The sequence below is a fragment of the Neolamprologus brichardi genome, chromosome 6 (assembly GCF_056152115.1).
Source record: "Neolamprologus brichardi isolate AB-2024 chromosome 6, ASM5615211v1, whole genome shotgun sequence".
Classification (NCBI taxonomy): Eukaryota; Metazoa; Chordata; class Actinopteri; order Cichliformes; family Cichlidae; genus Neolamprologus; species Neolamprologus brichardi.
Window position 1 is genome coordinate 14954742 of NC_142109.1, and position 62682 is coordinate 15017423.

At 40.6% G+C, this 62682-nt stretch overlaps 1 protein-coding gene across 3 annotated transcripts; it reads right to left on the reverse strand.

The window, feature by feature from the left end:
• Positions 1 to 1358: 1358 nt before the first annotated feature.
• npnta (nephronectin a) lies at positions 1359 to 60725 on the reverse strand. Of its 3 annotated transcripts, XM_035906368.2 has the most exons (13): positions 60228 to 60725; positions 47265 to 47365; positions 40599 to 40649; positions 37452 to 37544; positions 24962 to 25081; positions 23557 to 23676; positions 20480 to 20614; positions 19198 to 19320; positions 17502 to 17924; positions 10827 to 10916; positions 7658 to 7756; positions 3032 to 3291; positions 1359 to 2889 (listed from the first exon to the last, which is right to left on the reverse strand). In XM_035906368.2, the coding sequence occupies exons 1-13, from the start codon at positions 60296 to 60298 to the stop codon at positions 2779 to 2781; spliced, it is 1797 nt and encodes a 598-aa protein (XP_035762261.2). In that variant the 5' UTR covers positions 60299 to 60725; the 3' UTR covers positions 1359 to 2778. The 3 variants fall into 3 exon arrangements, with proteins under 3 accessions (XP_035762261.2, XP_006787169.2, XP_087697857.1); XM_006787106.3 differs by lacking the exon at positions 40599 to 40649; XM_087841731.1 differs by lacking the exons at positions 37452 to 37544; positions 40599 to 40649.
• Between the last annotated feature and the right edge of the window lie 1957 nt (positions 60726 to 62682).

Sequence of the window (62682 nt, forward strand, 5' to 3'; positions counted from 1 at the left end):
CCTGGTCTCCAGTAACACTGTGAGGAATCTTGGCATTGTTTTCACCAGGATATGTCCTTCAGTGTGCATATTAAGCAAGGAGTGCATGTAGGAGTGCTTGCTGGACTCCTGTAATAGTACATATCTGCTTGTTCACTTGTGGTCCCTAGGGTATTTAAAAGTAGAATAGGAGGCAGAGCCTCCAGCTTTCAGGCCTCTCTTTTGTGGAACCAGCTCCCAGTTCGGATTTGGTAGACAGACATCCTCTCTACTTTTAAGATTATTTTAAATCTTAAAAGTAGTTTAGTTTAAAATGTTACATTTTGACAAATTATATAAAGCATATACTTGGACTCTGAATACAGGGTCACCTGTCTGCTCTCGGCTGCTTTTATTCAGTGTCTCTTTCTAATTCACATTTTTTCATTCACCATAATTATTGATTATTATTAATCTAAAGTTTTCTTACACACCATGTCCAAATTCCTTTCCTTCATACCCAACAGCAGATGGCTGACTCTCCCTGGTTCTGCTGGAGGTTTCTTCTTCTAAAAGGCAGTTCGTTCTTCCCGCTGTCAAATGCTTGCTCATGGGGATCCTTTGATTGTTGGGGTTTCTCTGTGTAATTGTAGGGTCTTTCCCTTACAAAATAAAGCGCCTTAAGGCAACTGCTGTTGTGATTTGGTGCTATATAAATAAAACAATTAAAGGAGATGAAACACAGCTGAATGAAGCAATTACAGCTGGTGTTCGGTGTTCAGCACTTACCTCTTAATCAAAGTGACTATGTCACCAATGATTTTCCAGAACTTTTTGTGTGTTAAAAAAATACACCCTCAACACCCTTTGATATGCGATGAAGGTGTAAATTAGCTGCTGACACCAAAGTCTTTTTTTTTAAAGGCTGTAAAGTTGCATTTTAACACTGATGTCTTTGGAGATTGACTCACTTTTGGAAACAGCAGGCATTTCTGGATCTGCAGTTTTTGATATTTCCAACATGTTGTAATTTCTGAGCCTCTACTTATCCTCTAAGCCAGAGGGCTAAATTGTGTTTTTTCCAAATATTAACATTTTACCTTTAAAACTATGTTGTTTTGTAAGGATTGTGGGGCTAGGTGGACTGTATATGTAAATTAACTGGCTTAAACAATATTGTGCTTTTGTGTTCAGACCACACAAAGGATTTTACAATACAAGCCACATTCACAACCCAAATGCTCGCCCACACACACATTCAGAACTTTATTGGTTGCACTGTAAAACCTTTATTTGTCTCACACATCCATACCTACAGCTAATTTAGAATCACCTAACATGTCCGTCTTTGGAAGTAAGCCAATTTTGTTTTTTGTTGTTGTTTTTTTGTAAACACACCATTCAAATGTTGTTGTTTTTTATTTACATACTGGTCTGGATAATTCTGAATTTGGTGAATGCAACCATGCACACAGAAAACCTTTACAATGCCCTTCATTATCACATCATACAATATGCAACTATGTGCTTAGCAAGTTACAAACAGAGCTTTATACCATATGAAGACACATTTTTGGACACTTTAAACAGCCTTGCACTACACAAGGTTTTGATCTGTGTACACGTTCTTTCCTTAAAAGTTGAAATATCAACCAGCTGAAATCCAATCGATATCTACGTATGAATTTACATAACATATAAATCACACAACAAATGGGATTGTTTAGAGTATGTACACACAACTACATTTACAATAATACAATTTGTGAAAACCTAAAAAGGTGTTGGTGTCATCATCTTTGTAACAAACTGCACTTAATATAACAAAGCACAAAGTGTATAATAAAAAGTAACTTTTCGGTTGACTCGAAAATCGTACAATGATTCTGTTTTACACGTTTCAAGTATCTGAAGAACATGATCGCAGAGTTTAACCAACCTCAACAGGCAATAACACGATAGAAAAGATGCTAAATATCTGAACTTTCTGCGACCAAGCAGGTCTTTGAAATGCTGTGGCAACAAAAAGGACCTTTCAGACAAAGCTGTGCTATAGAACAGTAGCCGGTAATTAAAAAACGAAAAACAACTCACATTTGACCAGCAAAATTAGCGGTAAACTGACTTTTGGTGTTATGCTGTGGGCCTATATCAGATTGAAAGAAATCTGCATTAGAACCAATTCAATTTTGACAAATAAAATTTGTATTTTATGTACATTTTTTAAATCTCCAACCAAAAGAAATCTACCGCTTGTTTCTTCTTCTTTTTTTCTGATCAAAACAGTCACAAAATGCACCCCTGGCCACATGTTTTCACCATTAAGCAACTAAAAAAGCAATGGCTTGTGGTTAAAGGATCAAAGGAAAGCAAAAGCGGGCTCCCTAAATAAAGGAACAATCCTCTCTCCGGGAAGAAATGAAGTGAGCGTGGGCCTGTCAGCGGTGCGGCTGGAAGGCTGCCAGTGCTGTTAGGTGGAGGACATTTCCATGGTGAGTAGGTACATGCACACTTTAGAGTAATAAGGTGATGGAGTGAGATGGAAGCTGAGAGGACTGGGGATGTGCTGCTGGGATCCACCCACGAGGACAGGTTCGGTCCTTTTATTAACGGACAGCCGAGTGAGAGAAACCCACTGTTCTGCAGACGCATGATTTGTGGGGATTTTGTTTACACGATGGCTGAGGGGTTTAGGGAGGGATCAGTGAGTGCCCAGGCAGAGAGAGAGAGAGAGCAGGGAGAGGGGGGTCACAACAGAGTCCGTTCTCTTTGAGATGAGTTTCTCTCTTGTTTTCTTTCTGCCTCGCCCTGTTCTGTCAGTCAAAGTCTCCTCAGATTGTGCTCCTCCGTGCAGGAGCCTTTCCTCAAGGTTATGTCGTCCACGGCCATCTCTCCGCTCCTGCCTCGCCCGCGCTCCCCCTTCAGGATCACCTGATGAACAGCAGTAAAATGCACACTGAGGTATTCTTGCATAGGAGCAGGAACATAAAGAATGAACATAAAATAATGTTAGATGTTTAAATATTTTTACTTTATGAGAGACTCATTTTTTAATATTTATTGTTATACTTACACTTTCCAGGCCTGTGCCCCATAATGTGATCTGGGTGTGTCTCCAGCCATTTCCACCTGTTCGACCCCAGACTGCTGGACTGTACTGCTTTCCCTTCTTCACAAACACTTGGAGCATTCCCACATGGTGACCTGCCAGCTTGTGCCGGAATGACAAGCACAGATTGCCGTCATTCCAGGGAGGGATAAGGGGGAGGACCAGCCGCGCTCCTCGTCCAGTCCTCTTGTTTCCTGCTTCGGGTATCGTTAGGTAGCGTCCACCTGCAGATGCAAGTCACAGATTTTAAGTCGGTGATGACATCGTAGTCTAAATTTTCACAAAAAAAAAAAAGTAAAGACTGAGTTGTGTTGATAAGATTAAGCTGCATGAGCTTTCTGTGAGAAGGCTGTACTCTGAAACTACTTAATAAAATAATCAATGTTTGCAGCTTTGCAAACATTGTCATGTTGTTTATCACCTATATCACCATCAGTCTGTACACAGTGCAGAAAAATATATAAGCAAGAATCAGGGATTTGGTTTGAATGCACTTCAATTGAGCCAAACAAAGTTGAAAGACAGATCTGAGAGAAAATTTGTTGAAACAGACCAGAAGAACTAAAATGAACACAAAAATGGGCAAAACTCTCTTTCCTTTAGCTTTGTTTTTGGGATGCATGTGCATTTTTACTGCTACAGAAACTGGTTTCTATTTCACCATGTATACCATCACACATACGTGTCATTTAAAAACATTTTTATTGGCGTTATTTTCTAGAATCGATGCAAACCTCTGATGACAATGTTTCCCTAGTGGTTTCTAGAAAGCCACATTGTGTTTTCCTGTCACTTTAATTGCTGTCACTTGAAGAACAGTAAAAAGAAATATACACACCAGCCAATTCAATAGGTACACTTTCGAAACTGCTTGTTAACACAAATATCTAACCAACCAATCAATGGCAGTGACTCAGTGCTTTAAGGCATGTAGACATAGTCAATATGATCTGCTGAAGTTCAAACTGAGGATCAGAATCTGGGTCCTAGGACTTTTTTGTTAGGACTAAATGATGAGCTACCTGCCGGCTTTCGCAGCAAAACCAGTGGCTACAGTCTGTGATATGTATTGTGCCAACGGAAGCCTTCTCTACAGCACTTAAGGACAAACCTTTCCTTTTCTATCGCACATGGGACCCTTTTTTGACCCATCTGGACACCCCTTCTGCTCAGAGGTTGAAATTGGGCTTACGGGATTTAGCCTGGCAACAAAGGGACAATTGTTAACCTTTTTCATTGTCTATTACAGGGGTCGGCAACCCGCGGCTCCGGAGCCGCATGCGGCTCTTTAGTCTTTATTTTGCGGCTCCGGGTGGTTTGGGAAAATAAATGAGAAGTATTTAGCTGAAGTGTATTTTATTTGTGTTTAGTTCTTTTTTTAACTTGTAGTTCTAAATTGGAAGATTATTGTGATATTGAAATATAAAAATAAAATTATCTTATTATTTTTTAATAAAATAAGCGTCACACTCGCGGAAGCCGATGTACCCGCCGAAACGCCGTGCATTTATCGAGACTTTCATAATCCACATTATGTCGGTAGCTCCACCGTGAACTATGTTAAAAACAAACACCGCTCACGCCTCACAGATGACAGCTTACAGTCCTGCGTGAAGATAAAAGCCCCGATTTGCAGACCCTGTGCGCAGAGGTTCGGGACCATAAGTCTTATTGTAAACATATCACGGCAGACCCAACAATGTTTGCATGAACATGCTTTTCAGCATCTCTTTATTGACTGCTTTTCACACATGGTTGCTGTACGCATACAGCCGGCTGTAGCTTTTCAACAGCATAGATAGCACAGACTTGATTGCGGGTCCTGCTCAGGTGCGTCCGACTCCCCTGCAGTGGCGATGCAGACCAGGCCATTAACCAGGTAAAATACATATTTAGGCAGAATTTTGCAAATATCTTTTTCTTTTTTTAGCAGCACAGTGCTTTTTTTCCAATTACTTTTTAAAAGTCAGGTCAAGGCTCCAAAAGCCCAAAGGCGATATAAGGGTGGCGGCTCACAACAGTTTTTGTTTGCTACATGGATCATTTTAGTTCAGCTTTCCTTTTGTTATATTTCTTTAAGAGTTCAAAATGTGTTAATTACATAAATAAAATGTAATTTTCTCTGTAGCACTTCATGAATTTCATAAGCAACACACCTTAGTTGCTCTGTGGATTCTTTTAAAAAGCAGTTAAAAACTTTTCTGTTCAAACAAGCCTTTTGTTGATCTACGTATTTTATATTCTTTACATTATTTACATTTGATCTTTTACATTGTGTATAATGTCTATTGATTGTATTGTTTATTTTAATATTTGTGTACAGCGCTTTGTGACTGCCTGTCTGTGAAAAGCGCTTAATAAATAAACTTTACTTACTTACTTTAGTTGTTCACACAAAGCATAAAGGTAAAAAAACAATATATGCAGTGTTATCTTCATTTTAGATTTCAAAAAGTATTTGCGGCTCCCAGTGTTTTTTTTTGCGTGGAAACCGGGTCCACAACATGTGGAACATTGAAGCAGATGTACTACAGGAAACCGAGGCTACAATTCCCAATGGCTCATTCAAATTGGACAATAGAAGACTGGAAAAATGTCGCTTAACTCTCCATTTCTGCTGTGACATTTAGACCAGCGATCCAAGCAGTCAGTGAGTCGTTGGGTACTGGGCCGCGAGAGTTGAGGTTCAGGTGTGAAATGTATGGTTTTCAGGGTTTTTATCGGTTTTCAGCGTTATTTTGTTATCGTTTTTATCGTTAACTCAGTTTTTCTGGGTCTTTTCACGTGTGTTATGAATAAATCTTCTTTTTTCGGTACCGGTACTAGTTTTATTTTATTTTATCCGCGACACCTTAAAGGCTGGTCCGTGAAAATATTGTCGGGCATAAACCGCTTCATGGCGCAAAAAAGGTTGGGGACCGCTGATTTAGATGATAGTGTCAGAATTTGGCTGAACATCCACCCATGCTTTCAAACATGAAAGCATGGGTGCTGTGTTGTATCAATGGTTCAGGCTCGGTGTGATGGTCTGAAGGACAGTTTCTGGTAACACCATGAGCCTCAGCTTTCCTGCATATTGTTGCTGACCATGTCCATCCCTCTGTGACTACAATGTGCTCATCTTCTAATGTCTGCTTCCAACAGGATAACACACCATGTCACAAAGCTCAAATGATTTCTAACTGTTTTTTGAACAGTTTACTGTACTCAAATGGCCTCTACAGTCACCTGATCTCGATCCAGTAGAGCACCTTTGGGATGTGTTGGAACAGGAGATTCTCTTCATCGATGTGTAGCCAAAAAACTGCATCAACTGTGCAATGCTGTCATGTTTTTGTAGTGTACTTGTTTTTATTTTCCTGTAATTGTGGTTAATTTATCATTTAAAACAAACATGGTATATAAACATAACTGATACTTATGTTTCTGTGCATCAAAATCTCCAAAATACATACACAGTATATAAATAGATACTAGACAAACCCTTGACCCATTTATGTTTCTTTCCCTCAAAATACATCTAGTGGCCCTGGCAACTAGATGTATTTTGGAGATTTTAATTTATGCGTTAGTTAGTGATAGTTGAGCTACAGTTTTAAAAATTTAAAGGCGATAGAGCCTCTGAGTATTAGCTGATTAATGCTGATGTATTTTGCTTATACAGCATGTATGGCTGGTGTTAACTGCAGGGGGTGTATTAAGTATCTGCAGGCCCACAGAAGCTTTCTGCATAAATTATGAGCGCTCTCCAAATCTATGCCAATCCTCTAATGGGCATGAGTGTTTGCCCGTGGCTGTCGATCAAAGTACTTAAAGGGATGAACAGTAAATAATTACATGCTTCATAACGCACTGGGGATTTTGCAAAAACTAGGCAGACACACACACACACATATATGTACAGTATAGCTAAGCGATTATTTAAGTGTTCTGATTAACATTAGCAGTGCAGAGAGGTTACTGCAAATTGAAATGTTGTCCATTAAAAGGAATTTCTCTAAGTCAGCACTTAGCTTATGATTCATTCTAAATGATTTTTCAGGCATCTTAAAGGTCTGGGGAAAGAAAAAACCTTTATTGCCTTTGTGAAGGAGCTCGGACTTTAGCTGGAATGAGGCCTCATTCGGAATGTCTGAAAACACTAATAACGGCAAGACTAAACAATTTGCCAAAGGAAACCAAACCTAGTTAAACAGTTCCAGTACACTGCACCGTTAAGTCTTCTCACTACCCGTAGAGAGTCCTCTTAACATAATTCACTATGTCTTCTCCTCGTCTGAACCCACAAAGTAACGGTGTTGTATTCCTATTTAATGTGAGCCACAGGTATCCCTGATGGGTCACGTAATCTACGTCTCATTTGCATCGCTTTGCAGAGTGAAGCGCTAATCTCCAGAGGAGACAAACGACTTCCCTGGAGTGATTTCACCTTGACCTGTAATTGAGTAGAAGCTACTTAGATTGCCAGAGTGTGAGTTTGCGTGTGTGAAGCAGCACGGCTCATGTTATTTCTAGTTCCTGCCAATAAAACAAACACTTTGCCGTATTACTAACGTGTGACTGAGGAGAATCAAGTTGCCCTTCAATTACCTGACGGATCAGGCGTCGTCTCCCAGTGCAGGTCCCCGTCTTTGTCCCTGATCCAGCCACAAAGACCATCATCAAAGGAGCAGCTCAGATACCCCGACTCTGAATAGAAGAAAAAAAACACACACTTTTCAAAGAAGTGGAGGGCGCACACACTTGCACGGGGCGTCAGTCTGCTCTTTGTAATGCTTCACAGTAACCTTGCTTTTTTTTGCCTCTAACTTCCCCAGGAGCGAGAGGACTGCCGAAGCTTCTTCTGATGAACACGATGATACAATAAAAGCGCAAACATTTGTTGTAATGTTGTAATCTCTCTGAAGAGATCTGATGCACTGGAGAAAAATGAATTGGAAATGGAGCTGCACAAATTACGAGCAGAAGTGCATTCATCTATAAAAATAAGAAAAAAAATCATAAATATTTACTAGGGGTGCAACGATACTCGTATCGATATTGAACCGTTCGATACAGTGCTTTCGGTTCGGTACGCATATGTATCGAACAATACAACATTTTTAATTTATTTTATCAACTTTCCTTCTGACGGTGCTGTCTGTGTTGAGCGCTCAGTGGATCTGCGCTCGACAGTGCAGCCTAGGCGGAGTAGTCGAACACAGATTCACTGAGCGCAGGGCAAGCTAGCTAGACAGAAGTTAAGCTTGTTGCAACATGGCAAATTGAACCTCCCCCACCCTCATTCAGATCTGGCGTCTGGAACTATTTTGGTTTTCATGTGACGTATGACCCTGAAGGTAAGCGTGTCATGGACTAAAGTAAAACAGTATGTCAGATGTGCCACGCAATGCTCAATTACATGAGTGGGAACTAGTGTGTTAGCGCAGTTAGCTCGTTAACGTGTTGACGCTGTCCAGCCCCACACACGGGGCAATCCGCGGTAGCTCGTTAACGGAGATTTGCCGTGTTGTGGCGTTAACCTCATTTCAGATTAAGGCTGACAGCACTAGTGGGAACACAACGAATATGACTGCACATTTACCCGATAGCATCCTAGTGCAAAGACAAGTGGAAGCAGACAAAAACAACAAGCACGAACACAAACTACAAACTTTACCCGAGTCATTTAGACAGCCGTTAGCACATGATTCTCCTTATGGGGACCTGATATGTTTAATATGCTGCTGAGAATATAGCCCAGAAGAAGCGTATAGTATAGCTTTTATTTTGGAAAGAGCCATTTCTCTGTAATAAACTCTCTTTTCCAAAGATGAGTGATTCCTCAATCAGATACAGGGCTCGCAAAATCGCTAACCCGACGTCCCGGAGCTAGCGATTTTTCCAGTCGGGCTGCCCTGCTCTGCTCGTCGGCCTATCGTAGGAAGGAAAAATATATGTCAATGCTTTTGCATTCTTTCGGAAATGTAGCTGGGTAATTATGTCATTGGCATCGGTGAGCCACTGTCAATATGTGACATACTGAAATCGCGTTTGAATTTGCGCTTGTTTTTTGCTTTCACTTTGCAATCGCGAACTGTGTATAGAGAGCGACAGCACTGATTGGTGAGTGATGATAATTTGCGCACCAATTCCTCTGACATCGTCTTATCAATCGTTAGCTTACTATGCAAACATGACAAGTGAAATCTCCCGCAGCAAGCTTAAACATGTGAGAGGTTGATCGCGCAGAGAATCGCTGAGCGTTATGTGAGTGCGTGTGTAAAAGCAGCAGGATATATATTTTAGTTCTGCTGAGCCAAATAAGACAGGTCAGGGTGAAGAAGTGACAGCCAAAGAAAAGCTTACCACAAAACGGAAAAGTTATGACAAATCAGACTATAAGGCAAAAAGAAAGTGCAGCTTTATGGTTTCATGGACAAATGAATTTCTGTGGCTGCAATATGACGAGCTAAATAACCAGGTCTACACATTAGTGGTCCGCAGGTGCGCATTCGCTGTCAAAATAAAAAACGCGCACAAGATAAGAAGTTGCAACGCGTGTTTGCATACATAAGATTTTCAGGAGGAGGACAGACATTTGTTTAGAACTCTTAAAGATGTCGAAGAAGCTCCTTTAAGCAATTACTTTGGTGTTCCTCCACCTCCAAAGAAATGTCAGGAGTCCGAACCACAAAAGAAGCGCGTATTCTCAGAAAAGTGGTTGCAGGAGGTGAGCTGGCTTCAAACAAATGATGAACGCACAGAGAGGTGGTGCAGAATGTGCCGTGAAAATTTAATAAATGACAAATTAATAAAAAGGCATGAACATTTTGTGTATCGAAAAAATATCGAACCGTGACACCAAAGTATCGAACCGAACCGAACCGTGAATTTTGTGTATTGTTGCACCCCTAATATTTACATGAGCTGCAGGAACTGCTGATGTCATTGTGTTTGTAAGTGAACACAAAGACTACTGTTTGCATGCCTTGCATTGTAATTAAAATACATCGTGGTTACAACACAGCTGTAATATTCAGTGACTGATGATCTCTAAGATCCCAGTGATGATGCCCAGACAATAACATTAAGGCAACACAGGCAAAGCAGCTGCTGTAGCATGCAGGCGCTGCAGTACAAATTGGTTCGATGAAAATAACATCCATCATTTTGTCCCTGAAACAGGATTTCCAAGAAAAAAGAAAAAAAAATGCCAGTTCATTTTCTGAGCCAATGAAAACGCTCTGTGCCTGTGACACGGCGTATCAAATGATACACCCAAACCGCAATAAACACACAACAAAATCATTAGGCAATCTTTGCTGCATACCATTGACATCAATAAATCACATTGAGTAAACATGACAGGAGAAGCCATCTCCTCACAAAAGCTTGTTGTTGTGGGAACCTCCTTAATAACTCAAGTATTACGAAGGTTTTGGGCAAAGCTGTGATGTGCTTCAAAATGGTCAATTCATCATTCAAGCAGTCAAGTAATCAAGCTGGCGTAATGCAAAAAGTGGGAAAAGTCTGGCACAGCTTTCCGGGCTGCGAGCCATTATTTAAACCGAAACGACCAGATGTCATGTGTCACCCCCTGGTGAAGGCCCTATCAAAACACATCTGGTCACTGTAATACCTTCACCCTCTGCAGCAGCACTGCGGGAGATGATTGTCAGTTTCATTTTGGTCACGGTAAATGTGGCTCATCCATCATCATTCGAGCTCAATGAGCGGGGCTCTTGCTGATTGTCTCTGTCAAATGTGTTTTGTTTACCTGGGTCATCCTTGGCTTCGTCTGCCGTGTTGCCGAGCTCAATGTCAAAGTCGATGTCGAGGACTGTGTTGCCACTGGGGTTCCGGGGGACTGAGAGGAAAGAGACAGAGAAAGAGAGACAAAGGCTTAGATAAAGGATTAACAAAGGTATTATGTTTGTTCACTAACGTCTGCTTGTGGCTGTTATATCCCTTTGTTTCATTACTCAAAGGTTTTACACGGCGAAATCAATGTCATGGCTTAGCACCTCCATAACCAATGCCAGTCACATTTAATAACAGGCAAGATTCCAGAGACTGGAATACCTGAGAAAAACCTGTAGCAACACTAGAGGTCTAATGTGAGTCATATAGAGGAAAAGGAAGATGGCTCATCTGATGCAACATCTGAGCAAATGTTACGGCTGCACACCTAGCAGCTTCAGTACACGAACGTACACGAGGTACACAGCCTCTCCTTAAATAGCCTCTTTCCTTGTCCGATGGTGTCAACCTGACCAAAATATCACAGACTGAGCTGAGTCACTAAAGGTCAAGTGTGCGCTGGAGAAAAAAAAAAACATGTTTTTTTTTTTAGTGAGCAATGTTTTGACCTTTTTGTTCTGTTAGAATGATCACTGTCTGATTTTAAAATGCCTTTTGGTTGAATGGTTGAAATGTCAAAAAATATATAAAGTACAGAGATATCCTTATTTTGATATATACTGGGTTTACACTTGTCAGTGGAATTTAATGAGACAAATTATCAATTAAAATATTCTTAGCCTTCCAGGCTGCTTCGTGTGCGTTTGCTATGAATGAACTGTAACCTGCACTTGAACTGTCAAGCCCCCCCTAGAGTCCTTAATGTGTGCCCCCTCCCACTCAGCCTCTACACTGAAAGGGCTCCTGCACATGCTGGGTCACAACCACCTGGCAGATTGTGATGTAGTCTGTCAGTCGTAGGAATCTGAGAGTGCGGAGATCACACACACATACACACACCAGTCTCTCGAGCAATCCCTGGCATCCAGGTCTCTCTGTGTGTCTGTGCTTTTAAGGAACAAGCATCCCTATGAATTTGGTTGTAGAGTATATACCTATGAGTCATGTGAAAAAGAAAGGGCATTGTCTTTCAGCTCTAAGGTTTAACATATCACGCTCTTACTGCTTTACTGCTTTACTGCTTACTTGCTTTCTTTCTTCTTACACTTTTCTCGCTCACTATGTATTAACAGACCTCTCTGCATTGAATCATATCTGTTATTAACCTCTGTCTCTCTTCCACAGCATGTCTTTTATCCTGTCTTCCTTCTCTCACCCCAACCGGTCGCAGCAGATGGCCGCCCCTCCCTGAGCCTGGTTCTGCCGGAGGTTTCTTCCTGTTAAAAGGGAGTTTTTCCTTCCCACTGTCGCCAAAGTGCTTGCTCATAGGGGGTCATATGATTGTTGGGTTTTTCTCTGTATCTATGAAGCGCCTTGAGGCGACTTTTGTTGTGATTTGGCGCTATATAAATAAAATTGAATTGAATTGAATTGAATTGAACTGCTTCCAGAGGAATTGGGAGGGTAAAGTAGCAGCTCGGTCCTGCTAATCAAATGCACTTAATTAATTCATCATGAGCAAGTGTGAGCAAGGAGAAAAGACCACAGTAATGACCTTAGAGAAGCAACTGTTGCTCTCCATTAATCTGAGAAGGGTCATTTTCAAACAATTTGAAGTATGTTATTCTGCAGTGAGAAAGATTACTCACAAAGGAAAACATTTGTGAATAAAACTCAAGACTCTCCCAGTCTTCCTGGGAGTGGACATCCAAGCAAATTCACTCCAAGGTCAGATTGTGCAGTTCTAAGAGAAACTGCAAAAAACCCAGAAGCTGCATATTAGACTCAACTACCCAGAGTCCTGGTTTTTCTATCTAATCTATCTATCTATCTATCTATCTATCTATCTATCTATCTAACCACTAAGGATGTCTTTAAAATGTGGGGTAGAGGGGGGAGAAAAACATGGTTCTTAAGGTTTAGAGACAAGTGCAGTGTACTTATTCCTTTCTAGACACCATGTAGCTGCATCTTTTAACCGGCAGGTTAAACATCGCACTTCATCATCCATCCATCACTGTCGCTCAGTGAAAGCCTCACATCTCTGCAGCTTGCATTCAGAGATTAAGAGCCTTATTTAAGCCTAATGTACAACAATTCCTGACACAATTCACGGTATGTTTATATTCTGGGAAATATGTTTATTGGAGTTCTTGCTGACTTCGATGGAGGTAGAAGTGGCAGGCAACAACATTAACATGAAGAGGGGAAGCAGCGAGACACAGCTAGCCTGCCTCTCTCTGTAGTTAAACAAATGTGACTATTAGCATTTCAAAAGCTTACTAATTGGCAGTTCTGGCACTATGTCTTTAAACCTTATCCAGACAGAGTCATAACAATTTGTTGTTTTATAGGCATTTGTGTAGCATTATCATCATTATTTGGCTGGAAGCCGACTTCATGGTGTTTTGCCAAGCAAACAGCAGAGATGCTACGCAGGACAAACTGTTGTTGTAGTAAAAACCAAAGACACTGTCATTTTTTTTCTTTTATATTTCGCTTCTAACACACGTCGATAACAAAAATGCACAATTCAGATAAGCGTATCTCTTCATCTCAGCCTCTGCTCGTTATCTTACTGTGAGTTGATCACAGCTTTCACATTTTTTCTTAATGATTAAAAGGTTATAGAGACGAGGTTTTCTCGGGACAAACGGGTGACGCTCACTTCACGGGTCAAGACCCAAAGGAATCTGTGAAAACCTTTGAATTAGTTCCAACTGAAACGCACACCTGCACTCGAGAAGCAGCTGAAGTATTCTTCACGCCACGGGGCTCTTCTTCATTTTCATCCCTATTTCCGTCTAATTATTTGAATAATCACTCGGTGATGTCTCTCCTCCCCTCCTTCCCACTCTCTCTCATCTGATTCAAGCCATCCTCAGCAAGCTCTGATTTCTAGAACTGCTCTGCCGTAGTGCGGACTATTAGATTGATGTCTCCCTCAAGCAGGGCAGACAGGTGTTAAGGTAATCTTCTCTCCTCTTCCCTTTTTCTAATTATGTGATGCCATCTGGCAAGGTGAATAGGAACCACAGTATCTCACCTCTTATTCTGTACTTAGTTTCTCGGCATACATATTTTTGAGGGAGAACAGCTTAATGCAGAGTTTTCAGTAAACACTGTAATTTGCTGTGGCTACAAGCAAGCAAAACGCCAAAAGAGAGACACTTCTTGGAAATAAGCTTTATCGGGTCTTTGATACACAGACAGTATTTGTTAGTGGGATCAACTCGTTGCTGCTTTTTTTGTCTTATCGTTGGATTTACTGAGCACTGTCAACAAAATACAAAATTCCAACCAGGCCTATCATGTAAATGGTGACTGTTAAGCTCAAGAGAGAAAACCGCCCATTTCATCTGTTACATAAAAACGAGGATCGTGATTTCAGCCCTGAACTGCATATTTCAGACTTAACAGTGGGCGAGTTTTCTCATTAAGAAACAATTCACAGTTCTGAAAAGGTGCAGCACACGATTGGTCTGATTAACTCCTTTGTTAAAGCCAAAAAAAAGCAGTCTTACCACCTAACATTATTTATAATTCATTCTGTTATTTGGTTTGATTGAGAGTGTGATTCATTTTGAAGGTAATTGGTGTCAGAGTTTGATGCTTGGCCGAGAGCACTGCGTGACATGTGAATAACAAACGGTCTGGCTTAGTTTGTGTTTGTCACTTGAAGCCAAAAAGATAATTACCTTGAGAAGAGAGAGACATTCCTTCTCTCACCGTACAGTTTTGTGACACTGAGCTCATAATACTTCATTTTCTTGCAAAAAAATGGACATTATTGCCATACAATAGCTGCATTTTGAATATGGGTGTAGCTCTATTCAAATGGAAATCATTGTGAATTCCCCTATATAGGAGACTTAAAGGGAGCGTTCATGCCAGAATCAAATTTACATATTTTACCTGTGTGTAGTGCTTTTTATCGATCTTCTTTTCCCAGAAATTATAAACTGTTTACTCAAGAAAAAAAGCAAGTGGCATGTAGTTTGACTATTGAGGATAAGGCAGGGGATTTCTTCAAAACTGAAAACTGGCTGCCACTACAGGCTAGCTGTAAAACACATTAAGGTGACCAGATCCCAATAAAGTGAATGTGGAGCAAACACTGTGTTTGTGTGGGACAAAGTGGGACACGTCAACAACACTGAGAGGTTTTCTGAAATGTTCATATCCAATTTTAAACTAAAAATACACTAAACTGCGCAGGTCACCGGGTTGTCATTTAGCAAATACAAGACAAATATACAGTGATCATAAAAGGAAGCTTCAGTTTGTTCTTTTAGACTCGTGCAATAGTCTTTATATACTCCTGTGTTCTCTTTTATTTCACTGTTATTTCAGCAGCTCTTCTGTTTGGATGTATCTATAGATAGGATGACACTTTAAGCAATTTTTATCCAATTATGACCCACACATACTGCGTCACCTCACAACATATCTTCCGCCTGTGGGAAATGGCAAAATACCTTTAACAAAAACAGACAAAACCGCTTTTTTTGCAACAGCTTCTGTCATATTCAAGAAAATCTACAACGTTTGTGACTTTTTTGGGGACTTTTAACTTTACCTTCTTCTTCTGACTATAATAAGAAGTGTTTTCTTCATACAGACTGCGTAAAAGTGCATGCCCTGCAGAACTAGTCAAAATATGGCACATTGTCCAAAATGTGGGAAGGGGGGAAACAGTGGGTAACAAACTCCCGCTCCAGTGTATCTTAACTGGTCTTGAAAGTGACCTCTGAGTTTTGAGTTGAACCATTTTGAAGACTTTGCAAATGGAAACTTTGAGATTCAAATTTGCTGACATATCTAAACTGTCATGTTGTTAGCTGGAAGATGAACTTTATACACCAGCTGCCAGCTGCTGTTTATGGTAATATATGAAATCTTGATGTGCGAATGCAACAACTTAACCCCTTAATGCCAAGTGGATCGCATTTGATACGTGAGTTTTTGTTTTTTACATCATCAGTGTAATTTTTCCCCCTGAAAAAAATTAATAAATTGCACAGTACATTTTTAAACAATACACTGCAAAAACAAAAACTAATTAAATTAAAAGAAAACACACCAGATGTAGCAAATGTGATACAAATTAAAAGATAATTCATGCAGATTTCATTAATTTATTTTTTTCATTTGCCAGAAGCTTCTATATGCATTAAATAATCATGAAATAATTGCAAGAATTGTTGTTTTATACATATATCTATCTATCTATCTATCTATCTATCTATATATATATATATATATATGGTTTGTTTTGATTTGCATGGTGGGTTACAGAGCTGATGAAGACCCATGGTGTAAATGAGCAGTTCAGCTATAAGGAAACCAAAAGAAAACAGGGTTCATTTCATAATCACAAAGCTGAAGCTGTTAATGTAAATGCACAGGTGCTTATAGAGTGCTCTTCTGAACTGAGCACTCACAGCACTTTTCATTACAAGAGTACCCAATTATACACAATATATTCACGCAGAGCTTTATTCTGTGTCTGAGCCCCATGTCTCACATTCATGCACTCACATACTGATGAATGCTCAGTATCTTGACCAAGGGTGCTATACAGACAGGAGGAACCCGGGCATCAAACCACTGACCTTACAACTGCTGGAGAACATGTTGAATCGTCCTGAGCCACAACCCCAAGGTAACAAACAAGGCTTTCCTACATGTTCAGAGCAGTTAAAGCTGTTCCATCCCCCCAAAAAATACATTTATAAGAACAACGTGTAGTTCTATATGTGCTATGTGAAAGACTGCATCACCTGTATGGAGTGTTTAAGCTCACTGTTTTTGTTCTGCAGCCCACAGCTTTACTGTTCTGGTTCAGTTTTACTGCCTCTAGTCAGCCTTGTTTTCCAGACACAGCAGCTGTTCTCAGTGAAAAAGCTGTAAACACTCATTGTACACTACCTGCCCTGCAACAAGCAGCAATCACTCAAAATAGCAGCTCACTGCTGAACATTGCAGAGCATTTAGCAGCTCAAGAGCCAGATTTTTTTTCTTATATACATCAAAACAGATTAGTGGACGCATGTGGAACAGACAAAGAAACACCTTATAAGACTCTACAGTTGGATCTAAATATGTCTTATGTCACTTGATTTCCTGATGAAAGTGTCCCTCACACAACACAACATCAATCGTTTTATGACTATGTTTGGATAGTGAAGTGTAAAGGGGGTCATTTTAATAAGCAGATGTCTTCTTCATTTTGGGAGGACTGAACTTGTTTGCCAGATAAAAAGAAAAACACACTTAAAGTTAATACTGATGTTGCTCTTTGTGTGCCAGATGTGTAAACAAACAGCTGCCTGCTAACAACTGTACGAGGTAAAAATGTAAATTTTGTGCTTACGGCTTCCTCCAGTAAACATCTGGAGGAAGCACATCAAACAGTTGTGCTTTTTTAATATTTCATGTGTATTCACTTAAGAAAAAACAATATCTATACTTATAACTCAAAAACTTTGAGTTGTAAGTATGTATCTGAAAAGGGGAGGAAGCTGTCACAATGGCTTTAAATCACCTGTTGAAACAAAACAACACCGTAGTAAAGCAAGAAGCCTCTTACTGTGAACATCCCCTCTCTGCTTGGTGACCTCCTTCTGGATGGTATTGTCCACTGGTGTGACCGGTGGCAGTGGGAAAGGTGGTCTGGTGGGAACTGCTGGCCTTGGGATGTAGGGTTTGCGAGTGGGTACCGGTGGCTTTCGGGTGGGTATGAAGGGCTTTCGGGTGGGTATAAAGGGCTTTTGGGTGGGTATGAAGGGCTTTCGGGTGGGGACCAACGGCTTGTGTTGCGATGGGGTCACCCTCAGGCGGGGTGCCTTGGTTGTAGTTGTGGTGGTTGGCGGCAATTTAGGGAAGATGATCTTTGGAGTGACTGGTGGGCGAGTGGTGGTGGTCCTCTGCTGATCCAAGTCTGGGATGTGGTTGTGATGATTTGGAGGCACTTTGCCTGGTCTCGGGGGGTCAATAACCACTTTAGGGATGGCTGAAATAATAAGAAAATGCAGATGGAGCACTGAAATATGAGCACTTAAGAGTTAATGAGGCATACATTTGCAGACTAACTGCAATTATTAGCCTCACTTTTTTGAAGAAGAGGGCTTTACTTCATCTACTGAGACTTCTGATAACCATTACCTAAATGTTAGCACTCTAAAACAAATTGGGTGTCTCCAATCACACTGAAAGCAAAAGCTCACAGCTGCTAACGAAGCTCATTTGCTCACAGTTACAGGACTTCACAAGCTGAACCATTAAGACAGCCCACGTTCAGTGAACTCCTGCTCTTTGAAAATTTATCTTGCTTTCTTATGTCTTTTTTATCTGTCCGTGCGGTCATCTTGATTAGTAATTCTTTGTATACTCATAGCCAGAGGCTTCGCAGCATAAGTCTAGAGCTGCTTGGAGTGTATGGAATGATTTCTGCACTAAGTCAGGCTGCTGTGCCCCGAAGATCACCCTCGCTCATGTCATCAAAGCTACACCGCCTTTTCCTTTGTGGCTGCACACATTGTCCAGGAGCAGAGACACAGATTGGGGGGTTGGCTTTCTTTTTTTTTCTTTTTGGAGGGGGTGATAGTGGCAGTTTCCTAAGGATTTCATGAGTGAAGAATGAGAGTGGACAAAGGCAAAAGGTTTGAACTCTGTTATTGCCTTTTCAGGTTGCAGGCGACTTTGATATGTGATACATGAATAGGATATTGCAACGTGACTCCCTGAGCACTTGCGGCTCACACCCTTTGGGCAGGACGGTGGGGTGAAGTATATGCAGCAGGTTCCAACTTTGCTCTGTGGAATGCCACATGAGTTGCGCCTGTCCATTGGTTAAATAACTGTGGAGAATAAACGACTCTTTGTCCACTGAGCTGCTGTAAAAAGTGCAGACACACACTGTGATGAACTCTGTGTCAGTAAGCAGAATGAGACCAACTAACAGATCACAACAAATCACAGATGATGACGACTCCTCTTTGTGTCCTTATTACCCGAGCCGCATGTCAAAAAACCAAGTCAATCTGGGCACATGCAATAAAGGGGCAGGGTGAGTCAAGTAATGACTGACAGCTATTACAAAGAAAGGAATTTCAGTCCAAGCTTTGTGCTTGCAAGCCTATTTCTTCCTCTCTCCCTGCTTCCCCCCCCCCCCCCCCCCAGCACATTTTTAAAGACACAGGCAAAGAAAAAAGCAAAAGAACCTGAAGCCCTGTTCCTTGTTGCTAAACTGAATATTAGTCCCGGGGTTTTCTCTCAGGACTTACGTTTACAGTCGTGGCCCATCCCTCTGTAGCCGTCTTTGCATTTGCACTTGTATGAGCCCGGCGTGTTGTAGCAGGTGGCAAAGCTGCTGCAGTGGCTTTGACCTAAAGAGCACTCATCCACATCTGAAAGATAATGGAAGCATAACAACATTCAGCTCCTGGGTGCAAGTGCAGAAAGCTTAAAACGTAAAAGCAGAATATCAAACGCTAATTGCTTCACATCCACTTAAAGGAAGCTTCAAAATTTATGTTGTACCGTTAGTGAAAGAGTTCAAGTGGATAATAGTCGACCTTTTATGAATACCGGAGAAAAAATCATCATGAAGGTTGTTGTAAAAGTCCTCCCCAAGATACAGAGATGTGTCTTTTAGACATTTAAAGAGCACCTGCCAAGTTGCTCTTGGCCGTTCTTTAATCTGATTAACTTGATCATTTTATTCAAAAGCAGATAAAATAGGACAGGAATTGCGATAGAAGCTAATCTGTATTTGTTTTTCACATTTTTGGTGGTTAGAATTCATAAGCATGATACTAACAATTAAAAATCCACCTTTTGAAAGTTAAAAGTTTATTAAATTGCGATATTACTAAGTTTTTTTAATCTCTGTTTTTCTTTTAGTTGAAAAATACAGTCATGTGAAAAAGAAAGTATGGACTTACTGCATCCATGCACCTTGCAGTCATTGAGTCGGCCATGAACTTCTCTGTGTATCAAAATATTCTAAAGTTAAATGTGAGGCCATCTGTCTGACAGCTAAAACTGAAAGATGCAACGGGAATATGATCCAGAGTTGCAAAGGCAAGACTCCTCCATAACCATGTGAGATATGGTTAATTGCTTGTACAAGTTACATTTTAAAATGCAATTTTTCCTGTTTTTTGTTACTGCATTGTTTTCCCTTTGCAAAGTATCTACTGATGTAGTTGTTACACGGAATCATGTTTTTTAAACTAATTGTTTTACAACCAATTAACCTACAAATAGAAAATCACAACGGGCCTGCTAAATGAGAGATTGGTTGAAAACCGCATCAAAGCATTAAATTAAAATACTAAAGCAAAGCAGAAGTTTGTCCCATTGTAGTATCAAACATGGATTTCTGCTACTCATCTCTGCATGCGTGTTTCTTTTCTTTTCATCGGGCTCCTTCATAAGCAGTTCAAAACAAAACGTGCATCACTAAAAGTACCTCGGCTTAAATTCAAGCCACCTCAGCGCACCTTTGACCTTTGTGTGAGTATTGCCAGTCGAAGCCTCACAACAGAGGCGCTGCCACAGTACCTATGCACTGGTATTTTCCGTTGATGTATTGCAGGTCGAAGCCTTCGTGGCATTTGCAGATGTAGCTACCAAAGGTGTTGATACATTTCCTGAACCTGGGACACACTGCTATCCCTGCTGCACACTCATCCACATCTGCAAAAGAAAGAAGATTGAGAAATTGAGGAAAATGCTCAGATAAATGTCTATAATGCATTATATAAGAAGTGCACTCAAAATAAAACAACGTGATTAAAAAAAAATTTGAGATTATAAAGCATAATTGAATCTAAACTAAACATTACTATTCATGCCGGAACACATGTTCTTCATCCCTGCTTAGTATTCATTTATGAACAAAGCTCCTTTTACATTCTGCTCAGCGAGCGGAAAACAACACACACTAGCTTGTTTCATTATTTAAAGACTTTTTCCAAGTGTCTCTGTTGATCACCTTTACAGGCATGTGATCATTAATATTTAGACGCTGGGAGCCTGAAAGCTTCGCCTTAAAATCTTTAATTTATTTTCAGCATAATGCAGCTGAGGTGCTCAGAAACTGTTGTTTAAAATAACCTTAAAAACACTAAAGTCACCTGGACCAGCTGGGAAAACAAGCGAGAGCGGTGAGTGGGCCGAGCTCTTCCCATCCCATTAACAACTACTGCTGAGGGTCTCATCAGCGAGGATCTTAATCCCAAATTGCTTGAGTGGAGCTGCTTAATGGCCAACAGTTGTGGATACATCACTGCCGTCACAGCAAGGGCAGACGTGGATTATTATATTTGAAATCACAAAGTAAAGTAACTGCACCTTTATACAGAGTAAAAAGCAAATCATGTTTACCCCATTTTCACATTCACAGATTCTATATCAGCAATGTTTATGTTTTAAAATGTGCTGAAAGTGACAGCTTCTGTGAGAAGCCGACTTTAATCAGATGGTGTTTCAGTCAAATTCTGTCACTGAGCAAAAACAAGTCGATACCTTCATCCAGTGAATCGTGAGACATCCTTCTTCAAGGATTCCCGGCCCTTTTAGTAAACAAACACTGAAGCGTGTGGAGTTTCCTAAAACAGCTACAGTGGTCCTGCTGGAGCTATTATGTTTACATTTTGTACCAATTCATGCATTTCAGTCGCTTCCAATGATTAAAAAAACCCAGAATGGCTGATGGGATGAATATATATGGTTTATAATGACTGATTCATACAAACTTGTACTCATTCCTGTTTAGTTTACAGAGAATTAGTTCAACTAAAACATCCGACACACTACGACGCGCCGATCGCAGCGTTCGTGCACTTTGAAACATGTATGAGAGCAAAGCTACAGATATGAGCAGCAGTGCGCTACGATCCCATTTCCACAAAAGTTGCAACACTGTGTGAAGTAGTACAAAGGGAATGCAAGATTTTCTAGTCATCCCAGTGCTATATTTTATTGAATATAGTACAAGTACAACATATCAAATGGACTTTTTAAGAATATGCGCTCATTTTGAATGTTAAGTGCTTAAAAAACACAGATTTGACCGACAGCGTTTCATCATCTCTTCCTCATTAAAAACCAATAACTGTAGTTTTTAGTGTGAGATGTTTCTCATGATGTTGATATTTAGGCCTCCTTTGTTTGTTTAGGGTTTTTTGGTTTTTGTTTCATGCAGTAATGTGCCAAATGGTTTCAGTGGGTTTCTGCTGGCAAAATGTATCTTAGGATTTTCTTGGTGAAATAAGAAATTTATTTATTTTTATTTATCACTTTCCTCATGCTGAAAAATGTCTTCAAATGTCGACATAATATTGTTTCAAAACTTGTACACAGTGTCCTGTATTAATGGTGCCTTTTCAGTTATTTATGACATATGCGTTAATGCCAACACCCCATAATACCATCATAACTGCTTTCCTTCCTAGCCTGGAGGACACATCATTTCCAAACTCAAATTTTGAATCGACAGACCACAGGGTACTTTTTACTCTTTACCTCAGTCCACACTGAAGGAGCTCAGGCCCAGAGGGTTGTTTATTTCATGCTACAGTTTTCACTTGCATTTTGGGGCGGCAGCAATAAACTGTGTCTACTGACAATGCTTTTCAGAATTGTTCCTGAGTCCATGCATAAAAGTGTCTGTTTTTAATGCAGTGGTGCCTGAGGGCCTGAAGCTCACGCACCTTTTGTTCATTTTTGACCTCTTACATCTCTTACATCAGTAGATTTTGTAATTTTACATTAAGAAAGTGGTTCTTAACTTATTGAACCACTTACAAATTCAGACTTTCACACCCTTCTCCATTTTTACATCTGACAGACTCATCTTCTCTTTTTATATCCAGTCATGCTACTAATTAACCTCATTAGCTGCCAGATGCTTCACTTCAGTCTCTGGTTCCTAGATGGAATCACGTCCATGAGGATGATTATAGAGCTTCCATAAAACTCTCCACGTCCAGAGTTTACTGTCGTAACACCTGTGGTAGGCAAAGGGTTCCGTCCCCTTCATAATTCTTCATGATTCATGTCTGTGCTATTTTAGAAAACCACCCCTTTAGCCGCCCAGCAGTTAAGTGGCCCTATAAGGCAGCATAAAGGGGAACAGCCTCTAGTGAACACCCTGTGTTTAAACCTGACACAGGTTAACTGCCTCAACTGCCCACCTCATCTGTTAAGGTACCCCTCTGAGGAGCAGTGTCACATAAAATTGGCAGTAAAGGCAGATATGTGGGATTCCCTCGATCGCATTCCTGCTGTAAAAGCAACAGGAAGCAAACAGAACTTGGTCGAGAAGGACTGACGATGAAATCAAAGTTATGCGCTGTGAAGCAATTTGGATGAATTCAACTTTGATGAGTTGTTTGCTTTGAGGATTTGCGTTCGAGTGGCTAAACTGCATTTGTTCTGCCAGTTTCTTTTCTTCCTTTGCCAAAATAGTTGCCTTTGATTAGCAAATTTAAAGGCTGAGAAAAACACACAAACACATACTCACACACAAACAAAAAAAAAGTTATATTTATGAGGATTTACATGCTGCAAGTCGCTCACAGATAAGAGTAGCTCAGCTTTCAGGCATGTGGAGATATTTTAAGACCAGGACGTACCCACACAGGTTCTCCCATCCGGAGCCAGCTGTAGCCCTGGCGACGGACACTGACATCGGACCTCTCCTTTCAGCACCTCGCAGCCATACTGGCAGTTGGCCATACCACAAGTGCGAGCGTCTGATGGGTAAAAGAGAAACACGGCACACATTAACACACACTGGTGCCACTGGGGAGTACAAAGGGAGAAGAGTTTATGCCATTCTCACCTACACTTTTTTTCCCTCACACCAACACACACACGCGCGCACGCTTCTTTTTCCTCCAGCCAATTTATAACAGCCAGGCCACTCGCCTGCCTTTTCTGATATTAGCCAGCTTGACCCTGGGGTGCTGCCAGCGGCACAGCACTCACTCTGCCATTATTAGACTTCTCTGCTGTGCAGTTGCCATGTGCTCACACCTTAGCTCCAGCAATCTTCCCCCTGCCCACTTTTATCCTTTGTTACACCCAAAGATTGATAATCCATCTCCCCCGCTCGATATCAAAGCAACAGCATGAGGCGTGAGTGTTGTTGAGACGTGCCGGGCAGATCAAGAACTTCCAAAAATAATAACGTAATGAAACAGATTTTCTTTGGCCTGTCTTGATAACAGTGGACTCTAAAAAGGAAATTAAAAGTGAGGCTTTTGCTGCCACTGCGACTTCAGCTGCTGCCGGCACCCTGGAGTAGAGTCTGATGACTGAGGCAGGCCGGGCTGATTAAATGCTACAGTGATCTATTGATCAAAGGGGAGAAAGGAGGAGCAGCAAGGTGTTTAACGGCATCATGCTATCATTAGACAACAACACCTAGGATAATTTCAGATTGCCTCAAGTATTACGCGATTTAGACTTTAAAAGGTGGGGAGTGAATTTTCCCCTCGTACAAAAGAACTAATTAAAAAGAGGTATCGGGAGTCATAGTCCTCAAGTGGAAACGTGCAGGGAAAATAGTTATCAGGTGGGAAACAGAATTTACAGGGAGACATGTTCAGGCATCAGCTCACATTCTGTGGACTACCTCGGGGCAAACAATAAAAAAAAACCCTAAAAGAAAATGTGCACATTCACTCAAGGGTCTGTAGATTGTGTTTCTTTCATATTTTTCATTTCAGCCCTCAAAGGGTTCTTCACAGGGGTTCTTTAGTCTGCAGAGCTACCATAATGAAGCAGATCAACACGGTGTTTTAATCAAAACAGTCTATCAAAGGATTGTGAGGCTGCTGTCAGGGGTACGAGTGGGAAATACATTTCTTAATGATATCAACACTGTGTCCTGTAGAAACAAATGGATACATACAGTGAAAAGAGGAATCCTCCATGAGGAGAACTCAGACAGGGAAAGGAAACTTCCACCTCTCAAGCTGTAACACAAAGAGTGTTAACAATCAAAGTGTGTGTGTGCAAGAGAAACAGGCTTACTTCCACAGGTCCCGTCAGGCATCAGCATGTAGCCATTCAGGCAGTAACACTTGTAGCTCCCATACGTGTTCATGCACCTGTGTTTGCAGGGCCTTGGCTTTAGCCCGCACTCATTCAGGTCTGCAGACAGAGAGAAAGACAACTTAAATCACCCGGGGTACAGAGAGACCGAGGTCCTATAAAGAGGTGAAATTAGTCACGGGGCAAAGGTGGAAGAGGTGAGTCATGTCAGACCTCGCTTGTCCATTTACGTGCAGGTATGCAGGCTCCGTCTGAGGTGACTGCGTGTTAACGTGGTTGTTTTTTAAATGGGGTGGGGGTATCTTCAAGGAAGTGAAGCGTTTCTGTGTTCTGACAGGCCCAGAAATCGCCCTTTTGATGGTTAAGCCAGTAACAGCATTAAACCTTTGCATCACCTGCATGCGATGAAGGATATGATTAAACCCTATGACTTTCCACCACTTTGTGAGGTTTGCCAGTTCTCCATCTGGTTTTCTTTGATGGATACGTTCAATTCTGGTGTTTTTATGTGGACGTGAAAGTAGAGAAATCTCACCCACAGTAGCCCATGAAAATCTTATTAGAAAACGATGCTGTCTGGGCTCGGAGTAAGGAGCACCCCTGGGAGAAAAGAATATGCTCTCAGCTCAACACCTGTCAAATGCTTATGCAAATTCAAGTCATTATGCTTTTCTTGGAGTAGACATTTTGACAAGTCAAACAGAGCTGTAACTAATGACATTAATGATGTCTTCCTTTCTTCCATGTATTTTAAATCCCAGGGCTCTGGTGCATGCCGCCTCACTGGGGTGACTTACTGACACTCCAAAATGTAACAGAGCATTGCCAAAACCATTAAAACACTGGTTACACCTGTGTACCTCCTGTTATGATAAGACAAAGTGTGCAAAGTACGTGCAAAGTTTACAGTGGCTCAGGTAAGTGAATATATTTAGGTCTTTATATTCATTAAAATGGATGGAAAACAAAGAGACAGCCACGACATTACCTTTAAAAGGCATATTTTGACATCTCATCGCATAAAAAATTAAAGGTGACAATTTTTTTTCATTAGTCTATTTCAGGTCATTGCACACACTGCAACTTCAGAACAACTTAGTTGGATATGATTAATATAGTAACACCTACAGTGAGCTGGAAAAGAAAGTTTTCTCCAAACTCTCTGCAGTCCAGTGAAAACTAAGTACACCTCATGGTTCAGTAGCTTGTAGGATCACCTTTAGCTGCAATAACTTAAAGTAATTGTTTTCTTTATGGCTTTATCAGACCCTCTTGTCACAGTGGAGGAATGACCCACTCTTGGTGCTTCACTTCATTGAGGTTTGACAGGCCCATTCGTCTGGGCTTTGACTGGGTCATTGCAACACCTTGATGCTTTTCTTCTTCGGTCATTCTGTTGCAGATTTGCTGCTATGCTTGGGAAAACTGTCCTGTTGCATAACCCAATTTGAGAAAAGCTTTAGCTGTCAGAAAGATGACCTCATATTTGAGTCAAGAGTACTTTGTTATACAGATGAGTTCATGGTGGACTGCAAGGTGCTCGGGTCCTTTGGCTGTAAAAACAAGTCCAAATCATGACCATTGTGGTCGACAGTTAGTATGAGGTTTTTCTGCCAATATGTTTGGTGTGCATTACAGTCAAACATCTCCATTCCACAAGGACGTTGTTCAAGATGTCTTGAAAAAGCCATACTTGTTCAGCCTTTTAGATCATACTATTATGAACTGTTAGCATTTAACAGGTCTCAGTAGAGTCTGAGTCGTGGCTCTTGGAGCGTTTTATGAGCTTTGCGCGGTCTGAAGTTGATCTGGAGCATACCTGAATGCTCCAGATCAACAAATTGCCAAAACTTCTGCTTTTATCAAAGTGATCCTGCTTTCCAATCATCAGATAATTAGTACATTTGCGGCAAAGACCAGGCTGCTTCTTGTTCTCTTAACTCCTGTGGAAGCAGTAAGGGGGGCACTTACTTCTTTAACAGGACTACATAGGGCTGCATGAAAACTTTTTTTTCTTTCACAACTGTATATATTTAACATCAAATCAAGGGTTGTGTCTCAACTTGTACATTTCTGCACTAACACTTGTCACTTTGAAAGCATAGGAAGAGTGACTTTTAAAAGTTTGGGCACATGCATTCCACCAGACATTCTCGAATGGTGTGCTCATTACAGTCAGAAGCTGACTGAACAGTACTGTATGTTTGCCACCTTTTGTGGTGGAATACACAGCAGAAAAGATGGATTTTCAGCCAGTAGTAGGAGGATGGTGATGCCAATAACTGGCTAGCTAGCTAGCACTTTATGCTTCTTGGGGCAGCACTATTTAGTGGTTACCACCTTCATTATTTGAAAAACTTGATGCTACGTTTTGGTCAGAAATTTTGCAAAGTGCATTGCCAGCACAACGATGATGGTCAAATAATCATCCTTTTGAGGCACTACATTGGTAAAATGTATAGACTATGCAAGTAAATCCACAGTCTATTAGTAAAAGTTTTCTAATGAAACACAAGCAAAGGCTTTTAACATTTGTCTTAAATAAGGAAGGTCTGTTTTTATTTAGTCCACTGAACAAAGAATAACTATTATCTGATACAAAGTGACAATCACAACAATTATGTAATGCACTCAAGCTTTCATTCCATTAAAGAGGATAAAAATGATGGCAGATGAAATTACTGAACTGTCTTTAGGTGAAACACAAACAGAAATGTCATAATTACATCATGTTTTCATCTTTTTTTAAAAAAATTTAGCGGTTTGATGTTTGGCTCCTTAGTTTACAGCTAGTGGGAGCAGACTGTAGAATAACTCCCACCAACAGTTTATCAGTGAACTCAAACATAATATTTGCAGTAACTTATTGGATGAAAAGGCCACATTATTTCTGTGTTAACCTGACTGTTAATGTTATTAGCAACACAAGTGCTTTTTATGCTGCGTTAAACGTTCACTGCAAGAAAAACCTCTTGTTGCTTTCTTGGTGGTTTCAGACTTTGATGCTGTAATTGTTATTTGCTGTGTGCGCTCAATAATTTATGCAAGAAATTCTTTCTACACTCCCACTTTTAGAAAGCGGGATTACACTAGCCTGCAGTCATGCAGCTCAGATGTGCAAAGAGTTTGCTTTAAATCGTGTTTTTTACCTAAAGTAAGTTTTAGGAAAGAGTTGTCTCATAAAGGAAACTGTGTCACTCTTTCAGAGCATCAGTGAACAGCTTGTCTGGTTAGAGTAACCAGATAAGCCTTTTCACAGTCCCAGCTCTTGCTTACATCCTTTTAATAACTTGGAGAACTTCAGTGCTTACAAGGAAGACTACATTCTGTTTGAAGTCTAAGTTTTATTGACCAAACAGGCTTTGGTTGTATACAGGTAAACAGTTTGTGTGACGTGAAAAAGGGATTGCATTTAGTGAAATGTAATATTAAAACCACTGGTTATTGCCTGAAGACAGACTATCTTTAGATAAGCTTTTCAAACTGGTTGCTTCTGCTTAATTTTGCATGTGCAGAGCGCTGAAATACTTATGGATTTTGATGGAAACAGGGCTAAACGTTTCTTCATATATTACCTGCACCTCGTTTAAATGTGATAAGTTTGGAGTGTCAGAACCATAAAAGGAAAAATCCAACTTGAAACGGTACCAAAAATCCATCACACCTGAACGATGACACACACTCCAAGCAATATAAATAACTATGAATACCACTCTCTGTGTCTGTGACACAGTAGAAGCATCATAAAATAGATTTCATCTCACCGTGTGGCACATGAGCGTTCATCTTGGCTTACTGCACTTTAAATGGCGCCGTGTTTAGCTCTATGGACATATGTAGGGCACATTCTTTGAGAGCCACATACCTCCTGCATTTAAAAGATGCCACAGTTTAATTTGGATGAATGATTGAGCAGATGCCCAGTTTGTATATCTACAGACTCCTGTCTTCTATTAATGAAAGCTTCTGGTCTACTAAAGCCAAACTGGCTAAGTGATCAGTAAATGTGTCAGAAATTTGGACAGCCTGCTTAACCTTATGAAGTGCTGCCAGACTTCAAGTCGTGTTCCATGAGCATAAATTCTTTTAGATATATAGGGGTCAGTTTGTGAATGCAGCTGTCATGCTGGGGTGATATATAAATCATTTAAAACATTACTTTCACTGTCTGAATGAGTAGAGATAACAAGGAGCAGACTACTTACTGTTATAAAAACATTCTTCTACATGTAAGAAGAGCTAAATGTTATTAGACTTAAGCAGGGCTGCACAATTAATCCAGTTTTAATCTCGATCACGAGTCTAGTTTCCCACAATTAAATCAGCATCACTGATTGATAATGTAAATATGTGCTCTGGCAATAAAATCCTGTTCCCTGCAATGTACAGGATCACATTAAAAGCAGGTCATTAGCTGTTGTTTGGAAATACATTTTAGTGATTTAGTCCTGTATTATTGGGTCTGTGCTCCAACTCAACACAACTAACTTATTCAAAAAGCATCTATATCTGCTCTACAATGAATGTAAAGACAAACAGTGCGGTCGTACCTAATGGAAATCATCCAGCACAGACTCAGAAGTCTATAAAAAAGCAGGCCTGTGCAGCGCATCTGGTCATCCATCAGGCTCAAAAAGACAAACTGAAGTCACCAACAAACGCAGTCAAATTCCATTTAGCCAAAAATATGTGTCCACTACCCATTAAGGCTTAAGGAAACTGGTAAACTATATGAAAGTGGCAAAACCTGCACTATAGAAATAGAGTTTTACTATATGTGTTTTATTCACATCTGTCATGTAGGTAACCATAATGGAATAAAAAAAAAGTGTCCCAAGGCTCCAAAGGTTTAACTGACAAGTGCTTTTCAGTGGGGCAGATGCAAGCTCAGGACCAACAAAAAGGGCTTCCTGGGGCACTTGGTTTTATTGCAAAATAATACAACAAGTTTATTCTAGGAGCAGCATAAGACGAACAAGTGCGTAATTGCTCTAAGAGTCGACCCTGATGAAGAATAGATGTGTTGGTTTATATTCTTTCCTTCTAGGAAACGCACTCGGGTCAGATGAATAAGGCGTTTGGATACAAACACCTCATTTGTATGCAGAGATGTTTTAATTAACATGAATGCAGCACAAGGCAAAGGTGAAAGCATCGCCCTGTGGACTACATTTTGTGTTAGCTTTGTTAAAAAAGAAAAAAAATTATATGAATATTTTTTTCTCTAAGATATGCACTGAATTTAGGTAAATAAAGAAGGACTGATTTTATTTTAAACATTAGCAGGAATGCAGCAGAGCATGGATGTAAGCTTACATGATCATTTCGGGGGTCAAATCAGTGAATAACCACAAATTTGCCAAGCCCAAATTTGATCTAAATATTTCAGGATTTCTGATATGAATGAAATGTCTTTGCAAATATAAACTGATTGTCTCCTTGAGATAACATTGCAGACTCCCAGTTTTCATTTGCGTGCATAACAAAGGTTCTACAAAGAAGCAGTGACACAGGTGCAGTGTGATGACTCTTAATATTACACACAGCGCACACAGCAGGTCTTGCTGCCCACTGCAAACCGAATTTGTTCTGCTATTTTTGTTCACCACATGAGCATAAAGCTCACTGTTTTTTTTCTCCTCGCTTTTCAAACACTCGTACAAACTGACAGTCTTTCCGCCGCAATATAAATTATTCTTAGTTTTTTCTATGGAGGGAACCACGTCAAAATGATTTGTCCTGTCCTTTGTCAGACAGGAGGCTTAGCTCCGCTTACTTCACCCACAAGATATTGTCCAAAACACTCACACCTGCACACACACGTGCATGCACGCACATCACTGTTGTCCAATTTTTATAATTAACACTGTCAATCCTGTTTCTTTTTTTCATAGCACACAGCTTTTGCACACTCATTACTGCGATAACAGAAAACCATAGCAACACTGTCCATTGTCAGCGTGAAAGAGGAAAAAGGTCTCCACTTGTCCGTTGCACTGAAAAACAGCTTAAAAATGTAAATGAGGGATTATTGAAATTCTCACATTCTCAGACAGTAGAAACTCTGTGAGCATCAGCACAAGCAACGCGCAAGATACAGCCAGGCTCTCATCTACAGGCAAGACCAAGAGGACAGACAGAGAGAGAGAAACAGAGAGATAACGCACAGATATGACCACCAATTCATACTTCGACATGGCCCCAGGACTGCAAAAACCTGTGAGATAGCAGAGGTGGAGAGCCCCTCTGGGGTGTTCACTGTATGGTAAATGAACTGCTAAGACACATTTGAAGTGATGCAAAATGGAGTGATTTATTGGGTCAGCTCCACTGAGGTGTGCTACATTCCCGACACACCTCTATCACTGACAGGGAGATTAGCAGGGGCCTTTTTCTTGGGCATATGCTCGTCTTTAAAGGAGATAACACTGGTTGGAATTCAAGGCCTTGTTCTAGCAGCGATGGACAAGCCACGAGTGCTGTGTCCATGTCGATGATGGTTTGAAAAGCAAGGAAGAGCTATTTGTTCCAGGCAGTCATGGTGCAAATGAGAAAGAAGAAGAAGAAGAAGCAGGGAAGAGAAACTCATGATGGCTCTTCTGCACAGAGAAACTGTATTCAGGGTAGAAGGGATAAAGAAAGGGAGGGGAGAGTGGTAAAAACTGCAACATGCTTGGCACTCGTGCTTTTTTTCTTCTGCTGAAAAGCTGCTCTTGGGTGGTGCCTCCTCTGCCAGGGACAGAACGAAAGCAGGAAGAAAATAACTGGGAGTGACATTCAGTCCTCCTTAGGTCGCATTGTGCAGCACCATGCATGTTGCCAAGGGGGAAGAAGAGAAGCTGCCGAGGGGAGGTCGATCGAATCTCACCCTCCATCACAACTCTCGCCGGCTGATGGTCCACAGGAAGAAAGATAGGAAGGTGACTGGCCCACACTGGTGGGGATAAATAGTCCAGCGCCTCTTCTTTAGACAAAAGAAAATGGGTTAGAGAGGAGGAGGGGAGTGGGAGGAAAGGGAGTGGAGGGTTTGATTGACATGAAGTAGTAAAGTGAGTGAGGAGAACAGAGGGAGAGGGAGAGAGAGAGAGAATTTTTTAAAAAAGAACCAACCAATGGATTAGGACACCTCTGACCACGCTACATTCCTGGAAAGTAAAGAGGAACATTATGCAGCAAAGAGGATTACACTTGTGGGAATTGGACATGAGCTGAGTATCAGGGGGAAAAAAAGGGCACATGGGAGAAACAGCAAAAAGCGGTTTTGCATCTCCTGTCCTCCTGCCCGCTCGTCTCTTCTGCATTCCCTTTTTGTCACAAGGGTGAAATAGGATCTGAGAGAATTACAGTATCGCACAGATTCAGAGGATCCCTTCTCAATTTCTGCCCGGAGTTTCAAAAGTAGGCAGGAGTTACATTTAAAGAGACAAATCACTGCTTGACTGCAAATGCTTCAGCCTCAGGAATTTCAGCCCCTCCCCTTCCTGCCTAACCATCTATCATTCAAGCAACCTTTCCTCCGGCACTGGGCTAACAACACCTATTGTTAAGTGACAGGAAGATGATACAACTAGCTCCAACTGTTTCTGCATGCTCCATATCATCCGAGCATTTCTCGACCGAGGAATACAAAAATCTAAACTGAGAGGTTACGCAAGCAGCCGCACTGCCAACTCTGCTTAAGACGGAAGCATTTGTAGCTGAACTTTTCTGTAAATAGACACGATGAACGGGCACTGGAAGAAGAAACAAACCTTCACTACAAAAACAATCAGTTTTCAGTTTGTCTTCATTTATAGACAAATGGCATGCAGCTGTTTTTATTGGAACTAAAGATGTAGAGATATATTATTACTGATAGTAATCATTACATAAGTTTATGGAGAATACATCTCTAATAAGGCTGTAACTATGTGCTGGACAGGAACATAGTGGGCAGCTCCAGTCATAAAATGGGGAAAAACAAGAAGAATAAACCCACGAACAATTTAGCTACTGAGCTGCCACCTCAGGGTGTAGATGCCTGTACTGCACCCACTGGCCACATTTTTAGGTACAACTTCCTAGTACTGAGTTGGATGACCTGTTGCTTTCTGAGATTCAAAAAAGTGCTGGAAACATCAGGTTAACATGATAGCATCACACAGTTGCTGCATATTTGTCGTCTGCGCATTCACGATGTGAATCTCCTGTTCACATAACAAAAGCACTGTATAGAATTGAGAGTTGGTGACAGTGGAGGTCATTCGAGTACAGGGAACTCATTGTCATGTTCAAGAAACCAATTTGAGATGCTTTGAGGTTTGTGACAAATCATTATGGTGTACCCATCTAGTGATGCTGGGAAATAGGTATCAGCAGATGGGTACACTGCGGTCATAAAGGGATGGACGTAGTCAGGAACAATACTAGGCTGAGGATCACGGTGTAACAAGAAAATATCCCTCAGACCATTACACCCACAGCCTGAACCATTGATACAGCGCGGGACCCATGCTTTCATGTTCTTTACGGCACATTCTGACCCAATTATCTAAATGTCTCAGCAGAAATCAAGACTTATGAGACCAAGCAATATTTTTTCAGTCTTCTCATGTCCAAATTTGGTGAGCCTGCATGAACTGTACCCTCCGTTCCAAACCTTTAGCTGAGTGGCACATGGTGTAGCCTTCTGCTGCTGAAACTCATTCAGTGTGTTTATGTTCAAAGATGCTCTTCTCTTCTGTCTTTCTTTCCCATTCTGATCCTCGCTTTGAACTTCAGCAGTTATCGCAGGGGCGTAACTTCCAGGGGGATTATGACCCCTCCCCAATAATCCGACCCAACCAATATAATCCCCCAATAAAATTATGAATTAAATAAATAGGCTGTTGATGTTCTTTGCTTGTTTCAAGTATTACCAGCAAAATAGTTCCATGTTTAATCATCTGGGAATTTACCCAGATTTATTTATTTATTTAGACAGAGATCTTGACTCCCCCCCCAATGTTCAGCACAAAGTTACGCCAATGAGTTATCGTGACCATGTCTGCATACCTACCTAAATGAACTGAGCCACTACCATGTGATTAGCTGATGAGATATTTGCATTAGCTAGCAGTTCAACAGGTGTACCTAAAGTTGATGGTGAGTGGAAAAAGTTAAACTTAGTGGGAGAATCAGTGGATTTACCGGAAAAGTACCAGAAAAAAAGTATTTCTGCAAATGGTATTAAGTAAATGAAAATATCCATAAAGACTCTGGAGGTCAATCAGTGAGCGATCCTTTAGCAGCCACTGTGATTTCAAGGCTCATTCTCTGCTGTCTCTGTGTGATAACTTTCTTCCATTCTCCATGCGCTGTTAATTGTAATAGGACAGTTCTGCAAGCCACCATCTGGCTGCTTTAGTGTGTGATGTGATATCATTTCTTCAATCATATGTGTTCAACCTGTGTTGCATCATTCTTAATGGAAAAATATCTTCATCACTACAATGAATATCAGAAGGAAATCTTAGCAGGGGATGGTTTCTAATCACATATACTTCAAACTCACAGGAGTTAACTCAGGTCAAACATTACTTCTTGCCTCTTTGGTGACCTTAAAGAGAACACAGATAAAAGGAATCTGGAGTAATAGCCAGACAACTGAGTGTAAATACACAGTATGATGACATGCATGTAATACTTTAAATACTTGCAGCTGTTTGGCTGCTAATAGCAGACAGCCAGAAAGACAAACAGTGACAGAGAGGGATCGGTTTCTAAACCTACAGCCCTGAAGTATCTGTCTACACCTACACTGAATTAAATTCGCATGGGGATTAGTCAAAGTGTTCGTGCTCTTTTCTGCGGCTTTGCCAAGATAAAGCAGTGAGAGATCCAGATAATAACTAATATTCTGAAAACAGATCTAGAAGTAAACTGTATATATGCTGCAGCAGCAGTATTAGGCTATCACACTTAAAGTGGTATTAATTATGTATCTGGCTGACAGACGAGGAGCATCTGGAAGCATCTCCGCAGCTGTATTCCTTCTGATGTCTGAGACGTGGATCCTCCAGCAAAATCTTTTAATAGTGTCTTAACAGCAGGTCAACTACACCTAATTAAATCCACCTGCATGGAATAATCATCTTATTAAAATGATTGGATCAGCAGGGGGAGTTTGCTGCCAAACTGTTAAACAGATTATCCTTATAATGAGTTTATTTGTGCAGCGACAGCATGCTCATCTATCACTACGCTGAATGACAGCAACAATTCTCATCAGCACCGAGCGTGAGGCGCGTTCTCAAAACGATTCTGTTTGGATTCTCAGAGTAGCCGCTGTTTTTCTTGACAGCCGAGTGCCCGTCAGGTTAATGGTGAAAAATAATCACATTCATTTAAATTATATCCCGTTCAGATCGTGGGATATTTTCTGTATAGGAGCTGCGACGAGAGTTAAGGCCAAAGAATTTGGCAGTAAAAAAAACAAACCCAAAAACAAACAAGGTATATAAAAATATAAAAATATTGGACATGGACAGCTTCTGTGATCGTGTTTACTGTAAACACTGACTGTCTGTGGTTTGCTTTTGCTCCACACAAACAGTGTTTCTAAGGTGTTCAACACTCTTGTTCATCAATCCGAGCCTCCAGGGTGGCAAACTCGTACGCACATCCCACTTAAAATAAATTTGTGTAGTCACCACTGATGTCCACACTTGTGCACATTTTCCTGTCGTAATCTCTTTTTTAAAAATAAAATGGTAGCTATTATCATTTGCAGTCAGTGAATTTTTGTTGGTGTGATAAGGTCACATGGGCACCGAAGGCGAGGTAATGACCTTTTTAAGGGACACAAACTAGGAAACTGCTGGACAAAAGTTGAAAAAGTCGCTCAATTTTCTAAGTGTTAAATTTGTCTCTTTAAAATGTTATCAGCGATTTGTAGACAGATAAATATAGATAAATGTTCACCTCCTTTTAGAAGCACAAGCAGGGCATAAAATTGAGTTATTCAAATATAGGTACTTAAGTCGAGTATTTAGCCTCTTAACGAGTTTGACCACCGGCTGCACTTATCGTGCAACTCCCCAGGAGACGCCGTTTTCCTCAAAACAAATTTACAGATTATAATCTGATTTAAAAGCTCTCGGGGAGACTGCTTGACCTTTAGCAACATCGAGGTCCGAGAAGCAGCTCGGGGCCTCTTATTTCTTTCCTCCTCGAGATAAATACTGCACTCCAGAGGGACAGGATATTAGAATGCTTCAAAACACTGGCCACCTGGCACATCAATAGTACACCTCAAATCAATGTTTGACCGACGCTGCATTTAAATGAGAAAATCTAATCTCCGGCCCCTGAATAATTAAATTGGTTTCCATAGCATGGGGCAGCGCGGCAGAGAATGCGGGGTTATCAGCACCTACGCAGGCTGAAAGGTCAAGTCTGCCACTCAGAGCTAAGTAAAACGTCACGAGCTTATTGGAAAAATGGGAGTTCGGCAGACGCTTGAAAGTACAGTTTCATCTTGAAAGGTCTCGGAATCGCTTTTGTCAGATAAGTCTGTCTGAACGGTTGGCAGCGAAGTCTGCCGCGCTTGGATACCGTATCCTTTTACTTTCCTCCTCTTTGTTGCAGATTGAGACAAAGTAGACCCGTCTGGCCCAGGCAGACAGGAGCCACCTATAGCCCTGAAATGCAGGATGAGTCATTTGGAACATTCCGGAAAGGATTTCAACACCCCCACCCCCCTCCCTCCCCCTTGTTTTTAATTACACACTATCCTATTCCCGTCTCAGGGCGTGAATTCCACAAGTATTTTCAAGCTGCTTGGATGCAGGTCAACTCGGAGCTAACTGGGGAAGCTTTAATGCTTTTCAACGTGCCCAAAGTGTAAAGGCACAAAAACTCCAGACCTCCCCCACCCCCGCCCACTCTCATCCACCGACCAGCACACACACACACACACGCAAACAAACAAACGCCTTCAAATAGCATTGGTTGCACTCAGTCGGTCCAAGTTATCTCAGGTCAGTAATTGAGATGTTATCTTCACAGGAGAGGATGCACTCCAGGGATCATTCAACACAGCTTCACCACTCATTTCCATTTGAGCTGAATCAGCCCCCGCGGTCCACCTCCTGCCCTGTGATTAAAGCACCTCACTATTGTCAGCTGATGCAAACCAGCTTCCGCTCCTGTGGCAGCTTTACAGCGCTGATGTTCTACTGTGGAGATTTGGCTGCAATAAACAGTGATTACGCTGACATCACTCAAGGCAGAGGTTCTCCTTCACTTAGTTTTCTTTAGGAAAGATGCGCACGTCAGCAGGCTCGTTGCTTAGTGGGTGGGGACAATATTTCCAGACTCTCCCTGCTTTCTTTGTGGTTTATGTTTCTATTTCAGTGCACTGCGAGGAACAGATAAGTCACGTCAAATGGCAAAACAACATCACGGTCAGAGTTATGAAAGCGGCTGCAAGCTTCGGTCGATTGCTCACCTTGATTGCAGGTTTTCCCAGTGAAACCAGGATGGCACTTGCACTTATTGGGTCCCACGCAGTCTCCATGCTTACAGCCAGGCTGGCACACAGCTGGTTAAAGGGGGATTCAGAAGGGAAGAGACAGATCAGCGCAGCGCCCTGGAAGACTACGTGTACCAGATCAGGATGACAAAGCACTTAATCCTACTGCTTTTTGACTTCCACAACCCCTTGGCTGTAAATTTACTCCCAAGTTACAGCAAAAAGACAGCGCGATGCCTCATTCATATAGGAAATGTGTGTGTTTCTCCTTGTGTGACAGTCATATTATCATTGACTAATGATAGTGGAAAAGCCATTTTCAGCTAACCACATAGTAGTTGTTTTTTTACTTTGCACAGCGCAGGATTCGGAAGAGGTTTTGTTGTCCTTGCTGATATTAAATTATTTCCCACTGTAGAAAATAAATGAGACGTTTGACCTTTTTTACACCCGGCAAAATTTAGATTCTTGTGGCTTTAAAATGCAGCGCTGATATTTACTCTGGCATGCCGCCAACAAGGATTACCTAGGTGAATAATATTTCCCTCTTAGAGTGAAACTGAAACAATTAAGCCCCAAAATAGCAGATTATAATTAGTTTCTCATTAAAGAGATCTTACATAGTGCGTGGATAGTTGATACTTTGATTGTGTACAGAGACGTGGAATTAGAGCTTCCCTGGCTCTGTACTGTCTCAGTGAGCTGGAGGCTTGCCCTGCTTATCTTACTGCGCTTGCTGCAGCTTGCTGCTAAGCACTTCTGATACACCGAGTGTTACTAATTTTCATTAAAAGCTTCATTAATTATGTCATAATACAATACCATCAGAGGACTTAATTACCAGTGTGGCAGAAGAAGCAGTACACCCGAGTCTGTGAGTGTGCGTGTTTAGGGAGCGAGAGAGATGTTCTCTTGGATAGTATTCATCCCACCAGCCAGTCTGTTGTTTATCTGGAAGGATGTGATGGTATACTGAGCTTATTTGTGCTGATAAAGATGCAGGGCATGCTTGTTTTGGTGATGTCCTGCATACAGCATTGCAACCCCTCACTAAATCCAGCAAATAACCTGCATTATGGAGGATTTATCTCTCGCCTTAACCAGTCCGATCTCTGACAGTTTTAGCTCAAACACAGCTTAACTGATTTCAGTTTGGTTGAATGGTCAGACAAAAGACCAAAGACGTCACATATATTTGTTTATATATGTGTTTCTTCGGGTATCAGTGAGTATGTTTTTAAAAACAATCACAGAAGAAAGTGATCCTGAAATTCAGGTTTTGATAAAAATAAATTCCATGATAAATCTGGAATTTCCAAAGCTCAGTAGGAAACTGAAATACTTGTAGCTGTCTGTGATATTACAAGTTAAAAAAACTGACAGATCAGCTGAATTTAGGTTAGCTCATGCCACCATGCTGTGTTTCCTCTTAAAAATATAATGGAATAAAGTCCTGTGACACTGGGTATTTGTATGTATATTTAACATAAAATATATTTTGATTGAAAATATCTAACTGCTCTCTGTTTCAAATGATAGATATGAGATAAATATAACTTCAGCGCACCGACTGACGCCTGATACAAACGTAGAAATGGTTGAAGACTCTCTCTAAGTGAAATCCATACGCTAAGAATTGAGTTACATCTTTCAGAATTTGCAGCTAACCTGACCTATTCATAAAAAACAGTAACTTTAGTTACTCAGGTGCAGGAATTCAAAGAGAACAAGGTATGATATGATTCCTTTAACTGATCTAGATAACTACTCACGACTCATTCCACTTTATTAGGCTCCGTGACTGAACAGAATGAAAAGCAATGTAAGCCAACTTTGAGCTTGTGATATGAGTCGGGTTGTTAACACACCGAGCAGTCAAAGTTCACATTTACAAATTAAAAGTGGCCCATTCTTGTTGGAGGACATGAAACGTGCTGCGCTCTTCCGGAAGCAGAAGTTTGTTAGACCCCGGTCTGGTCGGCAGATTAAATGAAAGCAGCTACTGATGTCTTCGTTAGAGAGCAGCCAAGTGAATGCTCTGTGTTGTTACTCCCCTCCAAGGAGGAGGACTTGATTGGAAAGATCAGAGGCAACCATCAACAGGCTTTGCCTTTGAGGGTATTTTTAAGCCTCTGGCCTGGCAGAGAGATCAGGATAATGACCGGTGTTCATTAGCCACAGCAAAGGACAGGGAGCACTAAAAATGGCCCCGCCAGCTGGAAGGCCAAACATAGTGAGTGTAATCCTCGTTCCTTGAACGCCATCAAAACACGTCAAGTGATGACACACTTTCACTTTGGTTTACATCAGCCATTCCTCCGGACTCAAGAGACTTGCTACTGATCCTTATGTGGACTGTTTATGGCGAATAAGCCTCGTGTTAGTGTAACACATCGGTCCATCAGCCTAACGTGGAAGTAATTACTAGCAAGTAAGGGATAACTTGCGGCTTGTTTCTTTTTGATTAATGACATATAAAGCCAACTGAGATCAGGAAAGGCAATTCTGAAAATTGAGACACTATAATAAGGAATATTTGTAATTTTAATTCTGAATATGATCAAACTCCATCCGTTTGCCTAATAAGTTCACCGTTCCTATAAGGAGCATCTGACGATGCTCGACCTTGGGATAATTGACTAGGCGATGCTGTGGTGAGTATCCTATTTATTAGGGAAATATAAACCCATCCAAAGTTCTTACACTGACAAGTTGCGGCACATGTTCTGTTAATAATGCTGCATCATAAATGCTTGAAGAGCCCTATTACTGATATCAAATTTAAGAAACATTATGGATTTAAGCTTTAAGGGGCTCATTAGTATTCCAATGGATTGACCAGAGGGGTGTTTGAATATTAAAAAGTTACCAAAGAACTTGGGAAAAGTTCCTGTTAGACACTGGGTTCAGCTGACACAGGGTCTGCAGAGTGCAAGCTGTTTGCGCAGAACTGAGGCCAGAGGGAAGAAGATGGTTACTGCCAAGGGGTGGAGAGGTGTTACTGGTTTTGGAAGCGGGTGTGGGCTTGGCTCTATAAATAAGTGAGTGAGCACAGGATTCAGAGGATGTGCCCCCAGCAGTACATGTCAAGCAAGATTATTTCAAGAAACATGTGGAGCTAACCTTGGGGCAGGCACCTTATCCCGACTACCCTGTGAGTTAAGGCGAAGAGAGCTGCAAAACAAATAGCCAAATAAACAAGATTGCAGGCATTGTTTAGTCTCTGGGGGAGCAAAAAAGAGGAAAACAAACAAACAAACAAACAAGCAAACAAACAGACATGATGTTAGAGGGCACAGTCTGGTCATTGGACAAGCAAACATTCCTGGAACGCGCACACGGTCTGGAATCACACATATGCCTTGTTGCCTCTGGGGACGTTTGGAATACATGATTAATAAAAGAATAATTAGAAAAACGAGTAAATGTCCTGTTATTAAAGGAGGACATTGCTCTTATTTAAAGCGTTGAAGGTGGAAGCATTGTTCCTTCACATGATGTGAAACAGCGAAATTATGGCTCCAAATTAAAAATACAAGACTGCACTGCAAAGATTATTTATTTTGAGTTCCTTTAAATCACTCAAGTGAACATGGTTCGCCTTCACCTCTAACAAGCAAACCCTTCTGCCTCGCTTTCACCTCAAACGGGCGAAAAGATGTATTTTTTTTAGTGGAGCCTTTACAGCCCGGTGATAATGAAAACAGCGAAGCAGACAAGGAAGCCACACAGACAACCCCGATAAACGATCTTACTTAAACTGAGGTATCACTTTTCTCCTTTCACCGCTCGCTTGTTAGCTCACATTACCAATTCTAGGCTCCTGCCTTAATCCTGCGCGCACCATTTGAAGAAACAAAGACTGCACTCAATCAAACAAAATCCCGGCCTCAGTGGATCTGAAAACCCCGCAAGGACCTCGGAGGAAATTATAATGTGTGATCTATTTAATATGGAGATGATATTCAACCCACTCCTTTAAAATGCAGAGAAAATCAGAACACGTCCTCGGGCCTGGGAATTTCGTAGCGCTCGCAGGAATATCTGAGTTAATATAAAAAAGGTTAGCACTTAATAATAAGCCCTGTGTAATTACGGTGCAATTTTCACAACAATTACCGTGTAATTTTACAGAATTCAAGGTGTAATTTTTTTCCTCCTAAAAAATACATGAGGGCCTGGCAACTGGAAGCTTTAAAGGAACGAAGAAACAAATTCTTTTTTAAGTTATGGGCACTTTCCGGGGATTGTAAAAGAAAGGAAACAGAAATTATATCTGAATAAGTTTTTATTTAATGAAGACTTTAATGGCATTTAGTGGTAAGTGAGAAATTAAGTAGTATTATTTGGAGTGTGTGGTGTATTACAGTATCTCAGCCTCCATTTATTATGATATTTACCTTTTAAAACTTTAACAGTGTTTTTTGAGTTGTTTTTTCTTATCCACATATTAAGGGGCCTAATTTCAATATGACTGTAGATTCAAGCCCAAGTCTGCTGCTGATAATATTATCAAGGCGAGCCAAGTGTGCTTATATTAGTACAGCACAGCTCTGCAAATACCCATCTTTATTCTCAATGACACATGTTCTCAGTGCAGGGTTAAGGATTTCTTTTGTATAAGAAACCTCTATTATGAACTATGGATTGAGAGTTTGAAGGGTCAAGCAAGCCATTGTTGGGTTGCAGTTTGAGAAGGTTTTCAGAGTGACCACAGCAGGTACTAAAACTCAGGTTTTAGCCTTTTCACAATTTCTCCTTTACATCTTTTTCTTACAAGTATGAGGCTTTGGAGAAGATCCAAATTACTGAAAAAAAAGAGATTATCCGTGCAAATGTTCCTGTCTGTGCATTACATTTATGTGACTAATGATAACATTTGGCTAGGGTGTGATTATGTTCAGGCAATTAAATCATTTGATCAGTGAAAATGGAGTTTAGGTAGGGCACAGACCTCTGTCTGCTCTGTCCAGCCACTCATATTTTACGCCTTCGTGGCTCATTCCCATTGAATGCTTTAGCTGTCATCCAAAAATCATCGACAAAGAAGGTCTTGAGCCAGTGAGACTGTTCCCATTGAACGCTTACAGACTGGGATGTGAAAATCTAGACACTGGGTGTATCGAAGCTGAACTCTCCATATTGATGAGTTTTTCGCACTGCAAAAGATGAGAGCTGGACTTTTATTTGTCTCATTCTTCCTGACACTGGCAATGACTTCCTGCCCTGACCTTGAATCCTAGCACTTGCATGAGCATGCAGAATTGTCCAGTACAACCTTCCCTCAAACAAATATAATAATGATGTTTTTTAGCCATGAATATTTAAGCTTTAATGGAATTAGATTCGTATTTGATACAGATGCGAATCGCCTGATATAATCTTTGATAAATAACCGAAGACCGTGACTGACTAGAGGACCGTGTGGTTACTGACGCAGCCGGGATCAACTTGTTAAAAAAATGGCTTTTAAGCGTCGTCCTCAGTGAAACAGAAAGGGAGGCACTTTCATGTGACCAAAGTGAAATGCATTTCACTGGAAATGCAAATGTTCAAATGCTCACAGTGGCAGTGAAATGTTCGCGATGGCAGCTGGTTGGAATAAGTAGCTTCAAGTGTGGCTTTGCCTGCTGGATGGCCTGTCAGAACATTATGAGTGCAGCCTCAGTCTGCTATAAATCTAAAGCTCATCTCTCTCACACACGCCCCATCTGCCTGATTTTCTCACTTGTCTTCCCATCCTAACGTCTCACCTCCACTACAAGAGCAATCACCTCCAACTCCTTCCCCTTAAATCATTTCCTCTACACCCCAGGATTTTTACTTTTACTCCTTTTGCTCTTCTTTCCCGCACTTGGATCTAAGAGCTAAGAAAAAAAAAAGTCAGGGTTGATCCATTAAGTTTCTCATTCTTTGAGAGAAGTCGCGCAAACCGGCTGCCGAGCTCTGAGGCTGAAAAGCCACAATCCGATAGCTCCAGCCTAATCTCTTCCATCTCCACTAAAATTTACCAAGACCTGAAATCTGTGACGACTGCAACCCGTCACACACATGCAGAAAAAGATACACTCACATGCACACATCCATGATTACCCACAATTTCTTTCTGAAACCTTCCGCCTCCCTCCTCTTAGGTTTAAATCAGCACCTTACTGACTTGATGGAATGCTGATTGTAGTCTCAAGTGAATGGATTTGAGCTGTGCCCACTCAGGAGCATTGAAAGCATTAAGGCGAGCACTCACCGAGTGATTTAACTCACGGAACAGATACGGTTTTGTTGGGAAGGGAAAGTGGTAAAGCAGCAGCTTCATATGGTGGTTAAGTTCAAAATTAGCTGATATTTTTGGCCGAACATGGAACATGTGGGATTCCAGAGCAACAAAGAAGACATGCTCACACACTGCTGTTTGGCTGGTCAAGTTACTGATGCAAACAGGACTTTAATGTGATGTAACTGGTTTATTTAGGTTTTGAAGCTTCCGTGCTTCTGTAGTTATCTTCATATTCTTTACATCCTCAGCAAAAACACATATCTATTTTTTAAATGGGAAGCTGTAAAGGCAGAGAGCCCAGTACAAATGCACTGGGAAGTACTGGGCACTGAGATGGCTCACTCCTGCCAGGATTACGGCTGAATTTGGCTCTGTGTTCAAACAAATACATTTGAAACAGTGGTGATTTTTCCTGTATCATTCCAGCACAGATTTTCTAGTTCAAGTGTCAAGGCCTTGGGAAAAGGTAGGAGGTGTTTTTGAACAAGGTCAGCTACAGTATAAAAACTATTTCAAATTCCAGCCGTGAAATCAAACCCCCTCAAGCTGCGAGTTTAGTTCCGTCCTCTAAACGATTAGCATGACTTGCTCCAAGTGTTTATGTAAGAGCAACATTATCATATTTTGTTACTAATAGACACAAAGAAAGAGGTGGATAAAAGAAAAGACCTTAGGTTAATCTGCCTAGGCTGCAAAGGAATACAAAAACAGTGCATTGATGAACTCAAGGAACACTGTTCGTGTTCTTTAGAGCAAAAACTCTTTTACATGTAATGGGAGTGAAAAACAGCTGCTGCTAAACTCAAAGGCTTAAAAATCTTTCAGATTAGCAATAATGGACCTTTGGACTCAACAAACAGTGTGTGGCATATTTTCTATTATACAAACCAAAAACCAAAAAACCCCACAAAATACAGTGAATAAAATTAGCATGGCATGGTGAGCTTCAACAAATGAGAAAAAACATCAAAATATGGTAATTTAAGCAATGAGAAACACAAAATGAGTCAACTGTTGAGTGAATTAAACATTATTTCAAAAACCAATAAATAGGTGCCCAGTTAGAAACATCTCTTGGCCCTTTTCCACAGCAGGAACTTAACAATCTGAAGTGTGTGAGGTCCTGCCTTTCCTTTCCACTTTATTTCACAAACATTATAATGTTATTCTTTATTTGAAAATAAGGCATAATTTTGAAATATTATATGCCAATAAAACACAGCAATATATAAAAGAATTATGTTTATTTTCTTTCATTTTATACACGACCAAATGAAAATCAGGCTAAGTCTTTTAAATAAATGTATTTGTGTTTGTGTGTGTGTGTGTGTGTGTGTGTGGGGGGGGGGGGGGACGACCTAAACATATATTGAATATCAAAAATAAAAACTTGTCTTATGTTTGTTGTAATGCTGCTTTAGTGTTTTTATCACATCCGGTTCATTTCCAAAATTCGGATGAGATTAGAGGAGCAAACGCTTAGCTAGCAGCTAACATTGTAGCTAATACTGACATTGTTTCTTGCTAACATGAGTTTTCTTAGTTGAGAAGAATGTTACTGCTAGGAATTCACAGACCTGATATATTTAGATTTTTTTTTAGATGACAACGAGCTGATTTAAGGCAGATCCAGTCAGTTTAGTTGCATGACGACATCTCCAGCATCACACAGGTTGCTAGTGGTGCAGCTAACTTAGCTTGGAGGAAGCTAACAGCGAAGTGCGAAAAATTTCGAGGCATTTCACAACAACAGTTTTTATTTATATTTATTTATTTGTATATATTTGCATCGGTTTTTAATTTACTAGCAAACTATGATCGAGTAAGTTGATATGACTGAGAAGCTCAGATGAAGATGTTTTCTTTCCCTGACTTGCTCTCTCTGCGGTTATGCTCAGCAGAATGCCTCTTTAGAAGCCTTTGCTGAACTTACGGAGACGTAACATTTTGTTATTTCACTTCATCTGACTTTTGTAAGCTGAGTGTTGCCTGAAAAATTACTATTCTTCCTGACAGCTTATTAATTTATCATTATTAACTCAGCAGTGGCTTAAGCCAAGGTGACTGCATTGGATGAGAGCTGGAAGTAGTTGGATCGGTGCCTCCCTGATCACCGCCCATATATCTGTAACCAAAAACGTTAGTGTAGTTTCTCATAAAGCTCGACAACAGAAGGAAACCAAGGCCAGACAACTATGTCGCACAATTTCCGTTAGTATCATGTGATACATACTGGAAACAAAATGGATTTTCCCCCAATACAGAGATCCTTGGTGTTATCAGAATTTGATCCATTTGGTCATTAATTTGGGGGAATTCCAGAAGACCTGTATGCTCAAATTACCATTCAAATGGGCCAACACAAAGCTAGTGTGCAACCTCTCAGCAGTTCAGCTCAGCTCAGCAGAATCAGCCATGTGTACATGCTGTATAGGCACAAATAATGTGAAAGCACGAAAAAGGCTGGACATAACATGAATGTAAACAGTAAGCTTTTTTAGTAATTAACGGGCAGCATGTTCATGTTAATACATGGATGAAATTGCTCCAGTTAGTTAAGAAACATCTAGAATCTTTAAAGATCATCACTAACACATTGTACCTCGTGGGTTTTATCTCCAGGGCTTGAGCGTATACTTCTTTGTAATGGCCCATGTGAGGCCTTTTGCCCTGCCTTTTTGCTTATCTAAACTAGCCAGCTGTTGGCTTAGCACACACACAGGATGAGAGCGCTATTGATTTTCTCTTGGCAAGGAAGCAAATAAGCATACCCACTTCCCTAACCTTTTTAATAGCCGCTTGGTAAATTCTTGCCGTGGAAAAGGCCTGTTTATGTGTTACCCCTTTTCTTTTGTTAAATGTCCACAGCAAAGCAGCAGGCGTACCATCAGAGCCACCAAGCCATGCAAAGGATCCCAGCCAATGTCTAAAATCCACTGGTATATTCACACATCCCTCAGTAGCATGGAGTAAATATGTTGATAATGTTAGATGAAGCATTCAGTGTTAAACAATGACAGGACACATCCTCTGAATCCTGATGAGTCAAGTTATGTACACCTGACAACATCATGGACTATGTTAACATCACTGTTTGTTTGTTTTTTTTACTTGTTCATGCACTGCTGGCAAGCTTATGTTTGCACACTTGTAATCTATAATCAATCTCCTATCTCCCCTTTGAATGTGTCCACCTGCAGCTATAGTCTCGCTCATTATGGCCACCCGCAGTGTGAATATAAACCTCCGCCGCTCCACCAGCGATCATCATCAATCTTTACTCAAAGATTGTTCCAGGTGCAATGCTCCATTAGCTGCATGTGTTTCTGTTGAGACAATCTGCATGTGTATGTGTGTCTGCGTGTGTTTCCCCGAGCCTTTGCAGCATATCCTCAGTTTAACAGCATCTATGACCTCTCCCTCCTCCCTCTAGCTTGAAACCCCGCAACCTTGTTAGCTCCCGTTTTGCCCCCCACCCTCCGAGCAGCACCAGCAGCGGGCACGGTGGTACTCACGCTGGCAGTGACCCCAGGAGCGACGAGTCCATCCCCAGCAGCAGTCCACACGGGCCCCATATCGACACAGGCCATTGGATGATGCCATCTGCCATGGCCACCTGTGAGTGGATAACATAATAGGTTCACAGCCAATTAAAACACCTTAATGAAAAGCCTTTTTATATTGTTTGGAAGGGGAAGGGTGTGTGATTCAGAGCTTTCATGAGTCATTTTCCTGCTGCAAAGAAAAAGAGCCAGAAGATACATTTAAAGACTTATATTTAAATTAAAAAAAGGCTTTTTAACCACTAGGTACAGTGAGCACTTATGGCAGTCATACTAATTGCAGGTACAGCAATGAAAATAGACACACACGAAACAAACGAGTACAGTTATGTAAAATGCATGAATAATAACAAATAAAGAAAGCCGGGTCTTTCTTGATAGATTTTTTTTTAATGTTTAATTTCCTCATCTAAATGCAGAGCAGGTTTCTGAACAGATTTAAAACCCTACGAAAAATAAAACTGACTTTGCTTGACTAATGTGGGGAGAAAAAAGTTTCAGTGCATTACAGCTCTTTGATTATGCATCAATCACAATCCTAAAACAGTCCACTTTAAGTGATGTCTATTTGTTTATTAATGTCAGAATATGATGACAAATCTCATTTATTGAGGACTCCGGGGTGCTGTCTTTCAATTTCACTCCCTTTTTATAAAAATAAATCAGATACTCTGTTTGTGTAACACAAAGAAACAGCGGCAGCAAAAGAGTTACGTTTGAAAAGTGGTAAACAGAAAACATTTGCCATTTTGCTTCTCAAATATCTGAAGGGGGTGAAAGTGACAAGTGTCAGAAAGTCGAAGGCTGACTTTTCACCGCTTCGCCGTAGCAGATTATCTCTGAATCATGGAAACAAAACTGACAGCACATCAGCTCGTGTTGGTTTCTTTAATGTCAAACTGGAGACCTGTATTGAAAGCCTGCCAGGCTCGATTTGAATTTAGCCTTCAGTGCGTGCATCGCTACGCCGCTGACACGCACATCTGACAACACCACATTACTGCTGTGTTCACTTGGCTTTCGGGAGCTCCTGGAAAAGATTAGCAACTACGCGCTTCCGGTTGTCCTTGAAAATACAATATTTGCCTCCAAAATGGCAACTCCATGACACTGGAAGATGGTATTATCTCTGCTACACAGAGATGATAGGTAGGTATTAGTTCTTATACACATTCTAAAGCAGGTTATTTCCCAAACACAACAGTTCCTCTATGAGAAATTAGAGCCGGATATTTTTGTTACACTCTGCTCCATTCTGTTCAGAGCAAGAAATAGCTTCTTGGCAGACCGCGTATGTGGATTACCTTTTTTATCTGTACGAGGGCCGACCACATATTTATGGCGAGAATAGAGTGAAGGAATGAGCCCATTTAAGGATACTGAAGAAAATCCAAGGCACATTCTTTAAGAGCCTGGCGCTCATATGCTACCTAAAATCTGAAACAATAATAAACGAATCAGTGGATAGGGAAGATTTGTTGCAGCTGACTGTTTTTCCCTCTTTCTTCAAATAAAGATGACAGTGTTTTCAACCAGTGGGACATTTTTATCGTCATTTATAGGTGTGAAGCACATGAGGAGGTTTGCACAGATCACTGAGTAAATCCAATACAATAAGAAGGTTTTAATTGCACAGAACAGCTGGAAAACACTGTAATCCTGCACAAAACAAAGGAGAAGTTCACTTCCTTTACGTGCTTCACACAAAAGACACTTTCTTTTTGTCTCTCAATGAGAAAGTGAGGTTGTCGCTCAGTATTCAAGGCACATCCTCCACTGCTATCCCTGCCTGTTAGTGCCTCTATGCCAAGATGAGGAAATGCTAATGCTTGCCCCTGCTGCCAATCACCTCTTTGGAGAAAAAAAACAAAAAACAGACGGATGCTAAGTGAGAGTGGCAGATCCAGGGAAAATGTTTGTCTGCTGCCTGGTGAGCGGGAAGTCAGTCAGTGAAGCACACAGTATGGGTGAGGAAATGAGGACGGGAAGGAAAAGGAAGCAAAACCAGAAGAGAGGAAACAAATGAAAGGAATTGCATGAAAGCAGTAAAAGAGGAAAGGAAAGAATAGGAACAGTCTGGACAGCAGCCACATTTCTCAACCGGACTCCCCTTCCACACTAGAAGCTTGCTGCATAAAACAAATTAAAGATGCTTCTGCATGAGGCAAAAACCCTGCTCGTTGACACCTCTCAAAACATCTGACAACCTCCTTTGACATTTCAGTGATATTTGGATTTGGCGACTGGAGGCTGATTTCATCCTGATGTGTTGAAAGCTCTTGTTAATTGCTGCACAAGGCAATCACCACCTTAGAATATGGAGGCATCAAGTGGAAGGCATTTATGCTGCTTCGGCTGCACCTGTTCCCATATAACCTAATGGCCTCACATTCGTTTGCAGCCTGCAAAGTAATTATCACATCGAATGACTCCCGTGGATGTGCAGATTTAGTATCGTAACAGTTTTCATTTTTATTTTTGACAGTTTTATTATAAAAGCATATTTTCGTGTTCACGTCATAATCTTCAGCACACATGCGTTGTGCCATGATGAAGATGATAAGATGAAAAACTCGACATTTTTTAGATATATAGGGCTTTGTAAAACACACAATGATAAAGTCATTTTTAAATTTCAAATGGTTAAAGGGAGATTAAGGGCCAATCACTAGACTAAAGGCTCAACCCCTCTGCTCTGTGCAAGGTCTGGCTAATGTGAATGTTGTAAATGATCCATAACTAGTTTCTGTTAACAGACAAGCTGCTGTAATTGGAGACGGAGCCAGAAGGTAATGAGTAAAAGGCTAGCTACAGAAGTGTAACTGAGAGAAGATTAAGATGGCAGAAAGCAATTTATTTATTTATTCACTAATAGAGATTGAGGAAATGTTTGTAACAGAAGCTAGACAACAATGAAGTGTGTTTAAAAGTATGTCCAGCTGTGTGTGGTGGCATAAATAATAATATGCACCTCGGATGGTCTGGTAAGCGACAAAAAGGAAGGTAACAAAAACAGACACTGGACCTATCATATCAAACTTTTTATGGACCTTTATGATATATGTTGCAAGTATTTGAAGAGCATTGCTTTGACATCAGTGAGAAGCAGCTGATCTGCCAATATACCTATATAACTGACTTATGTGACATCAGTGATGGCTATTCATGTGCTTTATTTATCAAGATCAATGTAATAATTGGAGAAAAAAAACCCTAATAGCAGCAGTAGTATTTGCACATTTTTAACATGAAACTGGTTGAACTCTTACATTACATAAAGGAATGTTGTTTTATTCTTGAGATTTTAATATTGGCACACAGTTAAATATAAATCTTAAAATATTCTTCATCCCTTTTCTTTTTACAAAAGAAACTGAATTTAGTAAATCAACCATCAGCAATATCGTCACAAATATTCACAATGCTTGTATTGACTCTGGTGTAATCCTTTCAAATATTGCACAACATGTTCCTCTGCTACTCTTCACTGATCTTTTTTTAAAAGATTGACAAGTTAGACCTAAAAATAAAAGTGAAAAATCTAAATACTACTGAAAAAAACTGTTAAAAATATCTCCACGCTAAAATGTGGTATTCAGACTTTAGTTACAAAAAGATTCACATGCTACATGTAACACTGTAATTGATGAGATAACTGACTCTATAATCTCTATCATATCTGAAATGACCATGAGACATGATGGAGGAAATCAGAACAAAAACAGCCAACAATGGGTATTTTAAAACAGATTTTTTTTTAAAGAACATACTTTACATACACTATTTTAAAAATGTAAGAGATGGAAACAAAGAAATAAATTAAAACGAAAATAAACAAACACACATGAGTAAGCTAACACATTATACTGAGCTTATTATATCTTCACACGGCGATCAAAAGTGATGCTGGAAGGTGCTTGAAGTCCTCAGCTGGGATCACAAAAATAAATGTGCTCCTTCACACCAGAGTCGAGCAAAATGCCAGAAATTATTTAAACACTGAAAATCTCCAAAACAGTTTTGACTATTTTATCTCCATAGGAGAAAATCTTTCTCAAGCTATTAATCCTCCTGAGGGCAACACTGACCAAAAATATTTATCACGATACAGATTTGAAAATTTGCGATAACGATATAATTGACACTAGACAAAATACTTTACAACTCCACAATTTTATTAGTGCAAAAAAAAACCCATCAATGTATTTTCACTTAAACAAGCAGCTGTTTTTTATGTGCATTAAAGTTATATAAAAACGTAACAGTGCAAAATCCTTGCTGACAGTTTAACCAAAAGGCATTTCCAGTGGAAACTGGCCGACATATCCTAAGCATAACTATGTATAATATCCACAAAACTTAAAAAGAGGTTATACACACACAATACGGTAATATCATGTTGAAGCAGAGTACGTATCAGTCCGCGAGGCGCCTGCCTACGATAGCCGCAATGCTCCGACAATACATCAAGCAGTGCGGGTTTGTAGCTTAGCAAAGTCGTACTGAAACATTTGACAGATTTTCGAGAGCCGTGTACCACATAAAATCGTTTCGAGGTCAGTAAACACAACCAGAATTCATACATAAGGCACACGGGATTATAAAGGGCACTGTCAATTTTCAGAAAAATCAAAGGATTGATTTTAAGTGTGCTGTATTTTCCAAACAACACGGTAATAACGACGGTCCGCTAGCATGCTCTACCAAAAATAGTGCTTTGTTGTGTATCTGACGGAGGAAAGCCAAACCAGTTCCACACCACTGAAGTTGCAGCATTTTTACAAACCAATTCTGGTTCATCCGTTTCATTCAACGATCTGCTTTCGCCCTTCTCATCGCCAGTGTGTGAATGGGTGTGTGAATGGGTGAATGACTGAATGTAGTGTAAAGCGCTTTGGAGTCCTTAGGGACTGAGTAAAGCGCTATACAAATGCAGGCCATTTACCATTTACCATTTCTCATTCTCCATCGCCGCCATGCTTTTTCCGCCATGTGCGTATGAAAACAAAGGCACTGCGCATGCGCGTTTTACCAATATTCTATTGCGATATTTCATTTTCTTGTCGTTGCCCAACATTATACCGGTATTACCGTGAACGGTATGATATGGCCCAGCCCTACTTGTAAACAAATCTTCAAAGAAATTATTTAAAGTCTTTCTTCTTGACACCAGCTGATAAAAATACATCTTTAAAATCATCACAAGCATGAAAAGTTCCCATACAGTGGATATGGATGGTATTCATAGTAAAATTGTACCTGAGATACAAAGATTGTCAATGGTGACAAAACAATATATATGTGTACATGTATAACAGATTGAATACCACCACAATATGGCTTTAGAAAAAAATAGAAGCACTTGTATCTCTGTTCTTGAACAAAACCAAAAAAACCCCCACAATGATCTATTGATAAAACTGGCACATTCTTCCTTGGTTTTTTAAAAGTGTTTGATTTCATATCCATTGCAAAATATTTCCGAGACTTCAGACTCCTAGATTTTGAATATTTGGTTTAAAAATATGTATCTTTCTTTCTTCTTTCCTCACAAGCTGGCGGTTGGCAAAGCCAATACGTCTCTGTGGGTGCCGTAGGGTTTCCATCTTGGTCAACGATGCACTTCCAGGCCTTGCGGACTCTGGCCTTGGCCTTTGCTTACTCAAGGTTTAGATGTCATTGTTTAAGATTGTCTTCAATGTGCTTGATCCAAATCTTCTTGTGCGCGTCACACTTGATTCTGCAGTGGGCAGGGTGCTACTGCAGCAGAAGGTGATATGGCAGGCGATGGTTCCTCATGCGGCAGACGTGGTCAAACCACTGCAGTCATTGCTTCTGGATCAACTCTTCCATTCAGGGCTTCTGGTGATATTGACTACGTATTGCGCTGTTGCTGAAACAGTCACAAGGGCCACTATGATGCAAACAGTGCGTTTGGAAAACCACAAGCTTGTTGACGTCGCGCTTGAGGACCCAGGTCTCGGATCCATAGAGAAGAATGGGCAATGCCACTGTGCAGTACAGGCAGATATTAGGACCCCTCCTCTTCCATTTATATATCAATTATTTTGTTAACTAACCTAGTTTCATAAAATAAAAATAAAACTCTAGAGTCTCCAAAATATTATAAACTAGGACACCTGGTTTAAATGCAATAAACTATTGTTAAATATTATTCAAACAAATGTATTTTAACCAAGCAGAAACCAAATAAACTGCACACAGGTATGAATGTGAGTGTGAATTATTTCCTGGTTCACTGTGTTATCCCTGTGACAGACTGGCAATCTGTCCAGGTTGTACCACCCTCTTGCCCTATGGCAGCTGGGATAGGTTCCCCCCCGTGACCCCGAAATGGATAAACAGAACAAAGTGGATGGATGGACCGAGAACCCAATTAATGTATCCAAATACATGGTAGGGTTGTCGAGAGGGTAAAATTTACAAAAATTTTGGGTGGTTGATGTTGATGAATATCTGAATTTTAAGAGGCTTTTTGACAAATTAATGAAGAAATAATCTGAATATGTTGATTTATTTTTCAAAGGGAGACACCTTTTCCCAAATGAAGCTCTTCTAACCTTGCATCAGTCTCTGCTTGAGCTTCATTTTTACTGTATTAAAATTAAAATATTACATTGTGCAGCATTTATCCTACTTATTTCAAGAGATTGCAGATTTTACAAACTTTTCACAACTCCTGTGTGATATCTTATTTATTAAAGTATGTATAATATCATATTTAGATTCTCAGTGTATTCTTCCTCTCGCACGAAAGTCCACTGACCCAGAATGAGCTTGAAAACACTAGAAAACTGTTAACATTTGTCTCTGTCTTTAAAAAGAAAAAACGCAACAGCTGCTACTAAAACGTGTTTGATTCTAAACCCTGTATGGTTGGAATTTTTCAAAATCTGAAAAAAGGTTAAATTTAATATCCATGATTAAATGAATCTATACCACTAATCTATATAGTAGATTAGTAGAGTGGTGCGACTGTTAGATAGAAAGCACTATGATCTAGAAAAAAGGGTTTTATAATATGTGTGTGAATGGGTGAATGAGACATGCTGTATAGAGCACTTAAGTAGAGTAGAAAAGTGCTATGTGAGAACCAGTCCATTCACCACGTGCTGCTGTGTTGAATTAATGTTTCTGTAATTTAGGAACCTTAGAGGACAATTTTTTTAGAGATAAAGGTAAATATAACGACATTTGTTTTTCATGTAAATTAACTGATGTTTAGGGAGTCTCATTTCACAAATGACTATTTCTTATGTAATTATGTCTCAAAAGTGCATTTTACCTGATTTGTGAAAGTGAACAGGTTCATGGATCAACATTTTAGAGATTGTTCATTCCTCTTGTATGTATTGCACAAAGACCCACAAGTGTTCATGAAAAAAAAATAGCTGGAGCAACTGGAAGTTGGTGACATTTTCAAAAATTTTATAAATAAGTTAAAATTTCGAAATAGGACTGTAGCGTTTTTCTTTTGTTTTTGTTAATGTTTTTTAAGGAGCAGGATGAGAAAGTCAGTAATAAAATGCAGCCAGATAACAGAGAGAAGATGTGGGGGAAATGACTGGCAGACTTCTTAATTTATATGGTGCACGCGACTGATTGTTTCAATTGCAAACACTGGCTGGAGTCTCCTTGCTTTCTCTGGTATTGAATAATCAATTACAGCAGATGACTGGAAGAGCATGTTTATAATGGATGGGATTCAATTTTCCATAAGCAAAAGAGCCAAGAGAAGTGGACATTTAATGGTTTTTCTCTAATTCCTGTCTGACAGTGAATATATTTCTGTTGTGGAATGTTGGTTTAACAAAATAAATTAAAAAGCCGCTGCAACTCCCCCACCCCCCATATTTGCTGACATTTTGACCAAAATATTTAATCAAGAAACAGATAAATAATGTAGACAATCATTAGCTGAAGCACTATTCATTTCTGTGTGTGGATATCCAAAGGAGATAGAGGTCAATGAAATGTGAAATTAACATTATGCAAACAGCAGATAGATGATGCAACCACACACGCACGAGAAAAAAGAAAAAGGAAATGATGAACAAAAGTGCATTATGAGTATGAACTCCTACGAGGATGGTGGGCTGTTTGTTCAGTGCAGTTGGAGCAATGATACAAGAATCTGCTGAGATGCAACAGGTTGAGGATTATTAAATGAACCATCTCCCTTCGAATGTTTTCTTCCTACACACTGATACAGTATATGTATATGAATTAGTATAACATATTTCGTGTTTTCACTAATCTATGAATTTACTCTACAGCAGTTGTGCAATTCTACACAATCTGAACTTGAAACTTGAGGGTTTAATGCAGTTCATCAGTACCCTGTTTAATCATCGCAACGCCACGGCAATGTCACATTTGAACTTTCTGAAACATTCATGGGTGGCAAATTATGACTTACCACAATCAACAATGGGAACTATAGTAACACTGCACAATAGAGGAGACCTTTTTTTCTCATATGTATCTTGTCCTCTGCCTTATTCTACCGAATGAAAAGCTGGCATATCAAATGGACGTGAGCATAATACCTGCATTTATTACCCTGAAGCCCTGAATAATGATCCCAAATTGCACTAAGCCTTGAAGGAACTCAAGCAGATAATTATTACCCTTCATGCATGCTGTGTGACAACTCTTCTCAAGTACAGAGTATAAGACAAGGTTGTTCCCTCAGAACATGACAGGTTGATATCCACTGTGGTGACACCATCTTTCTTCCATTGTTTTACAAATGGATTCATAGCTGGCGACTATCCTTTTCCTGACAGCGAAGAGCTGAGTCAGTCTATGGCTCACAGAGGAGCAATACGGAGCGTGAATAATCCAGGTCCATGAACTTACATGGTCTGCATTCATAGCGATGATAATCTAATCAATCTATCATCCATCCGTGACCCCTAAAGTATGCAATGCAGGATTTCTGACTGGATTTTTATCACAAACAACCACAGATGTTGAATTCTTCATCAGCGTTAAAGACTTGCTCGAACCTGCCGAGCTCAGATGAAAGCAGGACTTTGTGGAGTCAAAAGGAGTCTGCTGTCTTAATTAACCGCTTCAGCCCAACCTATCAGCGGCATCACTGACTCATATCTGAGGCAAAGATTTATATTTAGAATGAGCAATTAGTCCGTTTATCCATCTGCCATTAAAGGCCTAATGGACAGTATTCACTGTGTGGCTGAGAAAAATAAAATCAAACTCTACCACCATTTATGATGCTGTTTACAAGAGGGTGAGGTGGTTGTGGATTAGATGGTAGACAGGGTCATCTACCAGTTAAATGGTTGGTGGTTTGATCATTGACTTGTCTAACTTGGGCAAAGTACTGAAGCCACAGCTGCCCCCGATGTGTGTCGAGGAGGTGTGAGTGTGAAAATCAAGAAGTGCTGAGTATGGTGGCCCTTAGGGATCGACTCCAACTTTAGAAAACAGCCGCGAATTAAAGAAAAATGCTGCAAAAGCACACAAATAATAAAGGAAGTAATTTTGGAGGAAATGTGATGCAAAGCATCGCACTGAGACGTGCTTAAAAGAAACAGAGGACTCTTCTGTGTTGTGAGGGAGAAAAAGATGAAGGTTATGTGTGTTCTGATCACATGATAATATTGTGGATGTATCCTTGTTATTATTAGTTTTCCATTATTGTCTTCCCAAAGCTCACGTATCTTCTGTTGTGAGCTTTTCATTCACACTCTTCTGCTCATCCAAGTCAGGGTCGCGGGGGAGGGGCTGGAGCCTATGCCAGCTACCATAGGGCAAGAGACGGGGTACACCCTGGACAGGTCGCCAGTCTGTCGCAGGGCAACTGGCTTCTTTTGTTTTTATTCAACTTCAATTGTGTTTTGTGTGCTTTTGAAGTATTTTTCTATTTGCTGGTATTTTTTTAAGTTGCAGTGCGTTTGACCTCTCAAGGCCACCGTACCTTAGGCACAGAACAAACAGCTGCAGGAATGTGTGTGTGATTAGGTGACTGAGGCTTATAGTACGAAAATTACAAATATCTATCTCAATCTTAAAATGTGATAGAGTTCACTCTTTTTCTTTCATCATTAACGCAGACTTCATTTAGCACTTTTGTTACAGTGAATTCTGTAAGGATGCACAGAAACAAGCTGAAACACTGCAAACAGTCTTTGGCAAAAAAGAAAAAAGTGCTTAACAGATTATTTTATCTGCTGCAAGTGATGTCAAAACGGTCAAAGACTTCTCTTTGCAGGTTAACAATATATACTTATGTATTTATCAATGTTAAACTGCGTTACACTGTACAACTGGCTGTTCACAAGGTCTACTGTTGTGCAGACTCTGCCAACAGAAAACCTCGGGGCTTAACCTTGCTGGAACTATTTTCTATTCTCTTCTGTTTTTGTACATTGATTGGTCCGTATACCTGAGTTATATATACCAAAACCTTTTTTTCATTTCTTATAATTATCGAGACATATGGTAGCAATCTGTAAGGGTTTCACTGCCTATGGAGCACTTATTCCAATACAAAGTTTTTTCCACTCCCACGCTGTCCTGTTTGCTTCAAGAAAATGACAAGAAGATTAAATACCAGGTGGAGCAGTCATATGAGTAATAACAGAAAGTCTGCATCAGCTGTATTCTCTTACTGCAAGCTTTTTAATTTCTCATATGTCATGTTAGGTGTGACGGCATTAGTTTAATCCAGGTTTCTTTCATACAAAATGTAGCAAGAGGACTCTTTTTATCATTTCGCTAGAACGCAATAAAGACAATGCCCCACTCTTTTTCACGTTCATTGACATGTACAGCAGCAAACACTGAGAAACCTGCTGAGCTCCTGATACAGGATGAATCCACCAGTGTTTTCACACTTATTTTCAAACCGTGGAAGCCTGAATGTGCGTCTGATGTTACAATACCAACATAACCTGGCACCAGTCCATGCCTTTGGATTATTACTGAGTAGGTCTGGTATGTGCTGCGTGAGACTTCACAGTTTAGTGATGTCACTGGGGAAGTATATCCTCTTTTGTATGTTTTGCCTTTCGCTTCGGCACTCTCCACTGCTGTATGACATGTTCCCGAGTGTGCAGAATAGAAAAGTGGCAATAAAAACAGTTTTTAGAGACAGAAAGGTGGGTAAACACATTACGCGCAGCTACAGGAGACCAAATTTATTTTGCCAATGATGCCCGTGAAGGACCCTTCAGGACTAGATGGATAAGCCTGTTAGGAACGCTCTCTATAAGGTAATAAGTAAGGAAGACTAGGTAGTAAATGGCTTTTTTGCTTGCGTTCGGTCTCCGGGGATATTGTCTCAATGAATTAATATTGAAGTGGGGACTCAGGCCAGAGTTTATACCCATAAAAATCGGCAAATTATGGCCATGGTGACGAGCCACTCCATCAGCAGGGATGTTAATAATGTACAATATGCTGCTGCTAGGTTAAAGTAAATGATTATTACACCAAGGGAATATGTGAGCTAAAGTAAAGGCCCTCCACATCTCATCAGACCATAATGTGTCAAACAGACATTAGCTATAGTGATTGAAAGAAGAAAAATCTCCTAAATAAAAATATTATATGTGGTGGCAAATACTGAAATGTACCACTCTGCATTATTCTCTATCCTCCCCTTTATTCTGTCTGGCACACAGACACCCTTTTAGCCTTGCAGAAACCTTTGATACTCCAAATTGCTTTTTTTCTCAATACTTTTTGAACATAGACGAAAAGTGAATTGAAAGAGCTCAGGAGGGGGAAGGAGAGAGAGAAAAACGGCTACACTTCAAATGTCAAAATCTATTAACAAGCAAGTGGAATGGCAGTTAGTCTGACAGAGCCTTCTGAAATGCATGCATACTGTTTCAGTAACAATTACCTCCAATAAGCTTCAAAGTTTTCCATTTATTTGAACAAACGCTGAACACGGGAGAGGATTCGGCTTTGGAGCTCAGCCTGGCTGACAGAGATACATGAGGAAAAATAAAGTACTTGGCAGCATTCTCTGCTGTAGATGTAGGAAATTTGGCAGTAGCACTTTGTTTGTGCAACTCTCACCATTTGGACGGACTTCAGTCCAGCTTTTTTACTTGAGCTCCAGAAATCTATCTCAATATGACAAAAAAATAAGAGATGGAAAATGATTTTTTCTCTTCTTCACACGGTTAAGATCCTCTCTAATAAATGATCAGAGACAAGGAGCAAATAAGTATCCTGACTGGTGGAATTATTGTGGTTCAAAGGGTTAGACCCATTACAACTCAATATGCGTGGCTGTTTTTTTCTAAAAGAAGAAGAAGAAACAGCCACTATCCCTCACGCTAAACTCAGATTCACCTATAGGCAGATGGAAATCTCGGACACGTGCATTCTTTGGGGTCTGGCACGTCTTCACACACTTCGCGGGATTCGTGTTTGAACATGATCGCCGGGCAATGTGCTGTCACATCACTTTATAATCAGCCTGACGTCTGCACAAGACGAGAATCGCTTGTCGAGATGCGATCTAATTTTTTTTTTTTTGCAGCGCTTGTGCTACAAAAGAATCCAAGCTCAGAGGCGCAAAAGCCCAAGACGCTTTGGGGTGCACTTGGATTCATTGTTGAATGAAAATAAAAGTTGTGATCGTGAAATTAAAATAAATAAATAAATAAATAAATAAAGCGAAGACGCTTGATATGATTCGACACTCACTTTCACGGGAGCAACATGTTTTCAGTTTTGGAAAGCTTCAAATAATCCACAGCAGCTAGCAACCAAAGTGTCGCCTCGAAGCGAAGGCGCAGTTTTCACACAATCAGCTCGTAAATGGATGAATCACATTCTGACGGGTTCTTTATCAAAATCAGCTTTATCGCACAAAAAGCCTTCGTTTCTCAGCCTGCGTGACCCTACCTGCCATCGAAGTCTGCACTTGCTCCAAAGCTGCAGCTGCACAGCAACATCAACTTTATCCATAATTCCATGATTTCGGGAGTTACGCGCCCACGCTGTTTCCAATTCTCCGTAAATCCAGAATCACCGGGTAGGAAACTGTGGAGTAAACAGCGACACAACAACAACAAACACACAGTTTGTTTCCTCCTGGAGGTGCGCGGGCAGGAGAGGTCTGACGGCGTCCTTCAGACTGTTCATCTGAGATATTCAGGAGGAGAGAAGGCAGCCCGATGCCTGGAAGCAGAGTGACTCCAATGAGTGTGCGCGCGCGTGTGAGGAGCGGGACGCACTCTGCCGGGAAGAGCGCGCACAGCCGCCCCTTCCCCACCAACCCACCCCCTCTCTCTTCTTTCCTCCCCTCACAAGTTCAGGCAGCGGGCTCTCAACCAACAGCAGCCACTGCAGTCTGACCTTCGCTCGCTGCAGTCTCAACGGAGCCGTGGTGTGCAGCCACTCAGTTGCGGAACCTTAACGAGAAAGAAGAGGCTCCACGTGTGGCTCCGTTACACGCTGTGGAAAATGCCTTAATGAACCTGCTGAGACACGCAGGTGTATTCTTGGCCACCCAGGTAGATGTTGCTCACGCAGCAAAGACAAAGCAGTGAAAATTACTGAGGGTATAAAAAGAAAGCTGCGCAAAATAGAAAATCAGTGGTTTGTTAAAGTTTGAGGCGCACGCGCACTCAACAGGTGGAAATACTTATTAAAAAACAACCTTAATATGTATAATTTTTGTAAACAAACACAAGTGGATGCATTTAATCAAAACATAGCGCTTACAACTACCGACTGTTTCTGTTTTCTCAAAAAGCCAAAAAGCTTTTCTGAACGACACTGCGCATGCGTAATTGCTGTCTTTCTATTCTTTCACACGAGGAACCTGTTAGACCTCATCACCTGTCTGATTCCTAAGCGGCACTCCACATTCAAAGTCTTCTGAACTGCGCTTCCTGTTTGGGTGCAGAATGATGAAGGCTGCCTTATTTCCTGATGTGACAGCTTTCTGTCAGTGAACCAACCAGAGGGAGTGCCCGGTTGGCCTAACAGCCTTCTGGAGCACGCGATGAATGACGGGAAGGTTCATGTGATTACTGCTAGTAGTACACAGTCGCTTTTAAATCATGCAACCCTTCGCCTTCACTGACTGAGTAATGAATCTGTGATGGCACCCAGGTCTGACCTCAGCTGGTCGCAGAAAGGCTGGTGTCCCGGTTTGTGTATAATTAGACTATCAATCACAGTATTGACCTGACTGTAAGAACGTGATTCCTTGTGTTATTATTGCATTTAAATATGAGCACTGGGCTTATGCCGATCGCAAGGGCCACGTCTCATTACCGGTAATATTCATATGTTGTGGAAAACTGAGACACTGTGTGGATTTTAAAGGGTCACTTACACAGCACATCTGTGTTTGTTAGCAGGAGTATACTCAGGATGTGTGGGATTATTTTTAATGGACATTTTACCAGATGTGGTGCTCAGCCAAACTTAGAAGTTATGTGTTGAGTTCCATTACTGTGCAAAGGTCTTAGGCCACCCCTCATTTCTTTATATTTTGCTTCCAAGAGGCCAGAGTGTCTTGTAATATTTTGAAGTGATCTTATACAACAGTTCTCCAGGCTTTCTTTCAATGTTTATCTTCAGACATTTTTCAGTCCAGTCCTTGTACTTGACAACTTTCAGAGGAATGTTTTTGTTTTTACTTGTCTTTTAGTTGTTTACCGCTGACTTATTAATCATCCACACATTAAACAAGGATGTATCTGATCCATTTAAAGTTCATTGAACCCTCATCAGAAATAGTCTCAGTGGAAAGGTGGCTGCCAAGAAGTCATTCTTTAGGAAGGGAAATGGGAAGAAAAGGCTGAAGTATGCCAAATTACACAAGAACTGGACTAAAAATCAGTGACAACAGGATTTATGGAGTAATGGATCCAATTTTGAAATTTATGGCTCAAATTAGTATCAATATGTATGCAGGAGGTCAGGAGAGGTACAACAGTGAGTGTCTGCAGGCATCTGTAAAACACAACGGCGGGTTCACCATGGTCTGGAGCTGCGTTTCAGCCAGTGGTGTGGGAGATCCTGTCAAAATTGATGGAATTATGAACACGTGGGAACGGTCAAATTTTGATCCACCACTAACATCACCTGGAAAGCGTCTGACTGACAAGGGCTTCGTTTTTAAGCATGATAATGATCCCAAACACACCATCAAAGCAGTAAAAGTATACCTGGATAGAAAAAACACACACAATGAAACATGATCAGTTATAGATTGGCCTCCCCAGAGCTCGACTGAATCACCCTGGGATCATCTTGACAGAAGTCAGAAAGGCAGCCAACATCCAATAACAGCTTTGAATGTCTTTCAAGAAGCCTGGAGAACTATTCCTGAAGACGACTTCCC

Coding starts and splice junctions, on each gene's coding strand:
- npnta (XM_035906368.2), bottom strand. CDS start 60,298: ATGGAATTATGGATAAAGTTGATGTTGCTGTGCAGCTGCAGCTTTGGA. Junction 47,366..60,227: donor AGTGCAGACTTCGATGGCAG/GTAGGGTCACGC, acceptor ATCCACTCACAG/GTGGCCATGGCAGATGGCAT. Junction 25,082..37,451: donor TGGGAAAACCTGCAATCAAG/GTGAGCAATCGA, acceptor CTCTGTCTGCAG/ACCTGAATGAGTGCGGGCTA.